This window comes from Salvelinus fontinalis, chromosome 7 (genome assembly GCF_029448725.1).
Source record: "Salvelinus fontinalis isolate EN_2023a chromosome 7, ASM2944872v1, whole genome shotgun sequence".
NCBI classification, from domain to species: domain Eukaryota; kingdom Metazoa; phylum Chordata; class Actinopteri; order Salmoniformes; family Salmonidae; genus Salvelinus; species Salvelinus fontinalis.
Window position 1 is genome coordinate 54495926 of NC_074671.1, and position 72089 is coordinate 54568014.

The 72089-nt window shown below is 43.7% G+C and overlaps 2 protein-coding genes and 2 long non-coding RNA genes across 5 annotated transcripts; 1 reads left to right on the top strand and 3 right to left on the bottom strand.

Annotated features, from left to right (window-relative positions):
* Nucleotides 1-12808: 12808 nt before the first annotated feature.
* On the bottom strand, nt 12809-18860 carry LOC129859722 (otolith matrix protein 1). Its single transcript, XM_055929823.1, has 10 exons — nt 18628-18860; nt 18300-18436; nt 17977-18079; nt 17814-17892; nt 16025-16131; nt 15741-15915; nt 14835-14902; nt 14488-14672; nt 13965-14124; nt 12809-13835 (listed from the first exon to the last, which is right to left on the bottom strand). The coding sequence occupies exons 1-10, from the start codon at nt 18704-18706 to the stop codon at nt 13825-13827; spliced, it is 1104 nt and encodes a 367-aa protein (XP_055785798.1). The 5' UTR covers nt 18707-18860; the 3' UTR covers nt 12809-13824.
* Nucleotides 18861-20483: 1623 nt separating this feature from the next.
* LOC129859725 (uncharacterized) lies at nt 20484-35234 on the bottom strand. The gene is made up of 4 exons (XR_008760201.1): nt 35144-35234; nt 24695-24763; nt 23623-23741; nt 20484-23281 (listed from the first exon to the last, which is right to left on the bottom strand). It is a non-coding gene; the product is annotated as an uncharacterized LOC129859725 (long non-coding RNA).
* LOC129859723 (activin receptor type-1-like) lies at nt 26567-37224 on the top strand. Of its 2 annotated transcripts, XM_055929824.1 has the most exons (11): nt 26567-26715; nt 31332-31402; nt 31958-32028; nt 32116-32370; nt 32497-32708; nt 32800-32899; nt 33176-33322; nt 35162-35437; nt 35637-35834; nt 35979-36109; nt 36417-37224. In XM_055929824.1, the coding sequence occupies exons 3-11, from the start codon at nt 31971-31973 to the stop codon at nt 36546-36548; spliced, it is 1509 nt and encodes a 502-aa protein (XP_055785799.1). In that variant the 5' UTR covers nt 26567-26715; nt 31332-31402; nt 31958-31970; the 3' UTR covers nt 36549-37224. The 2 variants fall into 2 exon arrangements, with proteins under 2 accessions (XP_055785799.1, XP_055785800.1); XM_055929825.1 differs by lacking the exons at nt 26567-26715; nt 31332-31402 and adding an exon at nt 31404-31473.
* A 3587-nt stretch (nt 37225-40811) lies between these two features.
* LOC129859726 (uncharacterized) lies at nt 40812-43853 on the bottom strand. The gene is made up of 3 exons (XR_008760202.1): nt 42940-43853; nt 42416-42783; nt 40812-42156 (listed from the first exon to the last, which is right to left on the bottom strand). It is a non-coding gene; the product is annotated as an uncharacterized LOC129859726 (long non-coding RNA).
* Between the last annotated feature and the right edge of the window lie 28236 nt (nt 43854-72089).

Here is a 72089-nt window from a genome sequence, read left to right on the forward strand (position 1 = left end):
GCGTGTGCGTGTGTGTTTGAGCCACGTGTAGGCCAGACTACCTCCCATGCATCTTTCTTTGCCTTTATTATAATGAACAATTGGTACAGCACCCCTGTCTCTGTGACAAATGAACACCTTGTTCTCTGTGACCCAAACTGTGATCCGCTGTTTGTTGTAACGCACCAGAGCAGTGCTTGAAAAATAGCCCCCTCTGAAATAGGTCTTCTACCTGACCTGGGAGAGTTACTGTATTCACACAGGACTACTCTTATTGTAATCTATTCCTATGGGGTTGAGTAGGAATAAGCTGTTTTATTACATTTTTTATTTTTTATTTTACCTTTTTTTAAACTAGGCAAGTCAGTTATGAACAAATTCTTATTTACAATGACGGCCTACACCGGCCAAACCCGGACGACCCTGGGTCAGTTGTGCGCCACCCTATGGGACTCCCAATCACGGACGGTTGTGATACAGCCTGGATTTGAACCAGGGTGTCTGAAGTGATGCCCCTAGCACTGAGATGCAGCGCCTCAGACCGCTGTGCCACTTATATAACCTTTAAATGATGCGTTGTCCAAATCAACAATTGAATTGAATCCCAGCCATAGCTTCATTCACCAGAAAAATAGATCATTGTGTAACGTTGTTTTCCTGATGTAAAACCTTCATGTTCTACATAATAAGACATTCTGGTTCCTGTCCTTGTAAATGAAAGATTGTCTTTAGAAATAATAACTCAATCGTTTCTACTTTATAGTGTGGACCTACTGTGGTCATTTGTGGAGAGGGAGGAAGAAAGAAGAGAGAGAGACAAAGAGAGACAGAGAGATAGAGATATACAGTTGAAGTCGGAAGTTAACATAGACCTTAGCAAAATACATTTAAACTCAGTTTTTCACAATTCCTGACATTTAATACTAGTACAAATTCCATGTCTTAGGTCAGTCAGGATCACCACTTTACTTTAAGAATGTGAAATGTCAGAATAATAGTAGAGAGAATGATTTATTTCAGCTTTTATTTCTTTCATCACATTCCCAGTGGTTCACAAGTTTACATACACTCAATTAGTATTTGGTAGCATTGCCTTTAAATTGTTTAACTTGGGTCAAACGTTTCGGGTAGCCTTCCACAAGCTTCCCACAATAAGTTGGGTGAATTTTGGCCCATTCCTCCTGACAGAACTGGTGTAACTGAGTCAGGTTTGTAGGCCTCCTTGATCGCACACACTTTTTAGTTCTGCCCACAAATTTTCTATGGGATTGAGGTCAGGGCTTTGTGGCCTGCTGGAGGTCATTTGCAGGGCTCTGGCAGTGCTTCTCCTTGCGCAAAGGCGGAGATAGCGGTCCTGCTGCTGGGTTGTTGCCCTCCTACGGCCTCCTCCACGTCTCCTGATGTACTGGCCTGTCTCCTGGTAGCGCCTCCATGCACTGGACACTACGCTGACAGACACAGCAAACCTTTTTGCCACAGCTCGCATTGATGTGCCATCCTGGATGAACTGCACTACCTGAGCCACTTGTGTGGGTTGTAGACTCCGTCTCATGCTACCACTAGAGTGAAAGCACCGCCAGCATTCAAAAGTGACCAAAACATCAGCCAGGAAGCATAGGAACTGAGAAGTGGTCTGTGGTCACCACCTGCAGAATCACTCCTTTTTTGGGGGTGTCTTGCTAATTGCCTATAATTTCCACCTTTTGTCTATTCCATTTGCACAACAGCATGTGAAATTTATTGTCAATCAGTGTTGCTTCCTAAGTGGACAGTTTGATTTCACAGAAGTGTGATTGACTTGGAGTTACATTGTGTTGTTTAAGTGTTCCCTTTATTTTTTTGAGCAGTGTATAAAAATCAATCATTTTGTTTTTTATTTAGCTATCTTACATATGAAACATTATTTTTTCAACAAAAATTGTGAATAACTCACCACAGGTTCATGAGGGTGTGCTTGAAAGGATGCACATAACTCTGCAATGTTGGGTTGTACTGGAGAGAGTTTCCATCTTAAATCATTTTCCACACACAGTCTGTGCTTATGTTTAGTTTTTATGCTAGTGAGGGCCGAGAATCCACTTTCACATAGGTACGTGGTTGCAAAGGGCATCAGTGTCTTAACAGCACAATTTGCCATGGCAAGAAACTCTGAGCGCAACCCTATCCAGAAATCTGCCAGTGGCTTCTGATTAAATTAAATTTTCACAGAACCACTTGTTGCAATTTTGATGAGGCTCCCTTGTTCAGATATCGGTAAGTGGACTGGAGGCAGGGCGTGAAAGGGATAATGAAGCCAGATGTTTGTGTCGTCCGTTTCGGAAAAGTACCTGCGTAATTGCGCACCCAACACACTCAGGTGCTTCACTATATCACATTTGACATTGTCCGTAAGCTTGTGTTCTTTTGCACACAAAAAAATCATACAATGATGGAAAGACCTGTGTGTTGTCCTTGTTAATGCAGACAGAAAGAGTTCCAACTTCTTAATCATAGCCAACATTTTGTCCCGCACATTGAATATAGTCCCTGTAATCCTAGATTCAGATCATTCAGGCGAGAAAAAACAGCACCCAGATAGGCCAATCGTGTGAGAAACTCGCATCATGCAAGCGGTCAGACAAGTGAAAATTATGGTCAGTAAAGAAAACTTTAAGCTCGTCTCTCAATTCAAAAAAACGTGTCAATACTTTGCCCCTTGATAACCAACACACTTATTTTTCCACACAGTCTTTTTCCACACAATCTGTGTTGTAAAAGTGTTACATGGTCGCTGCCCATATCATTGCATAATGCAGAAAATGCACGAGAATTCAGAGGCCTTGAGTTAACATAGTTAACCATTTTCACTGTCGTGTCCAAAACATCTTTCAAGCTGTCAGGCATTCCCTTGGCAGCAAGAGCCTCTCGGTGGATGCTGCAGAGTACCCAAGTGGCATCGGGAGCAACTGTTTGCACGCGTGTTACCACTCCACTATGTCTCCCTGTCATGGCTTTTGCGCCATCGGTAAAGATACCAACACATCTTGACCACCAAAGTCAATTTGATGTCACAAAGCTGTCCAGTACTTTAACAATATCCTCTCATGTTGTCCTGGTTTCCAGTGGTTTGCAGAAGAGGATGTCTTCCTTAATTTACGTAACGGACATATACCAGGAGCTGTGCCAGGCCCGCCACGTCTGTTGACTCATCCAGCTGTAACGCATATAATTCACTGGCTTGTATGCGAAGCAGAAATTGTTTCAAAAACATCTCCTGCCATGTCACTGATGCGTCGTGAAACAGTGTTTTTTGATGAAGTCATTGTCTGTATATGTCACGCCCTGACCTTAGTTCCTTGTTTATGTCTCTATTTTGGTTTGGTCAGGGAGTGAGTTGAGTCGGGGTGGGCATTCTATGTTTTGTTCTATGTTTTGTATTTCTAGGTGTTTGGCCTGGTATGGTTCCCAATCAGAGGCAGCTGTCAATCATTGTCTCTGATTGAGAACCATACTTAGGTAGCCTGTTCCCACCTGTGTTTGTGGGTAGTTGTTTCCTGTTGTGTGTCTGCACCAGCCAGAACTGTTTCGGTTGTTATTCTTTGTTATTTTTGTTATTTCAGTGTTCATTTAATAAATATGGACACGTACCACGCTGCACCTTGGTCCTCTCCTTCCAACAGCCGTTACAGTATAGTTTTTTGGGCCTTTCCCCCCAGAATTGTCCCAGCCATATCCACGGCAGCAGGAAGAATTAAGTCCTCCACATAGTATGGGGCTTGCCTGGCCTAGCCACGCAGTAGCTCACCTTATAAGACGCTTCTAGCCCCTTCTTATTAATGGTATCTGTTGCTTTTATACATTTCTTACTACTCGAAAGTCATCTTTATTCTCGCTCAGAAAACTCCTGTGGCTTATTTTTCAAATGGTCATGTTTAGTTTCTAAATTTCTGCGCAAGAGTGAAGGTTTCCCGTGAGAGAGTAGCGGTTAATGTGATTGGATGTTAATTATTTGACTAGGTTACCTCTATTTGACATTGTGTTGTTATTTCGCTGAACACTAGATGGTTTAATTTTATTTTTGGCAGTGAAACGAGGCTACTCAGGCGAGAAAAAATATAAATGTACTGTTTGAAAATGTGAATCACATTTTTATTTGGCGTACCTGCGAAGGCATTGCACGTACCCCTGAGGATACCTGGTTTAGATGGTTTCTGCTAAGGATAATTGTATTGTCATTCATTTCAGAAACATTTATTCTAAGAATTGAATATAGAATTGATATGTAATTTCTCCTGTGTGCAGTTCCACTACTAGCGAATCAGATGGTAGCATTATAATGTATATATTCTATATAGAACCAGCGGCGATTTTAGCATGTAAATCTTGGTGGGGCAAAACAAATAATTGTGGGATGCATGCCAGCAAAGCCACTACACAACACAACACTTAACAATACATTAATTGCATTATAACGGTGACAAATAGTGCCCACAAACTGTTAGGGCCTACATAAAGCTGTCCCAACAGCAGAGTCCCACCAGCAGAGTCCCAACAGTAGAGTCCCAACACCTTACCACTGCTAAACCTGGCTATCAGCGGAGCCTTGGCTGGCAGCCAAACAGTTCATTCAGTCTCATTTACTGCCTTTTAAAAAAACATAGCTGATACTTGTTCAAACAAATGTTCTTTCTACTGACAATTGAGATGTACAAATTATGGCATAAGGTGACGACAAGCGGATAAGAGGCAATCCGTAATTTCGATTAAGACATTAATGAGCGAGCTAGGAGAGACGTAGTCAATATAACTATTTGTTCAGCACTTTTGAAATGTACAGCAACGGAATTCAGGACATGGACCGTTCTTACAGTGTTCTCCCTGTACACCAAGTCAGAACCGTAGGATAAATAAATGGGGCTATATAAACAGACAATGAAAGCTCTTAGAATATTCAATGATTACTTTTCTCTTAAACAGGTTATAGGCTATTTGTGCACCACCAAGTTAGAACAGTAGGTGAAATTAGGAGGTGAAAATAGACCAAATTATTAGGGTGAGACACATTGAACGCCGTTTGGGTCTTTGCGTGTCAAAAAGAAACACGTCATATAACACTATTTGACGCGTTAAATAAGCTTTTAATGTAACACGTCAAATAACACAATTCTATTATAGAATGTTGAGTCTGCTGAATTTACACGTGCAAGCCAAGCACCACAACTACTAACGTTATGTGCTTACAATACCGCGTTGGTAAAAATAGACCAAATTATTAGGGTGAGGCACATGGGCTACTAACAGCTTACTACATAACATACACTTACTGTAGTATTACTTTCTTAGCTACATTGTACATTACTCCCTTGCATATTACATCATTCGATGCAGCAGCATTCAATAAATGTTTGGACTCACCTTGTGAAGGTGGCACAGTGGTCCTTTGTGGGCAAATTTTGTCATCAAACTTTGTCATCAAAGTCTGGCATTCTCTGGATTTATGGTGGGAACTCAGAAAAAAAATTCAGCCACTCCATTGAATAGCAGGGTAACGTTAGTGGTTTCTTTGCAAACGACTCTTTGTTGAATTTGCGATTTCCAACTTGTTGTGTAATCCTTATGCCGATGAGCACCGATATGTTTTATCTATAATTTCTCTTCATTATTTCTCTTCATATGACAAGGATTAAAAAGGATTTGCCAGTAGATTGTTGACTTGATGACAAGTGATGATGACTGCTAGCTAAGACTTTGAAAGTAAGTTGTTGACAGTCCAATCAAAGCTACTGTAGATATAATGTGATTTGATGTCATTCTATCTGTGGCCAATGACCTTGAGCCTTCTTGGATAGGCACTTCAAATATAACTCTATGGCAGAACCCAAGGGGCTAAAATTTTCGAGCTCTAACCTTAGAATTGGGGATGACGTACTGTCCCATGAGTGACAGAAAACTGAGCCAATCAGGCGCAATGCTCTGTATTTTCTGTTGGCTAGCCCCACCACCACAGAAAGCACTGAGCTAGGCTGAAATGCCTGCATTTTGGAGCTGACTTACTCAAGAAAGCAAAAAAAGAGACCATGTTTGTATGTGGCTTTATTAACTCAGCGACTTTTTTTATATATTGTTTGCAAACTGATATGTGACAGGTATTAATGGCTAAATACAAAGCAAAACAGGCAAGCCCCCCCCCCCCCCCCCCCCCCCCCCCCCTCAGTGTGGTGCTCTCTATTTTCCCCAACTGCCCTGAATGACGTCGCCACTGTATAGAACATAGATAAATAGCTAGGTGGGATACATGCTTTAGGAGTGAAAAGGAGCGAGGAAGGGAGGGAGAGATGGAGGAAGAGGGCGGGAAGGGGACAGGGCGCAATACTGAGGGGTGCTGAGGCAGTGAAACAAGGGGTGCTGAGGCAGTGAAACAAGGGGTGCTGAGGCAGTGAAACAAGGGGTGCTGAGGCAGTGAAACAAGGGGTGCTGAGGCAGTGAAACAAGGGGTGCTGGGGCAGTGAAACAAGGGGTGCTGAGGCAGTGAAACAAGGGGTGCTGAGGCAGTGAAACAAGGGGTGCTGAGGCAGTGAAACAAGGGGTGCTGAGGCAGTGAAACAAGGGGTACTGAGGCAGTGAAACAAGGGGTGCTGAGGCAGTGAAACAAGGGGTGCTGAGGCAGTGAAACAAGGGGTGCTGAGGCAGTGAAACAAGGGGTGCTGAGGCAGTGAAACAAGGGGTACTGAGGCAGTGAAACAAGGGGTGCTGAGGCAGTGAAACAAGGGGTGCTGAGGCAGTGAAACAAGGGGTGCTGGGGCAGTGAAACAAGGGGTGCATATCACTGATGTCAGATACAATTTCTTTGACCTGATTTGCTAGTTTGTTTTAGTTTAACTTTGTGAAAATATGTATATTTTGTTTTATATTACGTTATTATAGTTACATTTTTAGACAGTGGGAGGCTAGGAGACATTTGTGTTGTATCATATTTTCTTTCATGCCACTTCATGCCACTGGGGGCAGTAATAGATAAGGTGATGAATCAGGTTATTGGTTAGGTCAGGTTTCAATTATAAAGTCAATCTTTGTGTCACTTGGATTTAAAAGGAATAATGCTGTGACAGGTGCAAAAAATATGGTGGAGGAAAACTCTATCCAATGTTTTTTAACTTTAGCAGTACAAGGAAGAAGAATCAAGTTAGCAACCTAGCCAATGTTTCCCCTGTCCACCTATCTCTCTTGGACAGATTCGTAGGATAACCAGCAGCAGTAGTTCAGGTGTTTAGGTTTTTCGCCACTGATTATTTAGACAGATAATGAATTGGCAGGTGTTAGCATCTTTAGAATTTCAGAAGGGGAGGGGACATTCTGCCTATAGACATGCCTGTAACATGCAAAGATAGAGGGTGGAGGTCCTCGTTCCAGTTCCACTCCTCGTTCTAGCGTCTCTTCATCGCTTCTCTTGATATGTATGGACCCAGTACTTAATTGAGTAGCTGACTGTCACGTTCTGACCTTAGTTCCTTTTTTATGTCTTTATTTTGGTTTGGTCAGGGCGTGAGTTGGGGTGGGCATTCTATGTTCTATTTTCTATGTTTTGTTCTATGTGTTGTATTTCTGTGTTTGGTCTAGTATGGTTCCCAATCAGAGGCAGCTGTCAATCGTTGTCTCTGATTGAGAATCATACTTAGGTAGCCTGTTCCCACCTGTGTTTGTGGGTAGTTGTTTCCTGTGTTTGTTTCACCATTCAGGACTGTTTCGATTTTTGTTGTCATTCACATTGTTATTTCTGTCGCGTTCTGTTATATTAAAGTAACATGGACACTTACCACGCTGCATATTGGTTCGATCCTTCATATTCCTCATCAGAAGAGGAGACAATCGTTACACTGACCAATCACGCAAGGCTTTAGTTCTGAGTTAACTGAGACTAGCGAAGCATTTAGCTGGCTGATTCAGTAAACCCCCTAAAACCCCCATTAAAACCCCCAAGTCTCGAGAGAAAAAATGTAACGGAGCATAATTCATGATGGTTTTTATTTGATTTTAGTTCGTTTTGGAGTCAAAGATAATATTTTCAGTATAGTTTTAGTTTTTCAAATGGGTTTGTTAATGATTTAATTTAATTTGACGAAATGTTTTTTTATTATTAAGTTTTTGTTTCAGTTTTAGTTTACTATAATAACCTTGACACACACACACACACACACACACACACACACACACTGACACAACGCCTTTGTTCAGAGGAATTAATTCAGGGTTCAAGGGTTCAAATGATAACAGATAACACACTGTCCTGCTCTTTCTTCCCTTCTATCTATATTCTATCTTTTTCCACCCCTCTCTCCCCCATCTGTGTTTTATCAGTAACCTTGGCCGTAGAGCCACCAGGTATATTAAAACATTTATAGCCAGCAGCCTGGGAGAGTCCTGAGGGGCTAGTAGAGGTTTATAGGCCTAAAGCAGTCCACACACACACACACACACACACACACACGCATGCACGCACACACGCACGCACGCATACTGTACCAGCATACGGGCATGAGCACTTGGACACAACAAGGGCCCTCCTCTCACCTCCTCCCCTATTTCACCTTAACCCTCCCTCCTCTCTCTCTGCACCTCTCTCCCTCTTTCTGAAAAGGTTATAGTAGCTCCATGAATAAGCTCTAGATTTATTAACCTGCCAACTCCCAGCAATCACTGTGGCCGGGCACACACACACACAGACACACTCACAAACACTATGGTAATGAAACCAAAACGACACTGTGATAGTATGGGGGCCCTATACAACAGCTGAAGGTTATTGATGAGGTACCGGCTGGTAAAACACACACAGACACATAGTTGGTGAACACTATGATAATGATAATAGTTTGTCCTGTGAATATTGACAAAACTAGACATACTCACACACTCAGCTCTCCTCACTCCATCTCTCTCCTTTTTCTCACACCTAAAAACTCAGTGGCAGGGAGCCTCCTCACCCCTTCTCCACCTCCCCCTACCGTGTGTGTACTCCCCCTTCACCCCTCCTCCTCTTCACCCCTCTCCTCTTCTCCTCACCCCTGTCTACCCACCCCTCCTCCTCTTCACCCCTCTCCTCTTCTCCTCACCCCTCTCCTCTTCACCCCTCTCCTCTTCTCCTGCCCCAGCCTACCCACCCTCCTCCACTTCACCCTCCTTCTCTTCGCCCCTCCCCTCTCCTCTTTTCCTCACCCCTCTCCTCTTCTCCTCACCCCTCCTCCTCTTCACCCCTCTCCTCTTCTCCTCACCCCTCCTCCTCTTCACCCCTCTCCTCTTCTCCTCCCCCAGCCTACCCACCCTCCTCTTTGCCCCTCCATTCTCCTCACCCCTCTCCTCTTCTCCTCACCCCTCCTCCTCTTCACCCCTCTCCTCTTCTCCTCCCCCAGCCTACCCACCCTCCTCCACTTAACCACCCTCCTCTTCGCCCCTCCATTCTCCTCACCCCTCTCCTCTTCTCCTCACCCCTCTCATCTTCACCCTCTCCTCTTCACCCATCTCTTCTTCTCCTCCCCCAGCCTACCCACCCTCCTCCTCTTCGCCCCTCTCCTCTCCTCCTCCGCCTCCCTGTATGTGTATTCAGTTCTCCTCTCCTGATTCAGAGGGGTTGGGAAAATACGGAAGACACATTTCAGTTGAATGTATTCAGTTGTACAACTGACTAGGTATCCCCCTTTCCCTTCCCTTCCCTTTCCTCCCCCCTCCTCCTCTCCCCCTCCCTGTGTGTGTACCCTGTCCCAGAGGTGTTGGTTCATAGTGAGGTCAATTGCCAGTCAAACCATCTGGATTAATATTTCACCAGAATATTTAATCACATCCATATCTTCCCTGTGTCACACTCTCTTCTAATTACCCCTCTCTCTCTCTCTGTCTCTCTTTCACTTCCTCCTTGTCCCTCTATCTTTTCCCCCTCTTTTCCATTGTCATCTCTCCTTTGTCACCTTGTGGATCGTACACTCTCTCATGGTTGTTCTCTATCAAGCTCCCAAGTAGTGCGGCGGTCTAAGGCACTGCATCTCAGCGCTAGAGGCGTCAATACAGACCCTGGTTTGATTCCAGGCTGTATCACAACTGGCCGTGATTGGGAGTCCAATAGGGCGACGCACAATTGGCCCAGCGTCGTCCGGGTTAGGGTTTGGCAAGGGTAGGCCGTCATTGTAAATAAGAATTGGTTCTTAATTGACTTGGCTAGTTAAATAAAGGTTAAATAAATAAAATAAAACATGCAACATGTCGACAGATTGTCCCCAAACTAATTTGGAACAAAGAAAATCATTTGAATTAAAATAGAACTTAAATAGTATACAGTTTAAATAAAAAAAACTAGTTTAATAGATTTGATAAGTAGACATAACTATCATAGTATTTATAAGGAAACTTCCTGTTGATTATCTGGTTTGATACAGTATATAGCGTGAATTAATGAACCCCAGTGGTCTGCTTCCTGTTTGTCAAAACCAAAGCACCTCTCTACCAATACCTTCTGATGTCTTCCATCTGATCTCCTTCAGTAGGTTACACACGCACGCACGCACGCGCGCGCACACACACCTCGGCAGAGAGCATATGATGCTTTTCAGTAGTAGTCTCAGTCAGTGAACTCTGGCTGACCTGACTGATAACTGGTTTCACCCAGCTTCGACCTTACACACTCTAGTCTCACCATCACACCCCTGTAGAGTAAGACACACACACACACACACACACACACACACACACACACACACACACACACACACACACACACACACACACACACACACACACACACACACACACACTCATACACACTTTGCACGCTGTCGTAATCTCCAGTCCAGTTAACTGGTGTTGGGAGTTGCATCACACTAGACAGTATTCATCTCTTTTTAATCACAGACGGAGACTGTGAAAGAGAAGAGATGAGAGGCTAGATGGTACAGATCTAAGCAGCCATAAAGCCAGTCAGCTTAGATGTCCTGTCAGTATGAAGGAATGTGTCTTTAGAAATGAGGATGAAACACCTCAAATGTCTCTCTCTCTCTCTGCCATGTTTTAGAGAAAATATATTGAAGGAGGGTTTAACAAAGAGACTAAAAGAGAAGGACGAGGGCTGACATAGGGGAGGGGAAGGGAGGGGGAAGTACTGTAGGGTGTGTGTGTGTGTGTGTGTGTGTGTGTGTGTGTGTGTGTGTGTGTGTGTGTGTGTGTGTGTGTGTGTGTGTGTGTGTGTGTGTGTGTGTGTGTGTGTGTGTGTGTAATGGCTGTGTGTGTTGTCAGGGCGATAAGACACTCTCCGTTAACAGCTCTGATTTTCTCTACATTTCCAGTGAATATGTTTAATTAATAATGAAAAGCTCGATCTCCAAACCGCACACATGAACACACACACGCATGTGCACCACACACAAACACACACACATACACAGGGAAAGAGAGAGACAAAGGGAAAGACAGAAAGGTTAAGAGGGAGAGGAAAAGAAGGGAGGAAGGAAGTGGTTGAGAAACGGAAGAATAGAGGGATAAATAGAAATAAAGGCCATTAGAAATAGGTAGAAAACAAGTGAAGGGGGGTGACAGGAATGGAGAGATTAAAAGAAGGCAGGAAAAGAGAAATGGAGGGATGGAGGGAAAGACAGATAAAGGTTAAGAAGGATTTCTGTAATAAATGTTCCTTATTCTCTCCATCCATGTCTTAATAGTGGCCTTACCACTTCGTGACGTAACCTAGGTTACCAAACAGTGTAGTTTGACAGCAGGATACAACTATCTCTTGGCACACACACACACAGACACACACACAGTCACCGGGTTCCAGTTAATGCAGCGCCAGTGTGATTGCTGGGTGAGAAATGCAACGACACTATCATTCCCAGGTTCTGTGTGTGTATTCGGTTATCATTCCCAAACTCATCATACCCAGGTAATTTCCGGCTCTAGCTCCTGCATCGGTGCTTAACTTAACACATACAATCATGCGTGATCACACACACACACACACACACACACACACACACACACACACACACACACACACACACACACACACACACACACACACACACACACACACACACACACACACACACACACACACACACACACACACACACACACACACACACACACAGGTGTTTAGTAATAGCCCTAGGGTGCCATCTAGTGTCTAAACTGTGTGTGTGTGTGACGGGGGAAACACATCTCATGTCTAATCTGACTCATATTCTCACTGTGAGCTGTGGAGGAGAGGGGGAAGGACATATACAGAGAGAGAAAGAGAATGTGACTTAGGGGTAAATGAACAGGGAAGGGGGAGAGAGGTGGGGGTATGATAAAGGGAAGGGTGGGGAGAAAGAGAGAGAGAGGGAGGTTATGAAAAAGGGAACAGTGGGAAGAAGGAGGGAGAGAGATTTTAGGGTCTACTGCACTAAAAGCATATGGAAACACGGTGCCAAACTCATTACCCACACACACTGTACACACTTCCCTTGACTAAGCAGAACTGACCCTTCAATACAGCCAACCACTTACCGCAGTGTGTGCGCGCGAGCATGTGTGTGTGTTTGTGTGCGTGCGTGTGTGTGTGCGCAGGTTATCAGTAGTGTAAAGGATGGGTGGTAATTGAATAATGACAGTACAGATCCTGATGGATCACCTGTCACTACTCCGTTCTCCATCCCTCCATCCTTGTCAACCTCTCCTTTCAATCGCTCCATCCACAGCTTCAAGTCAAATCAGCTCTAATTTGAGCCGTCAGCAGTGTAAGTAGGCTAAAGGCCCAGGTGTGTGTGTTACCCCCCTATAACAGCGCCTAGAATCCACTTCTTCCAAAGCAACGATGCCTTTGCCAACATTTTGTCATAATTTCTTTAATATATTTAAAGAGGTTGCAGAACTACAAATACAAGCAGGTGAAAAGTATTTACACACAGGTCTCTTTAGAACAATTTAAATCCTGAAGACAGACAGAAAATACTGTAGTGTCACAGCACCAATATACCTCCGTAGAATGAGTTACTCTACAGGTACAACATTAACAAAATATAGAGGTCATAAGGAACTGTTTTGATAGAGAGAACATTCTCCAGAAGAAATGATAGAAAAAAAATGTAATTCCTGTTTATTCAATGGTGGCAATGATTTACAGTACAAACATAATTTCAGTGGCTTCAAACATCTTATCACATGTATTATCGCCAATATTTCAGCACCTTCAAGGTCAATCAAAACGCTCTGGATACATGGTTTAATGCAGTCAGCATTTGTTTGAATTGCTGTGTATAGAGTATCATGGATTACTGCTCTGGGTAGAAGTTCCGATTTTAGCACAGATTTAGGATCAGCTTACCTTCCCAAAATGGAACATTAACCACCAAAACATTAACCTGACCTTAGATCAGTGTCTGGTGGCGATTTATAGCTGTAATCCCCTCTCTGTCAGGTGTAGAGTGACTGTGTGACTAGCATGGTGGTCTGCTATACCAACCGTGGGAACGCAGTGAACCAAGGGTACACACACACACACACACACACACACACACACACACACACACACACACACACACACACACACACACACACACACACACACACACACACACACACACACACACACACACACACACACACACACACACACAGTGATTCAGTGAGTTAATGACATTGCTATTTTTTATAGGAGGTAAAGTGACTACTGGAACTGTGTGGGAGCAAAGAAACACTCCGGATATCTACCATATCATCACACAGAGGGAGGGAGGGAGGGAGGGAGGGAGGGAGGGAGGGAGGGAGGGAGGATAAGATATGGAGGGAGGGAAAGAAAGAGGTGGAGAGATGGAGAGGATGCTGGTTCATTTCTTTCTAGAAGGATCAGCACAAACCTGTGGGAAGAAACACAAGACATGAGAGAATGAAACCACACTGTCTCTCTTTCACTCTCTCCTCACTCTCTCTCCACTCTCTCTCCACTCTCTCTCCACTCTCTCTCCACTCTCTCTCCACTCTCTTACTTTCACACTCGAAGGCCTGCAGGACAGTGGTGTATGTAGGACCCAACCAGGAAGTGTAACTACCCACAACCCTGAGCAGGTGGTGGGTGGAGTCAGAAAACAGGAGATCTGATTGGGTGTAGCCCACTGAGCTGAACATGGTGGTGTTCCCAAACACATTCTATAGAGAGAGAAGAGAGGGGGTGACATGTCAAACATTTTAAATGCTCACATACATACGCAGGCACAAACACCAAACCACCAAAACATTAACCTGACCTTAGATCAGTGTCTGGTGGCGATTTATAGCTGTAATCCCCTCTCTGTCAGGTGTAGAGTGACTGTGTGACTAGCATGGTGGTCTGCTATACCAACCGTGGGAACGCAGTGAACCAAGGGTACACACACACACACACACACACACACACACACACACACACACACACACACACACACACACACACACACACACACACACACACACACACACACACACACACACACACACACACACACACACACACACACACACACACACACACACCTGTAGGCGTTCCAGGTATTTCCAGACTCTACACTTGTCCTCTAGTCGTACCACCACAGCGTTAGCTGGCACCACAGCCAGGTGACACGTCTCATGGTCAAACAGCCCGGCCTCGCTGCCATCCGGGCACAGCAGCTTTAGGTCCTCCAGTTCCAGGTCCATGGCCCATGATTCCATATTGTTGCCTAGGGTAGAGTAGAAGAATTGGTGAAGTGATGTGGAGGAGGCTGATCAGAAAAACTATGAAATACTGACACCTAGTGTCTCGAGCGAGAAATGCTGAAGTTTGCTAAGAGAGGAGACATTCTGAATGTTGGTCTTTGGTTAGATTTAGATCAGACTCTCACCATCCAAGTTGTCAAAAATGGTGGTGTGTTTGACAAATGCCACATCGCCCAAATTCTCAGCCACACACCTGGAAGAAAGACTCAAGTCAAACACAGCTAGTTAAATAAGACATTGTTTCTCAAACCAGTCCTCTGGGATCCATAGCAATTCTACCCGATTCAACTAATCAAGGGCTTGGTGATTCGTTGACTAGTTAAATTTGTAGACTGGTGTTGGAATATATCAAATATGTGGGATGGTTAGGGGTCCCCATGGATTGGTTAGAGAAACGTTCAAGTAGGAGAAACAGCTCCTCTCCTCCTCTCCTCTCCTCCCTACCTCAGTGCCCAAGCCTCTCCTCCCTACCTCAGTGCCCCAGCCTCTCATCCTCTCCTCCCTACCTCAGTGCCACAGCCTCTCCTCCTCTCCTCCCTACCTCAGTGCCCCGGCCTCTCCTCCTCTCCTCCCTACCTCAGTGCCCCGGCCTCTCCTCCTCTCCTCCCTACCTCAGTGCCACAGCCTCTCCTCCTCTCCTCCCTACCTCAGTGCCCCGGCCTCTCCTCCTCTCCTCCCTACCTCAGTGCCACAGCCTCTCCTCCTCTCCTCCCTACCTCAGTGCCCCGGCCTCTCCTCCTCTCCTCCCTACCTCAGTGCCCCGGCCTCTCCTCCTCTCCTCCCTACCTCAGTGCCACAGCCTCTCCTCCTCTCCTCCCTACCTCAGTGCCCCGGCCTCTCCTCCTCTCCTCCCTACCTCAGTGCCACAGCCTCTCCTCCTCTCCTCCCTACCTCAGTGCCCCGGCCTCTCCTCCTCTCCTCCCTACCTCAGTGCCACAGCCTCTCCTCCTCTCCTCCCTACCTCAGTGCCCCGGCCTCTCCTCCTCTCCTCCCTACCTCAGTGCCCCAGCCTCTCCTCCTCTCCTCCCTACCTCAGTGCCCCAGCCTCTCCATAGTGTCTCTCTCGGTGGTTGTTAACACATATATGTCTCTCGTTGTCGTCTCCTATGCAGGCTTCACACAGGTTCTTAGGGTTGTTTCCTCTGGGGTCGTGTTCTCTGTCCTTTACTCCTGGTACACAGCTGTAGCCAAAGAAGTCCCCCACCGCTGGAGGGACACACAATAACACCAACAATACACACAGAGTCAGGGCCACACACACCACACACACACACACACACAGAGTCAGGGTCAGACACACACACACAAGTCTCACCTTTAGGAAAGTTGCATTGTTCATCGACACTGATCTGTGAGGTGTTGACCAGGAAGCCAATAGGAACAGTCCAGCCCACCGTGGTACGGATCCCTGGGTGACAGGAGCTACAATATCCAATCAATCAATGAGTCAATCATTCTAATCGCAAAGTTGGTGTGGAAGAGGAAAGGTTTTCTCCGCTGTCTATAAGGACAAGCCACCTGGTACCGACAACCTGGATGGTAAATTGCTGAAGCTGGATTCTTCTTTGCCTCATCTTCAATTTAAGCCTAGAAGACAGTGTGTGCCCTCAGGCCTGGAGGAAGGAAATGGTCATTCCGCTGCCCAAGAATAGCAACCCTTTAATGGTTCAAACAGCCGACCAATCAGCCTGTTACCGGGGCTTAGCAAACTTTTCGAAACAATCGCGTTTGATCAAATACAATGTTATTTTACAGAAAACTACCGTTCAAAAGTTTGGGGTCACTTAGAAATGTCCTTGTTTTTGCAAGAAAAACACATGTTTGTCCATTAAAATAACATCAAATTGATCAGAAATACAGTGTAGACATTGTTAATGCTATAAATGACTATAGTAGCTGGAAACGGCTGATTTGAAATGGAAAATTCTTTTTATTTTTACATTTTTTAATGAACCTTTATTTAACTAGGCAAGTCAGTTAAGAACAAATTCTTATTTACACCAACGTCAACAGAAGAGGCGACTCCGGGATGCTGGCCTTAGGCAGTGGCAAAGAAAAAGTTGTTTCTCAGACTGGCCAATAAAAAGAAAATACACTAGACAGAGGAACTCTGCTTAGAAGGCCAGATCTCTCTTCACAGTCCCCAGCTCCAGAACAGAGGCTGGGAAACACACAGTATTAAATAGAGCCATGATTACATGGAACTCTGCCACCCCAGGTAACTCAAGCTAGAAATAAAACCAGTAAAAAAAATAAGACACCTTACGGCACGACAGGGACTGTGAAGAGACACAGAAATGTTTCTATATTACATCTTGTATTATGTATTGTATTACGTATTGTATTATGTGTTGTATTATGTACGGCATATTATATTATATATTATGTGTTGTATTATGTATGGCATATTATATTATATATTATGTGTTGTATTATATATGGCATATTATATTATATATTAAGTGTTGTATTAAGTATTGTATTATGTATTATATTATGTATTGTATTATGTATTTTATTAATTTTTTACCTTTATTTAACTAGGCAAGTCAGTTAAGAACAAATTCTTATTTTCAATGACGGCCTAGGAACAGTGGGTTAAATGCCTTGTTCAGGGGCAGAAAAACAGATTTTTTACCTTGTCAGCTCGGGGATTTGATCTTGCAACCTTTTGGTTACGCTCTAACCACTAGGCTACCTGCCGCCCCGTATTGTATTATGTATTGTAATATGCATTGTATTATGCATTGTGTTTTGTATTGTGTTTTGTATTGTATTTTGTAGTATGCATTAAGTGTTGCATTAAGTGTTTCGTTGTGTGTTGTGTTAGGTATTGCATTATGTATTGTATTAAGTATTGTATTATGTATTTTATAATGTATTATGTGTTGTATTAAGTATTGTATTATGCATTGTATAGTGTATTAAGTATTGTATTATGTATTGTAGTGTTATGTATACTAGGTCTTTTATTTGTTGTGTTGCGTTTCCTGTTTGGACCCCAGGAAGAGCAGCCACTGCCTTGGCAGCAGCTAAATACGGATCCTAATAAAATAAAATAAAAATCTAACAAACAATCAATCAATCCGTCTATCTGTTCTCACCTGCGTTCATGCATCTCCAACAGGGACAGGTCACTGGAGGAGCGACGAGCCATAGCTACAACATAGTAGCTGATACCATCTGAGAGAGCAGACAGGATAAGGTAAGACAGGTTCACGTTTTACACACTGTTTCCTTCTCCCTCTCTCCCCCCTCCTCACTCACCCACTCCGTTGTAAGACTCTCCAGCAGCCAGTTCTAGTCCATAGCACCAGCCAGCTGTGTAGATGTCATCTGCAAACATGGCTGCTGCATCCGCTGTACCATTCTGAACAGACATAGGTCATATTACTGATTAAAGAAGCAATAAAATAATTGTTGCACAATTCAACTACACTTTCTCTACAGGTTGTTTAAGGTTGCACAACTCTGGTAACTTTCCAGAAATCCTGGTTGGAGGGTTCCCAGATTTCCTGCTTATTCTCTTGTAATTCCATGGAATCTTCCAACCAGGATTTCTGCAGCCGTAAGGCTGTTTTTCCACTCACCTTGATCTTCTCCATACAGTCTGTCGGACTCTGGCCACGGACGCACAGCAGCGTTCCTCTGATATTCCGAGCTGTAGCACTCCCAGCCAGATCCAGACATTTCTGTTCCTCTGCCTCCGACACTACACACCAGGAGACTGGGAAAGACAAGGAATGTTGAACTGTTTTCAACTTTATTCCCACTGGAGAAAAGCAGGTACAAGCATTGTACCTTCGCACCTGTTGCAAATGCTACAGCAATTCTCAATAGCTTTCACATTATGATGAGGTTCATCGTAACCAAGGTGAAAACACAGAATACATCTAACCAAAAGACTCCCAGACTTACTTGAGGTTTTCTGAGTGGAGAACGAGATGAATGAGAAGAGGAGAAGAGTCACTGCCAGCCTTCTGTCCAGATGATCCATGTCGACTGACAAAATCAGAGAAATCTTCTCTCTCTCAAACACACACTGTGAAGACGAAATCTCCTCTCACACACGAGACACACTCAAACTGAATGCTACAGTGGAGAAACCAGTAACCTGAGGTTTTATGGGAAAAAAATGCTTTCACATCGACCCACCCTCTTATACCCTTGTCCTCAGGAACCCTCAAGCGGAGAGAGGGACGGGGGAAGGGGGGAGGGGTCAGGTAAGAAGAAAACATTTCATTATTCTCCTCCATTCCAAAAATTCTAACCCCTGGTAGATAATCTCCTGATAATTGAAAGAGAAACGTTAGACAGCTATCCCCTTAGTTTTAGAAAGTGAGAGGAGGGGAGAGAGAAATGGGAGGAGATGGGGGAAGAGATGGGGAGGGGAGAGGAAGGAAAAGAGAGAGAGGATAGAGAGATGTAGAGAAGGGGAGTTGACGGAGAGAGAGAGAGAGAGAGGAGGAAGAAGAGAAGGTGAAGAGATGGAGGAAGGAGGAGAGGTAGAGGAAGGAATGGGAGTTGATGGTGAGGGTGAGGGAAAAGAGAGAGAGGAGGGAGAGGAAAGGGAGAGTAATCGAGGAGGGGAAAGGGGGGAAGGGGAGGCAGGTTGGCTACTTGGCTTGGCGTACCTACTCCAGTACACCTGGCATAGCCCAGAAAACTCTCTAATTAAAAGAGTGATGCAGACAGAGTGTCTCTGTGTGGAATTCTGGTGGGAGGCTTTGCCAGGGAGAGTGGATACTCCCTCGGTCTCGCTCCGCCTGGGCTGAGATTAAAGATGTAGCCTAGCCGCCATAACAGGCTGTGTATTGTTCAGGTGTACAGTAGCCAGTCAAGGAAAACGTATTGGCTATCTGATACCTCTACCCCTCTCTCTGGGTCTCAGCTCACAAGCAGGCAGGTACGCATACACGCACAGACACACGTACATAATGTCTAGCTCTACCTTGACTTAAGAGATTTAAAATCTTGGAATAGGCAAAAAAAAAACAGGTAAAACCAGTGGAAACAACAGTACCATAAAATGATGTGTTTGTTACCCAAACTGCTTTAACTATTGCATCCAGGGGTGCAACTTTCACTGAGGACGGGGGGAACATGCCCCCCCCCCCCACAGTCTGAAATTGCATTTTTGTCCCCCAAAGTTTTATCATTGGAATGTGATACAAAACGAGGCAACAGTGTGCTTTAGGACCATGCGGACGCCTCAGAGAAGTCGGGTAGGCTGTTTGGAGTGTTTATCCGACTGAAAAAAATGTCATTAAAAAAAAGTTTTTTCGATGATCAGAGGCCATGTAGCTGAAGTAGTAGACTCCTCTCCCCGGTGCTGTGAAGGCACCTGAAGCACAGGGCAAGAAGAAAGGGAACAACCTTTTAAATTGTGGCCACAAGATCTTTTGGTTATAGCTAGTGGGGATGAGCTAAGATGAGGAAAATGTCAGTCAAAGCTGCAGTTGAGCTTACTGGAGGGAAGAAGTCCCAACATGGACATATACAAGTAAAATAGCACAATTGATATGGATGCAGTCCATATTGATCAACAGTCTAATGTCAAAGCCTCTATAAAGGGCCTAGTGGTTGAGGCCAGGGGTCGGTCTGATACTGGGCAGTACATTTAGTAAAAGTAGGCTACCTGTATGTTGGCTGTAGGCATTGCCTATATTGGTGAAGACTTTGGTGTAGATCAGATTGGTTTCAGAACTGAAGGGTCCTACTGCTCCTGAATCAGTCAAAGCCGCATAGAAGGCCACCTTCGGTCCGTCTGTGAACACAGGAGAGTAAGTATACTTATTTTGGACAATTCACTGAAAATACGCAGAAATTCCGATTTAGAAAAGGTCTTTACTTATTAAACCTATTTAGTTTCTAATGAGATGTTTTTTGAAAGTGAAGAAAAATTCTCCAATACCATAATTTAACAACATGGGAACAAGTGAAGTTCTCAGAAAATGTTTCACCTCTCTTTACCTCCTCCTCCTTGCCCTTCATTTTCATGCTATGATACAATGAGGAACAATATACACTATTCCAATTTGTGGGGGCCAAAAAAATACAGATTTTTATTTCAACTAAAATCTGCATACAGCATCTTACTCTACATTTGTACTCAACGTGTATTTCATTGCTTTCTATAAAGGCATGTTCTGACATATTAAATCAAGTACATTGCCAGTATTCTCCTCCACCTTCCTCTCACTGGCACTCAGTCTTGTTGCCAATGCTAGAATGATATCAGCAGAAACACTGGTTACCTCACAGTTAAAACTGAGAGACACATTAAATGACCAACCCACTGTAGAACGTGAACTGATACACTTTATCATATTTGCATTTTCACTCTCACTGGCAGTCAATCCAATGCAACTTTAATAATCATATTGATTCTCCCACTAATTCAAGATTAAGCTTTTCTGCACAACCTGCATTCTCACTTTCACTGGCTTGCAGTCTGGCCCCCAAATTCCACAGCTCCACTCTCTGTTCAACCACCATGTCTCTCAGCGCTCTCAGCTCAGCCCTGACATCAGGTGGTGTGGTCGTGCGTTTGCCTGCCGTGCCTGTAGCTTCAGTTCTATGGGTCTCTATCTGAAATTGACTCACCACATTCTGTTCCCCTGTCCATTGAGTGATGCCATTCTCTCTGACCCCTCCACTCACCTCCTGAGTCCATGTCCCAGACAGACAGAACACCCTCCACTCTCCTCCTGAGTCCATGCCCCAGACAGACAGAACAGCAACACAAGCAGAGCTACAGCACCCCTCATTCTGATACAATGCTAATTTCAGATATGATAGTCTACAGAGCTCAGTTCCCTTCCTTAAACACACAGAGAACACACATCGTAGTGAACCACAACATGGGACACAAGCTGCACGTGTTCTCAAAGGTGAAGTCTAGACAATAATAAAACCAAAGACTGATAAAATAGAAGACAATTGAGAAGGTGTTTCCTTAAAGCAGGTCATTTCGATCAATGAGGCTACGAGACTGCTTGTCGTCATTGTCTGTCAGTTGCCAGTCGCCAAGGTCATCAGATTTCAGGTTGAAAACGCTGCTCCAGATAATGGGGAGGGTGCTAAGATGATAGGACCTGAAGGGGCATGGACACAGAGCCAAACCCAGAGCAGTGTACAGAGATGAGCTCTACGGTGCCCTCCTAACCTATTTAAATTAGGCTAAAGTACAGAATGTCACCTTTTATTTCTCATGTTGGTCCTGTGTGTCTCAGCTGGTAGAGCAAGGCCCTTACAATGTCACGATTGTGGGTTGGTTCCCGCTGGGGCCACCCATAAGAAAATGTATCCATGCACTTCTGTAAGTTGCTTTGGATAAAAACATCTGCTACATGTCATATTCTATATTATTATAGCGTAGGCGTTAATTAGGGAAAAAGAGTGCAAAGTTGTCTGCCCAAGTTATTGTACCTATCGAGCATACATGCATTAAATTGCTGAAGAGGAGACTGAGGTAAAAAAAAATATTGAAAAGCGGTGTGATAAAAGCTGATCAAGGCATTTGTGTCCAAAGACCTACCTTTATTTGAATTTATTTATCCATTGAAATATCTTTATAATAAAACAACAAAAAGTGTTGATGTCTGTCCAGATACCAGAGGGCACAGTAGTTCATCTAACTCTAGGCCACTTCCAAGAAGTAAAGACTATTTCTCTCTAGAGCTCCCTACTGTATGTCTCTAGAGCTCCCTACTGTATGTCTCTAGAGCTCCCTACTGTATGTCCTTGGATCCATACTGATAAACAGTCAGTCAGATACCAACACTCTCAGCTGGATAGTAACATTGCCGGTCAACAATTTAGTTATATGGGTGATTTCATTGGCAACTATCTCAGGGGCAGAGTTGCACATGTTTTTTTCCCCCCAGATGAAAATTAAACACAGGTCACAGGTCTAATTAAATGGTTAAAAAAACTATAAGGAGTATGGTATTGAGGTAAAGCGTAAATTAAGAGTTCTCTGTTTAGACTTTGACTTTGTGTTTTACTTGGTGCAATTGATAGGTACATTTGGGCCTTGTGGACAGACTATGCCATGACTATATAATGTAACCTAATCATCCATCCCAAACCTTCTTCTCCCCTTCTTCCCACCAACCAGAAACACTGAGCTACTGTCATATTGAACTAATTAACACATTCATCAGGATGTCATACAGACTGCAAAACATAAATAATACAAAATTCTGCTTTTATTGATGCATTTATTAATACGGGAGCCATTTTGTCTCCAAAAGGCCCTGACATACACTCTTCACTAGAGACCATTACAGCGTTCATTATGTTCTCACAGTGAAGAGCAGGGAGCCACTGAAGATGTGATTATTTGAGTTATCATAGAGCCTGTTGCTTGCAGGGATGCGCATGTACACCACATCTCCCTCCTCTAGCGCTATACTGGCTCCATTAGACAGTGTCTCATAACTGACAGCATTATATCCCTGACTATACATGATTTACTGTCCATTCTTATACATGTAAAACGAGGTCTGGACACTCATGGCAGTGAAGCTGATGTAGTAGAATCCTCTCACTGGTGCTGTGAAGACACCTGTATCAGAGGAGAGTAAAGAGGAATCAATGCTTTCCATTTCTCATGTTCTCTTTTGGCAACAAAAATCACACAAATCAACAGAATGCCATTGACACCCGATAGCTAAACAAGAAAAGTTATAACTTTGTCGCTACAGTAAGTGCCAGACTACTTAACCTCCTAGCCTAACGGCCATAACACCGACTGGCCTCAGATGCCCAGGCCTACGAAGGAGGATTTGGAAGGATGACCACGCAAGACTAAAGAGCGACAAACACATATCACATTTGCAAGGGGCTTTCAAAAAGGGACAAAGGGTTGGTTTAAAATCAGGCCAGAGATCAGTGAAAGTAGATTACCTGTAGCTGGGTTGTAGGCCTTGCGAAGATTTTGGTGTATACCAGTGTGGTTTCAGCAACAAAGGGTGCAACAGTTCCTGAATCAGTCAAACCAGCAGAGAAGGCCACATTTGGCCTGTCTGCGAACACAGGAAAGATAACATACAGATTGAATGACATACTGTACTTCTAGTATTCTCAAGTCCACAGTGAAAACTGCATTACACCCTCTGGCAAAAGATGAAACGTTAATAAGTGTCTGTGTATGAATCAGTGTTGCAGAGTGAAACAACACAATGCTAAATGTTGGAGCAAGAGCTTTGAGTGAGATCTCAGGGAGAGTGATGTCACCACATGATAGAACTCTTCTACTGTGGCAGATGGGAACTATCAGAGAGTAGTGGGGAGCTGAATACAGCCAAACTAGGAGAGAGTAGAGAAGCTTTGTGGTGTTTGGATAGATTCAAAACTGAACAGAGCAGGCGAATCAACTGTTACATTTTCAATTGTGTGCGTGTTGTAGAGTTTAAACTGAACTGTGACATCACCCTTCTAAGATCGAAGACGCAACTGTGGCTCTCAGAGTGACAAGCTAATGTTTTGCTAGACGTGTGTCTGCTTGACGCGGATGTCAAGGCGATCATCTGTTTTAACTGCAGTTGCTCTCTTCAGCTCCTCCACCTGGCTCTCACTAGTACTCAGTCTGGTCTCCAGGGCTGAACAATCATTAAAAAGTCAGGACTACTCCATGACTACTTATGTATAATGCACTTTCTATGAACAGTAAGGCTACGTACAGTAGCACTTATAATATACATTACGTAAACATACCTGCAAGATACCACATATTCCATAGAATTATTACAAGGCCATATTCAAGTATTTCTGTCATTTAGGTGAACTATCCCTTTTTAAACAACCAGTAAATCACTCTTACTTATTTCCTGCATTCTCAGGCTCACTGGCTGTCACTGTCCTAAATTGCTGATAGTTCAGCTGCTTGGGCTAAAATGATGGAAACATAAGCTATTGAAGTTTGTGAAACAGGTGAGAAATAATCATGATCATTCATACAAGCAATATAGAGAATTACCTGCATTCTGTCTGCAGCTCCTCCACCTGGCTCTTACTGCCACTCAATCCAGCTGTCAGGTCTAGAATGCTAGAAATATGAAAAACAGTTCATGTTGACCTTGCTTCTGATTGTGGAAAGAGGGGTCTGAAAAATTCCAGTACAGGAAATATGGTGGGACATTGTTGAGACTTTATGTGCCTCTTGGCGTAATAAGGCCTAAGTGCATAAGTGCCTTACAAACTAAACTGAAATAAATGTCCATCCAGAATGTTAAATGTTCATTATTTCCACTCTCACTGACAATCAATCAAATGTAACTTTAGTTGACTCTTGACTGTAAAGCAATAAATAATAAGCTTAAATGACCTGCATTCTCTTTCTCCACTTTATTCTTGGGTACATCAGCTCCACCCTAAGATCAGTCACTGTGTTTCTCTGCTCCTTTGCCTCAGCCTCACTGGCTGTCACTCCAACCTCCATGTTCCTCAACTTCTCACTCTGCTCCACTACGATGGTTCCCAGGTTGTGCACCATGTCTCTCAGCTCCTTCATCTCAGTCCATATGTCAGGTGAGGTGGTCATCTGTTCGTTGGTTGTCTCTGAAGCGCAAGTCATTTGGCCCTCTCTCCCTGCACTGTGACCCTTTTGAGTGATGCCACTCTCTCTGATCCCTCCACTCTCCTCCTGAGTCCATACCCCAGACAGACAGAACACCCTCCACTCTCCTCCTGAGTCCATGCCCCAGACAGACAGAACACCCTCCACTCTCCTCCTGAGTCCATACCCCAGACAGACAGAACAGCAACACAAGCAGAGCTACAGCACCCCTCATTCTGAAAAAATACCTCTTCATATATGATGCACTTTGAGGCTCAGACCCCCTCCTTATATACACACAGCTCAGTTAAGCAGTACGTGTACAAGAGACACGTCATACTCAGTGGAAAATTAATAAAGCCATAAGGACGTTCCGATAAAAAAAGAACATTTTATCAGATAAGTTTCAACACGTAGCAGTTCAGTTCAATCGATGTTGCAGGAGACTGTGAGAAGTCTGCAACTGCAGTGATCTCATGCCTCAGTACAGTTTGTTTGTGAATAGGTACAGAACTATGTGGTAAAAGACACAAACTTGTAATATAATCAGAATCTAGCAGAGCACTTCTAGAACAATTGCTGTAGTGTAGAGCAGACAGGGAGTGAATGGGTGTATATTTTGGGAAGGGAGGGTAGTGCATTGCGGTAGTAGGCTATGAGGGGAGGTCAGGTTTGGAGTTTAGCCGTTGCACAGAGGTTAACGCCCCTAGACTTGTGATACGGGAGTAGTGTGAAGTTGCCCTTAAAATATGTTCTTGGGTCAGTTTTGCATTATTCCGACTAATGATTAGGATCGGGGAGGGGACGCTGATCCTAGGTCTGTACCTAGGGGAAACTTCATCCCAGAGTTTATGATAGGTGTGACTGACCATTGTCAGATCTCATCCATGTAGGCTGGATCTAAGCATTATGGCAAAGGTCCACCGAGCATTCTAGGCAAAGGGAAGGTTACACCATACTGCTTCTTCACCTATCCAGAATGTTTCATATCTGCCTTCTGTAAACACAGAAGGGAAAGGACGAGGTCAAAGGACCACGAAAGCTGAGAAAGAAGGAGTTCAAGGCAATGAGAAGAAAAAAAAACCCACACAAGTGAACTTGTCTTCTGTCTAGCTACCTGGCTTTCTGCCTCCTGCAGACTTGTGCTACATCAGACAGACTCATTGTAAATGCTTCAATGAATTACATGAGATTTGGGTACAAAATCACCAAAACAAAAATAACGTTGTACTGGAGAGAACCCCAAAATGGTTTGGAGGACTGGGGTACCCACAATGCATTATAATGGTAACGTTGTGACGTCATATTGTTGCGCTAGAACTGCACGACAAGAAGCCTGTGGGTGGTGGTCGGTTCGTTCAGCCTTTCTACAGTAAAAGCAACTGTACTAACTAGCACGCTAATTTGGAGTAGCCCTACCTAAATCAGTTAATTAAGCCCAGGTAAGCACCATTTCGCAAGCTTTTGGGGAGCTAGCTGCTACTAGCCAGCTAAGGGCATGCTAACGAAGCTGAGCTAGAACAAGTAAACTGGTTCAACGTTAGCGTAGCTACATTTACAACAGCTTTTAGTGAATTGCAAACTAATAAAATCGTAAGTAAACGTTGGCTAACTAGAAGTTGATACAATAATACAGTGCATTAGGAAAGTATAGGCCCCTTTACTTGTTCCACATTTTGTTACGTTTATTCTAAAATGGATTAAATTGTACCCCCCCCCCCCCCCCTACACAAAATACCCCAATAATGACGAAGCCAAAGGAAAAACTGGATTTTAGATTTTTGCAAATGTATAGAAGTTACATAAGTATTCAGACCCTTTACTCAGGACTTTGCTGAAGCACCTTTGGCATTGATTACAGCCTTGAGTCTTAGCTACAAGCTTGGCACACCTGTATTTGGGGAGTTTCTCTCATTCTTCTCTGCTGATCCTCTCAAGCTCTGTCAGGTTGGATGGGGAGCGTCGCCTCACAGCTATTTTCAGGTCTCTCCAGAGATGTTAGATCAGGTTCAAGTCCAGGCTCTGGCTTGGCCGCTCAAGGATATTCAGAGATTTGTCCCGAAGCCACTCCTGCGTTGTCTTGGCTGTGTACTTAGGGCCGTTGTCCTGTTGGAAGGTGAACCTTCGCCCCAGTCTGAGGTCCTGAGCAGGTTTTCATTAAGCATCTCTGTACTTTGCTATGTTCATCTTTCCCTCGATCTGCTGAAAAACATCCCCACAGCATGATGCTGCCACCACCAAGCTTCACCGTAGGGATGGTGCCAGATTTCCTCCAGCTGTGACGCTTGGCATTCAGGCCAAAGAGTTCAATTTTGGTTTCATCAGACAAGAGAATCTTGTTTCCCATTAGGTGCCTTTTTGCAAACTCCAAACGGGCTGTCATGTGCCTTTTTACTGACGAGTGGCTTCCATCTGGCCACTACCATAAAGGCCTGATTGGTGAAGTGCTGCAGAGATGGTTGTCCTTCTGGAAGGTTCTACTATCTCCACATAGGAACTCTGGATCTCTGTCAGAGTGACCATCGGGTTCTTGGTCACCTCCCTGACCAAGGTCCTGCTCCCCTGATTGCTCAGTATGGCCAGGTGGCCAGCTCTATGAAGAGTATTGGTGGTTCCAAACTTCTTCCATTTAAGAATGATGGTGGCCACTGTGTTCTTGGGGACCTTCAATGCTGCAGAAATGTTTTGGTACCCTTCCCCAGATCTGTGCCTCGACACAATCCTGTCTTGGAACTCTACAGACAATTCCTTCTATCTCATGGCTTGGTTTTTGCTCTGTCAACTGTGGGACCTTATATAGACTGGTGTGCCTTTCCAACTCCTGTCCAAACAGTTTAATTTAACACAGGTGAACTCCAAATAAGTTGTAGAAACATCAAGGATGATCAATGGAAACAGGATGCACCTGAGCTCAATTTCAATAATGAACGACGTGGAAGGTGTGGAACTGACCTTCCATGGAGTTGCATTATTTTCCAGAGAACTCATTGAGCCCCGAGTTGATTATCCCTTTCATACCATGGTTATAATTTAACACGTTTGCCGCTAGAAATATGTTAACCTCTCTAGGGTACGTGGGACGGTAGTGTCCCATCTGACCAAAATCCAGTGAAATTGCAGAGCGCCAAATTTAAAAACAGAAATACTGATTATAAAAAAGTGTTATACATAGGTTTAAAGATGAACTTCATGTGAATCCAACCACGGTGTCAGATTTCCAAAAGGCTTTACGGCGAAAGCATTCCATGCAATTATCTGAGAACATCGCCCAGCAGACAAATCATTACAAACAGTAACCAGCCAAGTAGAAGAGTTGCACAAGTCAGAAATAGAGATAGAATTAATCACTTACCTTTGATGATCTTCATATGGTTGCACTCAGAAGACATACATTTACTCAATAAATGTTTGTTGTGTTCGATAAAGTCTCTCTTTATATCCAAAAACCTCCGTTTTGTTTGCGCGTGTTTTTCAGTAATCCACAGGCTCAAACACAGTCACAACAGGCAGACAAAAAAATCCAAATTGTATCCGTAAATTTCATAGAAACATGTCAAACGATGTTCATATTCAATCCTCAGGTTGTTTTTAGCCTAAATAATCAATAATATTTCAACCGGACAATAACGTCGTCAATATAAAAGGTAAACAATTAAGGCGCGCTCTCGGGATTGCGCATGAAAAAGCTCTGTGACACTTTAGGGTCCAGTCATTCAGACTGGTCTTACTCCCTCCTTTTTCAGAATACAAGCCTGAAACAATTTCTAAAGACTGTTGACATCTAGTGGAAGGCATAGGAACTGCAATTTGAGTCTTAACTAAATGGATACTGTAATGGCATTGAATAGAAAACCACAAAAATAAAAAAGATCCTACTTCCTGGATGGATTTTTCTAAGGTTTTCGGCTGCCAAATCAGTTCTGTTATACTCACAGACATTATTGTAACAGTTTTGGAAACGTTAGAGTGTTTTCTATACAAATCTACCAATTATATGCATATCTTAGCTTCTGGGCCTGAGCAGCAGGCAGTTTACTTTGGGCACGCTTTTCAACCGCAGGTGAAAAGTGCCCTCTACCCTAGAGAAGTTTTAACAATGTAATTAGAGCAGTAAAAATAATTTGTCATACCCATGGTACATGGTCTGATATACCACGGCTGTCAGCCAATCAGCATTCAGGGCTCGAACCACCCAGGTTATAATGCCCTTTATAAACTGGGTGTTTTGAGCCCTGAACACTGATTGGCTGACAGCCGTGGTATATCAGACCGTATACCACGGGTATGACAAATTATTTTTACTGCTCTAATTGCGTTAACCAGTTTATAATAGCAATAAAGCACCTTGGGGGTTTGTGGTATATAATCAATATACAGCGGCTAAGGACTGTATTTAGGCACTCTGCGTTGCGTCGTACTCTCCTCTAGCGCGTCGTGGAACACACCTTCACCGTTCATTATTTTCCATAGAACTCTTTGATTATTCCTTACATAATGCACACTCTAGAATGCCCTTCAAGCCAATCAGAAAGGAGTATTCAACAATGCCATGGTATAACTAGCTAGCCAGTTGGCTAGCCAAGTTGTCTGCCTGCGTTAGCGAACAGTAGCTAGCTAGATGGCCGAGGAGAACAGACGTGTGGAGACTGACTGCTAGCCAGTTAGCTTTCGCTAAACCTTCCAGGGCATGAAGGAGTGAGTGAGTGAGCCCACTCCCTTGGCAAATCATGTGTAGCCAACTAGCTATCTAGAACATTTTCACTAGGTAGCTAACGTTATTGTCTAACTAGCTATACGTGTTTTATAGTTTATGGAGTCAAACCAGTAACTTTACTACAGTGCTGGTTTTGTACTTCCTAGACTGATGTACATCACATCATTAATGTGTTGTACAGTCGTGGCCAAAAGTTTTGAGAATGACACAAATATTAATTTCCACAAAGTTTGCTGCTTCAGTGTCTTTAGATATTTTTGTCAGATGTTACTATGGAATACTGAAGTATAATTACAAGCATTTCATAAGTGTCAAAGGCTTTTATTGACAATTACATGAAGTTGATGCAAAGAGTCAATATTTGCAGTGTTGACCCTTCTTTTTCAAGACCTCTGTAATCCGCCCTGGCATGCTGTCAATTAACTTCTGGGCCACATCCTGGCTGATGGCAGCCCATTCTTGCATAATCAATGCTTGGAGTTTGTCAGAATTTGTGGGGTTTTGATTGTCCACCCGCCTCTTGAGGATTGACCACAAGTTCTCAATGGGATTAAGGTATGGGGAGTTTCCTGGCCATGGACCCAAAATATCGATGTTTTGTTCCCCGAGCCACTTAGTTATCACGTTTGCCTTATGGCAAGGTGCTCCATCGTGCTGGAAAAGGCATTGTTCGTCATCAAACTGTTCCTGGATGGTTGGGAGAAGTTGCTCTCGGAGCAAGTGTTGGTACCATTCTTTATTCATGGCTGTGTTCTGTGCAATCTTACTGGCAGCAATATCCTTGCCTGTGAAGCCCTTTTTGTGCAAAGCAATAATGACAGCACGTGTTTCCTTGCAGGTAACTATGGTTGACAGAAGAAGAACAATGATTCCAAGCACCACCCTCCTTTTGAAGCTTCCAGTCTGTTATTCGAACTCAATCAGCATGACAGAGTGACCTCCAGCCTTGTCCTCATCAACACTCACACCTGTGTTAACGAGAGAATCACTGACATGTCAGCTGGTCCTTTTTTGACAGGGCTGAAATGCAGTGGAATTCTTTTGGAGGGATTCAGTTCATTCGCATGGCAAAGAGGGACTTTGCAATTAATTGCAGTTCATCTGATCACTCTTCATAACATTCTGGAGTATATGCAAATTGCCATCATACAAACTGAGGCAGCAGACGTTGTGAAAATTAATATTTGTGTCATTCTCAAAATGTTTGGCCCCAACTGTACATTGTGCAGTTGAGAAACTCGGCTATAAAATAAACAGTAATGCATGTATGATGGCTACCTGATATGAGAATGTGTCTAACTGAATCTTGCTACTGTTTGCGCTTCTCTCCTGTCCCCTCCGGAGATTTGCAGAGGCCAGACTGGCTATGTCTGAGCCCTAAGACACAGCCGAGCATCCCAACTGGACCACTACAAGTAAGACCTGCGAGTAGTAAGCCCATATCTGACCAGGTTTGGGTCAGTTCCAATGCAATTCTATTCAGAGAGTGAGTAGCAATTTCAATTCAGTTTCAATTACTCTCTAAATTAAATTGACCCAATCCATGGTCTGATGTTGGTCTTACATTCTGCCCTTTATATTCTGCTCATTGTTTATTTTTAAATGTTTTATTTAACCTTTATTTAACTAGGCAAGTCCGTTAAGAACAAATTCTTATTTACAATGATGGCCTACCAAAAGACAAAAGGCCTCCTGCGGGGACGGGGGCTGGGAATAAAAATATAGGACCAAACACACATCACGACAAGAGACACCACAACACTACCAGAAGAGACCTAAGACAACAACATAGTGTGGCTATGTATTTTACCCTGTCAACATTGCGAGTTGCAGCCCAGTTTAATTCACTCACACACGCTGCAGAGGATCGATCAATTGAGACAAAAGACATTGTGTCCCTTAAAGAGAGGAAATAAAATGACTGTGACCAGCCCTGTTCTGAGAGCTGACTGTCTCCCTCTCCCCTACAGTGCAGTGAACCAAATGGGTCGTTGTGTCTTTCTGTTCCTGCTGCTACAGACCCTGCAGACATTGGCCGAAGGTAGACATGAAGTATATCTACCGCTCTCTCTCATATGGCCATTTGTTTTGCATGTGTGTTAACTCCCTTATTCTCTCTCTCTATTAGATGGCCAGTTGCTGTGTGTGTGTGAGGGCAGTGGCTGCCTCAACTCCCCCCAGTGCGAGGGCTCTCAGTGCTACTCGTCGGTGGCGGTCAGTAGCCATGGGGCCGTAGTAACACGGGGCTGCCTGCAGGGATCAGAGAAGACCCGTTTGATCTGTTCTACGGCTTCCTCCCTCAGCCATGCCCTGCTCTGCTGCTCCAGCTTCATGTGCAACCGCAATGCTACCGCCAGCTCACTACTGCCCCTCCTCACTACAGGTGGGAACTGCACCCCTTAAACTACTTTTAAGAAAAGCAAAGACTTTGGCTTATTTCATGGCATGCTGGGTCCAGTTATAGTGATGTAACATTTTCTCTCTCTCTCTTCCGCCTTTCTCCCTCCAGCTCCAGAAGAAGAGCCTGTGAGGTATCGTGTGGAGACTCTGGCCCTGTTTGTATTGGGTCCAGTAGTGATCCTAACCCTCCTGTCAGTCCTATCTGTGTTGGGCTGCAGGAGGCTGCACCACGGCAGGCTACAGAGACTACAGGAGTTTGACCCAGAACAAGATGCGATTGACGGACTCATCACCTCTAATGTTGGGGACAGCACTTTGGCTGTAAGAAGAAAAGACTTGTATGAGTTTGTTTGCATGTATTTTATAGAGAGAACCCGGATGACCTCTCTCTCTCCCCCACTTCTCTCTCTAGGAGCTGTTGGACCACTCCTGTACGTCAGGCAGTGGTTCAGGCCTGCCTTTCCTGGTCCAGAGAACTGTGGCCAGACAGATCAGCCTGATGGAGTGTGTAGGTGTGTAGAAACGCAACAATTAGATCAGCCTGAAGGAGTGTGTAGGTACGTAGAAACGCAACAATTAGATCAGCCTGAAGGAGTGTGTAGGTACGTAGAAACGCAACAATTAGATCAGCCTGATGGCGTGTGTAGGTACGTAGAAAGGCAACAATTAGGTCAGCCTGCTGGAGTGTGTAGATTCATAGAATCACAACACATATAACAGACAAACACATAATAGAAATGTAAACACGGGTTTTGTAACAAATGAGGTCTTTCTCCCCATGTCTATAGGTAAGGGGCGTTATGGAGAGGTCTGGAGGGGTCAGTGGCAGGGGGAGAACGTAGCTGTGAAAATCTTCTCCTCCCGAGACGAAAGGTCATGGTTCAGAGAGACTGAGATCTACAACACAGTGCTACTGAGGCATGAGAACATACTGGGTGAGTAGGAGTCCATCTCTCTCTCTAACCCACATCTAGCTCCAACACGCTTTATTGGACACAAGCACACAACAGCATATCGAACAATGTTATGATATGAAATGGTAATATTCAAATAATATTTAATAATGGTCAAGGTTCTCCTCAAATAATGTAAGAGCGGTGGTGTTATCATATACAGTGCCTTCGGAAAGTATTCAGACCCCTTGACCTTTTCAACATTGTTACTTTACAGCCTAATTCTAAAATGGATTAAATCGTTTTCCCCCCTCAATCTACACACAATACCCCATAATGATAAAGCAAAAACGGGTTTGTTGAAATGTTTGCACAAAAAAAAAAATGAAATATCACGTTTACAAAGGTTTTCAGGCCCTTTACTCAGTACTTTGTTGAAGCACCTTTGGCAGCGATTACAGCCTCGAGTCTTCTTGGGTATGACACTACAAGCTTGGCAAACCTGTATTTGTGGAGTTTCTCCCATTCTTCTCTGCAGATCCTCTCAAGCTCTGTTAGGTTGGATGGGGAGCGTCGCTGCACAGCTATTTTCAGGTCTCTCCAGAAATGTTAGATCAGGTTCAAGTCCGCGCTGTGGCTGGGCCACTCAAGGACATTCAGAGACTTGTTCCGAAGCCATTCCTGTGTTGTCTTGGCTGTGTGCTTAGGGTCGTTGTCCTGTTGGAAGGTGAACCTTCGCCCCCCAGTCTAAGGTCCTGAGCAGGTTTTCATCAAGGATCTCTGTACTTTGCTCGATTCATCTTTCCCTCAATCCTGACTAGTCTCCGCCACTGAAAAACATCCCCACAGTATGATGTTGCCACCACCATGCTTCACCGTAAGGATGGTGCCAGGTTTCCTCCAGACGTGACGCTTGGCATTCACCCCAAAGACTTCAATCTTGGTTTCATCAGACCAGATTATCTTGTTTCTCATGGTCAGAGTCCTTTAGGTGCCTTTTGACAAACTCCAAGTGGGCTGTCATGTGCCTTTTACTGAGGAGTGGCTTCCATCTGGCCACTCTACCATAACGGCCTGACTGGTGGAGTGCTGCAGAGATGGTTGACCTTCTGGAAGGTTCTCCCATTTCCACAGAGGAACTCTGGAGCTCTGTCAGAGTGACCATCGGGTTCTTGGTCACCTCCCTGACCAAGGCCCTTCTTCCCCGATTGCTTCCTAGAGCAGCCAGCTCTAGGAAGAGTCTTGGTGGTTCCAAACTTATTCCATTTAAGAATGATGGAAGCCACTGCAGAGATTTTTTGGTACCCCAGATCTGTGCCTCGACACAATCCTGTCTCAGAGCTTTACAGACAATTCCTTCAACCTCATGGCTTAGTTTTTGCTCTGTCAACTGTGGGACCTTATATAGACATGTGTGTGCCTTTCCAAATAATGTCCAGTCAATTGAATTTACCACAGGTGGACTCCAATAAAGTTGTAGAATCATCTCAAGGATGATCAATGGAAACAGGGTGCACTTCAACTCAATTTCAAGTCTCATAGCAAAGGGTCTGAATACGTATGTATATAATTCTCTTTATTAATACATTTGCATAAGTGTCTTAACCAGTTTTCGCTTTGTCGTTATGGGGTATTGTGTGTAGATTGAGGGGGAAAAAATAGTTTAATCTAATTTAGAATAAAGCTGTAACGTAACAAAATGTGGAAAAGGTCAAGGGATCTGAATACTTTCCAAATGCCCTGTAAGACCATTACAGGTGTTCAAAAAATCTCCCGCCGTACTTAGCAGCACCCTGTTAAAAATTCCTGGGGAGACTCCTGATGGTAATATTAAAATAATAGTTATTAGTTAAGATATTTGACCTCTCGGTTTCCTTCCAGGCTTCATGGCGTCAGATATGACGTCTCGGAACTCCAGCACCCAGCTCTGGCTTATCACACATTACCATGGCAACGGCTCACTCTACGACTACCTCCAGAGGGTTCCCGTGGAGACGGGGGAGGGCCTAGCGATGGCGACGTCGGTGGCGTGCGGTTTGGTGCACCTGCACACGGAGATCTTCGGCACCGAGGGGAAGCCGGCCATCGCTCACCGAGACCTGAAGAGCAAGAATATACTGGTGACCAAGGAGCTACGCTGTTGTATAGCTGATCTGGGTCAGTAGTGTGTGTGTCTGAGTGTCTGTCTTTACATGCTACTAATTAGCTTCGGTACTTAAATCCAGTGTGAAAGAAATGTCAGAGATTGATAGACGCAGAGCCATATAAGAAAAAAACAGGGCACCCACTGTCACACAGAGTAGCCATTTTGTGCCAGTACTGACCAGTTTCTCTCCTCTCTCCCTGTTCCCTACAGGCCTGGCGGTAACCCACTCCCAGTCAGACAACCAGCTGGATGTAGGAAACAACCCCAAGGTGGGCACCAAGCGCTACATGGCTCCTGAGGTGTTGGATGAGTCCATCCAGACAGACTGTTTTGTCGCCTATAAGAGAGTGGACATCTGGGCCTTCGGTCTGGTGCTGTGGGAGATCGCTAGTAGAACCTACAGCAACGGTGAGGACTAGTAATGTTTTTATTACCTCAAATAGTTCAGGAACCTCTGACGTCAAGTGGCTTCCTCTCCTCGTCCTCTTTCCTTCACCTAGCCCCTGTAACCCTTGACCCTAACACTAGATGTCCTCTTACCCCTGTGATCAGGTATTGTGGAGGAGTACAAGCCTCCGTTCTATGACCAGGTGCCTAACGACCCCAGCTTCGAGGACATGAGGAAGGTGGTGTGTGTGGAACAACAACGACCATTCATCCCCAACCGCTGGTTCTCCGACCCTGTGAGTATGACCACTACTTTTACCGTTAAATGACCACACACACTGGTACCATGACCTTAACGGTAACACTAAATTAAGGTCATCTGTTGTCAGGTTTATGTGTTTCAAACCCTATCTTTTTGTATATCAACTTACAATGACCCTCTCCATCTCTCCCCCTCTCCTCTTTCTCTGTTCCCCTCTCTCTCTCCCTCACCCTCTCTCTCTCTCTCTCCCCCACCCTCTCTCTCTCACCCTCTCTCTCTCGCTCCCACCCTCTCTCTCTCCCCCACACTCTCTCTCTCTCCCACCCTCTCTCTCTCTCTAGACCCTGTCTGCCCTGGTGAAACTGATGAAGGAGTGTTGGTACCAGAACCCCTCGGCTCGCCTCACAGCCCTGCGCATCAAAAAGACCCTGAACAAGATCCATAGCTCCCTGGAGAAAGGAAAGAAATCGTGAGGAGAGGAGGACGACTGCCAGAGGAGAGATAAAAGGCAGGGGAGTAGAGATGCCAGATCAGATGGACACAGCTGCTGCTACTGAACATGAATGTTGTTTTCCTTATTGGCTGAATGCTGAACTGAACTAGCTGGTCACTCAGTGTGAGATGGTGTTACCGTCGCCTTACCCTGCTTTAAAGGCCTGTGCACGCTGCAGGGGTCAGGGGCTCAGACCCTCTACACACACGCACGCACACACGCACTTCTGCCCATTTGTCATTTCAATGTTCAGCCAATCATATTATGCTGCTCTACTCAGACAATCAGATGTGTATTCCAATATAGGTACACACATGAACGAACACACACACAATATTGAGTTCAGTTACACAGGAACAGAGCCAATAGGATCAAATTAACGCTGTGGTTGTGAACTCTATAGTAAAATATTTATGTAATGTGCTTTATGTGTAGGGTGGGACTATGATGATTTGTAATGTTATGTTTGGGAGTTGGTCTTGGTAAGGGAAAACTGATTACATTACAAGGAAACTTTATGTACCCATGTAAATGCAGTTTTTTTGGCTAGTAAGACATTGTGTATTTACAGAGGAAGTCAGGAGACATGCCTCCACATGCTTTGAATTGTGAGCTGTGAATGCTTTACAGTTATAAATATAGGAACCACATACTGATTCAGTGTTGTATGCTTTGTAGAATTCCACCCAGTGCTCTTGATTTAGCTCACACCCGCGCCATGTTGGCAGTTTTCTCCTTGGGGCCAATTGACTGGTTTCAAAAGCTAAAAACTCTGCCTATCCAGAGTGCAGGGCCGGCTTTGGTTGTGGGCCCCCTCTTTACGGCGGAGAGAGTTTTTTTAAACGTGATTTTACTGTGTTCTATATATTTCCACAGTATGAGTTTTGAATAATACTGTGAAAATGATGATAATGCCCTTTTAGTGTAGTAGCTGTTTGGAATTTCGGCCTGTTTTGGTGACATCACCATGTGGTAAATTAGTTAATAGACCAAGAAGAAAGAGTTCCAAACATCTCTGCCAATAACATTTTTAGTTTTCCACTCCCAGACAGTGCTAGTAAAGTTTTTTGCCTTAGAAATTACTCTTGCTAAGAAGCTATTTTTGTTTATTTTTGACAATTTTAATTGAAAACAATCACAGTTACTTAAAGGTATACTTCCGTATTTTAGCAATGAAGCCCTTTATCTCTTTCCCCAGAGATAGATGAACTGCATACCATTTGTATGTCTCTGCATCCTCTATGAAGTCAGTTGGAGGTAGTCTTTTGAGCCAATGCTAACTAGTCTAAGGTATCTACTAGCATGTGCTAACTCTAGTTAGCAATTGAGCTAAGGCTAGTTAATAACTTCCTTCAAACTACACGTAGAGACAAATGGTATCCACGAGTTCATCTGACTATGGGGAAGTAGAAAAGGTATGAAATTGTATGCACTCACGACTAAGTCGCTCTGGATAAGTGTCTGCTAAATGACACAAAAAAAGAGTCTTATTGCAAAAATCCCATAGTATGCCTTAAATGTTACCCAGAAATTATTTGATATTGACATAAAAACGGCTGCATTGAACCTCAGAAGTTTGGGGGCAGAGAAAAAACGTAAACATTAACACATTTGACACATTTTGCCATGGGGTGGAGATATTTTTGCAGTTATAAAGCTAATTTCCTGTAATTCTACACATTGAAATGACATGTCATGTTAATGTGATATGAGTGAGAATGACTAACAAAATCAATGAGGCCCCCTTGGAGGTCAGGGACCCTGGTATTTGGCCATGATTACTACAAGTTAAGATAGCTGGCTAGACTAGCTACCAATCTAAACATTGTTAGCTGACATAGTTAATTGAGTGACTGACATAAGAGAAACTGCTGTTGCACAACCACATTTTTAAATTTCAGCTGGTATATTCTACTATTCTTACTCTCAATAATAAGTTGAGACCCGGCTGAGTTCCTTTTCTGGGGGAGGTTGTACTAGTACCAAGGTTTTTATAGTTGAGCCCCCGATAAGATTCAGAACTGTAAAGTGATCTGTTTTCACACTGGTACTGAAGCTAACCAGGTGTCGCTCAATTAAGGTTCCAGGAAGAAGTTTCCTCTAACCACAGATCTATAAATCAGATTACCATACTACCCACATCCTAACCTTAACCACTACGGGGATGACATATCAGACCCTGTATCAGGCAACTTCTACCTACTCAAGGAGGTCAAGAGAGGGCAGCTTGGTGTATTTCTAGGGGCTGGATTAGATCCGTATTGCGGAAGATCCATGTTTTAGCTCGATTGAAATTTAAAGACAACGTTCCTGAGTTCTCGGAGACTGTATTCACGGTAAACGCCATTGTCTCACGTCAGATAGCGTCAGTTCTCGGCGACGCTCGTCCCTCAACCAATATCAGTGCATGCCGAATCGTCTCCGTATCTGAAGAAAGACAATGCGGTAAACGCTGAATATGTCGGCTCAATCGTAAATTACCTTTACATTTTACGCGGATCTACCACAATAGGGAATTTATCCAGCCCTTATTCGGAGGGCAGCTAACAAATGTGATTGGTTACGTTAAAGCAAGAAATATGAATGGGGTTAGAAAACATCCACACTGAGATTTGAACATCAGGGCATCAACAAGATCAGAAGGCGACCTTCTGGTCCTTGTACCTAGTCCATTGCGCCACTAGGGGGAGGCACCAGTCTTTTTACCGCACATATATAAAGCTGTTCAGTCAGTCTGTCAGAATGACAGTAGATTTGGGAATGTGATTAGTTAAATATGTTGGGTTAGAGAACTGAAACCACACTGGGATTCGAACCAGTGCCCTTGTGTGTCGAAACTAATTTTGTACACTCTACAGCAGCTGCCTAAGGCACGGCATCTCAGTGCAAGAGGCGTCACCACAGACCGGGTTTGGCCGTCATTGTAAATAATAATTTGTTCTTAACTGATTTTTAAAATATGTTTTATTTAAATATCATTTTTTAAATATGTTTTATTTAACTAGGCAAGTCAGTTAATAACCTCTTGAAGCTAGAGGGCAGTATTTCTATGTTTGGAAAAATAACGTTCCCAAAGTAAGCTACCTATTTCTCAGGCCCAGATGCTAGAATATGCATATAATTGACAGATTAGGATAGAAAACACTCTAAAGTTTCCAAAACGGTCAAAATATTGTCTGTGAGTATAACAGAACTGATTTTGCAGACGAAAACCTGAGGAAATCCAACCCGGAAGTGCCTCTTATTTTGAAAAATCCCTGTTCCATTGCCTGCCTTTCCTCCATTTAAAGGGATATCAACCATATTCCTTTCCCTATGTCTTGCACAGGGTGTGAACAGTCTTTAGACATAGTTTCAAGCTTTTATTCTGAAAAATGAGTGAGATTTATCAAATCGCGTCAGTGGACTGTCAGATGTCCTTCGATTAGTTCATGCGCGCGAAAGTGGTAGCTCAACATTTTCTTTCTCTCTTGTATTGAATAGTTTACCGTCCGGTTGAAATATGATTGATTATTTATGTTAAAAACAACCTGAGGATTGATTATAAAAAACATTCGACATGTTTCTACGAACTTTACGGATACTATTTGGAATTTTCGTCTGCCCTTCATGACCTGCCTGAGCCTGTGGATTACTGAACATAACGCGCCAACCAAATGGAGGTTTTTGGATATAAAAATAATCTTTATCGAACAAAAGGAACATTTTATTGTGTAACTGGGAGTCTCGTGAGTGCAAACATCCGAAGATCATCAAAGGTAAGCGATTAATTTTATTGCTTTTCTGACTTTTGTGACTAATCTACATTGCTGCTAGCTGTTTGTAATGTTTGTCTAGTGATCGATAAACTCACACAAACGCTTGGATTGCTTTCGCTGTAAAGCATATTTTCAAAATCTGGCGAGACAGGTGGATTAACAACAAGCTAAGCTGTGTTTTGGTGTATTGCACTTGTGATTTCATGAAATCAAATATTTTTATATTTTTTTACATTTGGCCCTCTGCAATTCTGCGGATGTTTACGAAAATGATCCCGCTAAAGGGATCTGTGCGCCAAGAGGTTTTTAAGAACAAATTCTTATTTACAATGACGGCCTAGGAACAGTGGGTTAACTGCCTTGTTCAGGGGCAGAACAACAGATTTATACCTTGTCAGCTCAGGGATTCGAACTAGCAACCTTCCGGTTACTAGTCCAATGCTCTAACCACTAAGCTACCTTAAATAAAGGTAAAATAAAACATGTTTTACCACCTAACAAACCTTTTTTTATTTGCCATTCACCTGTAGCTGCAAACTCTGCCTACATCCAACTAATCACATTTATTCTCCCCTCAGAACAAGATAGAAAAAGGAAAACTCGACTGAGCTTTAAACATCAGAGGGCAAGATGGAGCTACCACCATATTGTTTATACCGCTCCAATCCTTTCAGACCTACACGAGTATATAGTGTAGGGGTTAGGGGTCAGTTTGGAATTGGGCATCTATGGGTCCCTTTTGGAAAATGAGCATGCACAATTATTTACATAAAAAGAACCAACCGTACATCTAGTTTTAGAGATTCCGTATTCATTCACAAAATGAGCTTATTTTGTTGCTGTAATTTTTTTAAAATTACATGTAATAAAACTATCTGCACTGTTACCAAACACCATCTGCTGTCTTCAATTCTGGTGGTAAATAAATTGATTACATAAAAAAATATAATCAGCTCTATTTACAATGAATTTACACAGATTATGCTTACATTAGAAGTTGATCAGACACTTGTACAATGAGAGAACTATGGCCACGGTTAGACCCCTAATCAGACAGGTCTACTGTGGCCTCATCAGTGCAGGTTGGAGTTGAGTATCAGAGGTAGTTCACTAGGGCCGGGATTCAATCCGATCGCAGATTTGGACAATGCACCACTAGGTTTTGGCCTTTCTAGGGAGTTTTTCCTAGCCACCGTGCTTCTACACCTGCATTGCTTGCTGTTTGGGGTTTTAGGCTGGGTTTCTGCACAGCACTTTGAGATATCAGCTGATGTAAGAAGGGCTATATAAATACATTTGATTTGATTAAAGGTATTTTCCGATTGAGCAGACATATGCAGGGTATACTGTGAATGAGATCTCTGTGAACTCGTAAATATTGACTTTCAACCGTGCACTGCCGACAAAGCGCGATCAGGAGAGAGAGACTCAACTGGATTGGACTGTAAAACACTAGGGCAAAACATTGAGAATTGGAACAGGAAATTTGACGTGTAACTGACCAATGAATACTGACAGTAACCATAGAATTACAGACGATACTGACCAGAGACAGAGTCGAAGTTGAGGATGTTGTTCATGAGAGCGGTAGAGAGGATGATCTCATCATAGACAGAAACACTGTCTTCCACCAGCCCTGTGTTACCACCCTGAGGACTCGCTGCCAGGATACACAACACTATAACACAGGTACACTGTCTGCTACCAGTCATGTAACACTGCAACAGTAGAGGAAACCTGGCTTCATACACTAGAAGACTGGAGAATAATACCCAAGGATCTGAGAAACTTCCTCTGTAGTCTGGGGCTTCAGCAGAACCTCACTGAAACCTGCACAGACAGAGAGAGGAGATCAACACATCGACTCAAAACAACAATAACAAGTACATAAACAGTTCCTAACAACCCTACAGAGGAGACAAAGATAGCAAGCTCTTTCCTCCACAATCTCCCTCTGACCGATCTTTCTACATTTTAGTTATTTAGCAGACACTCTTATCCACAGCGACTTACAGTAATGAGTGCATACATTTTCATATTTGTTTGTACTATTTGTTTCTCTCACTCACTCCCTCCCTTTGTTTCTCACCTCTCACGGACTTGAGCCAGTCCACATTAACTGGCATCCAGTATATCTGGGTCAGTGATGGTCCTGCCTGGTATTATCTTGCTGAAGAAGGCCAGGTCCTCTGGAGTTACCCTGGAGAAAGGCCTCCTCTCTGGGGCAGCTGTGGGGGACGGGGTGGGTCTCTCTCCCCCGGCATGGAGCTCCTGACAGCAGACGCCACAAGACCCGGGCCTGGGTGTTTGGAACAGGCCGCTGCTGAAGCCTGGGGGTAAAGTTCTGACCACGGCTGGAGGTCAGGCAGTGCTGAGGGGACTCAGCCACCTGAGAGCAGTCCTCAGACGCAACCTTCTGTGGGGGAGACCAGCCATGGCTGGGGAGCGAGCGGATGCCTAGAGTGGATGGAGAGGGATACTTAGTTAAATTGCAAAGTGTATTATTTGGATATTTTACATGCACTGACTTTAAGTTTGACAAAGTATTGTAGCGACCCGCACAGACAGCTGTGTGTTATGTGTTAGGCTAGTAGATGGTTGTGTTGTACCTACCAGTACCCAGTGTTCGCGGGGTCCGCCATGTCAATCAACCTGCTATCTGCCAATCACGGGAATGCCTGGAATGTTCTGATGCCGGGCATCCTGGTGGTTGGCGGAGTGGCGTGGAGGGGGGTTGTCCAGGGGGAGGGAGCATTGGAAGTTAAGACCAGGTTTAGCCTTTGTTCTCTCTCTTTACGTCTGGGCTTCACAAGAGAAGGTCACGATTGGCTTGTGGGTTATCTTTCATTTATTTGGCGTGGGCTACGGCCAAACAGTAGCCTGTGTAAAGTTAGTTTAATAAACCGTCCATTCGTAAACTCAATCCTCTGTCTGGACAGTTGTTCTTTTATGATCTAGTCAGGTCATTACAGTATTCCTGCAGAACTAAAACCAATCATATAACTACACAATCTAATTGTGTAAATCTAACCACAATCTAATGGTTTAAACACAAACACACAATACAGTAAGCTAGTGCCATGCAACAATGCCATGCTTCCCCTTGTTAACCTACTTTCATTAACATACTGAACCTGTCACTGTAGATCGCGTTTGTGCTTTTCTTAGCTTCTAAGAATGTGCACCATTGTCATTAGATGGACAACGTTTTCCTTGAATACAACAGCACTGCAACTTTAGATCAGACTTGTTATGACATGGGCTATTATTAGCTACTAACGTTACACGTCAACCACTGAAAAATACAAGATGTGGCTATAGCTAGCTAACATTACTTTGGATAACGTCTGCTACCAATCAATTTGGGAACGTTGTTGGATGCAAGTGTCTCTATTCGTGTCGTATGTCGCAAATATAGCTAACTGTCACAAAGTGCAAGGGCAGATGAAGCTACAACGTCAAGATTGTTGGTCAATCAATTGTTTACATCAGGACAGATAGTTAGGAACCTTGTATGTAAGAACTAGTGGGAGGTCAGGACCGTTTGGCTGAAAACACAGTTCTGGGGAGGTGCAACACAAAAATGTTATTTCCGGTTTTGAACCTTCACAATAAAACATTATATCTGATAAAAACTCTCCTAAAACTTTAGAATAATATTTTGATTTATTATATAACATTTCAATGGCCACTGGTCTATGCATGATATCTGGGTATAACAAAAGAAATCATAACAAAGGCAAGCTTTTATTCTCTTTTATCAGCAATTCATTTTCTGAATTTGATAATAAATTAATCTCCCTAGGCAGACAAGATTGGGTTGCCTACTTCCCACAATGTTAACAATGTTCCATTTCCCTAGGTCTGGGATTTCCCCAGACGAATACATCATTTTAAGAAAGTATGATCAACTGTAGAAATAGGAACTCATACAGTGCCCTCCTGAATTATCGGCACCTTATGTATATATGTCTTTAATATGAACAAAAAAGGTTGTGAAAAAATGTAATTGTTGTTTATCAGCTTGATCTTACACTCAAAATATCATATGAATCTAACCTTTAACTGAGTTAAAATTCTTCAAAGAAAAAAATAATCGTCATCAAGAAATAATTATTTTATTCACAATAATTGTCACTCCTGCATTTAGTACTTTGTGCACCCTCCCTTTACCAAGATAACAGCTCTGAGTCATCTCCTATAATGTTTGATGAGGTGGGAGAACACATAGGAAGGGAAGGGATTTGAGACCATTCCTCTATACAAACACTCTCCATATCCTTCAGAGTCCTTGGTCCTTGCTTGTGGACTCTCCTCTTGTGGACTCACCCCACAGTTTTTCAATGGGGTTTATGTCCGGGGACTGGGGTGGCCATTGCAAAAGATTGATTCTATGGTCAGTGAACCATTTTTGTGTGGATTTTGAGCTATTCTTTGGATCGTTGTCCAGCTGGAAGATTCAACAACGACCCAGTTGTTTTGACCTAAAATCTCCTGGTACTTGATGGGGTCCATGATGCCATATAACCTAACAAGGATCCCATGGCATTTGGAAGTAAAAGACTGTGGATTAGGTTATTTTCTGCATGGCCATGGCACTTTTTACGCCAAACCCACCTTTGGTGTTTGTTGCCAAAAATCTATATTTTAGTGTCATCAGATCATAGAACCTGATTCCAATCATAGTTCTAATGATATTTAGCAAACTCCAGCTGCTTACGTTTGCGGTTTGGTGACAGCAGAGGCTTTCTTCTGGCAACCCTTCCAAATAACTTGTCTAATTGTAGTTAAGGAGACTTGATGACACCAAGATGTAACCAAATTCTGCAATTCTCCAACTGTGATCCTTGGAGATTTTTGTTGCCACTTGAACCATCCTTCTCACTGTGCGTGGGGGCAAAATACACTTGCGTCCTCTTCCAGGAAGGTTCATCACAGCTCCAGTTGTTTTACATTTCTTAATTATTGCCCTAATAGTGGAGATGGGTATTTTCAGGACTGTAGCTATCTTTTTATAGCCATTGCCTGTTTTTTTTTTAAAGTTGAACAATCTTTTGTCTCATTTCATTTGTTTGTTCTTTGACCTTTTCTATGTTGATGGATGACTAAGGGAGTTTAGCTTGTGTGTCACCTCATTTATACCCCAGTGAAACAGGAAGTCTTGGATGACCACCTATTTTAAATAGTAAAATCTTAATCAGAATATACATCAATTATATTTTGTTCATAAGAATTTCTAGGAGAGCCAATAATTTTGACACGCCTGTTTTTGAATAAAATATATTTTTCTTTCAACAATTTTAACTCATATGTTAGACTCATATGATATTTTGAGTGTAAGATCAAGCTGATAGACAACAATGACATGTTTTCATCTTATTTACCTAGGGTGCCAATAATTCAGGAGGGCATTGTACACTTCCAGTCATTACTTAGCAAATGTGATGGAGTAAGTCTTCATTGTTACCCTTATCTCTCTCCCTTTGACTACACTCATGTCAGTCATACATCATACCACAAAATAGTAAGCTTCAATGGAAAAAAATATGATTAGACAAATAATACTATTTATATGAATGATACAGTATGTTACTAAACTGAAATTAAAATGAAATGTTTTTGTAATGATTACATTTTTATGAAATGTAAAAAAAATATATATAACAAATAAAAACAAAACAAAAGCAAGGTAAAAAAGAAAAGGACACATACACAGATCCAAATTCCTATGACCTTTACGAGTTGTCTATGACCATATCCAGGTCATCATATATGGCGGTTGGTCTTTCAGTACATTTTATGAAAATGAATATATATATCTTCAGCATTTCCTAGAAAGTTGGCCATTCAAGTGCATTATGTAATTCCATGGAGGACATCTCATAACCACATTGGAGAACCATTCTTGCTGCCTTTTATTGTGCTCTCTGTAGTCTCTTGAGGTCATCAACACATGCATTACCCCAGACGACAGAAGTTCATTTGACCATGGATGACAGCTTATGAGATTTGTTTTAGAATTTTCTCTATCTATCCCAACGGTATAAGCACTGGTAATATAAGTATAAGTATAAGCACTGAATGCTCTAGCATTCCCTCTGATAGGCTATGTTTGCCATATTACACCTATATCTCCCTGTACATCTATCCAATACTTTCAAGATGTAGGAGTGCTTAGTGTTTATACTGTATTATGCAGTATGACTTAACAAAAATCACACAGAGTGAAAAAAAAATATTCTCTTTTTATTCTTTGTTTTTTCAGTGCATGCAAAAATACAGTATCCCTCCCTGCTCTCTCTCTATTACCCAGTCTACTCATCCATTTTCAAGCTTTCATCCCTTCCCTGCTCTTCTATCACCCTCTCAGTTCCTTTTTCTTCTTCTCCAGTCTCTTCCCCTCCTCTTTCCTCATCTTTTCTCTCTTCTTCTCCTCCTTTTCTTGAATCTTTCGCTCCATCTCCAGGAACTCAGCTTGAGCTTTCTCTCTCTTTTTCAGCTCCTCAGAACACTTCTTCTCTTTCTTAATCCTGTCTTTCATCATGTCATTATGTATCTTCATCAGCCCCTCTAACCTCTTTTTCTCTGCCTTTTCCTTCTCTTTTCTTTCCTTCTCTCTCTTTTTCTGTTCTAACTTCTCCCTCTTCTTCTCAGCCTTCATGACTTTCTTCTGCTCTTTCTCTCTCTCCTTCACGTCTTTCTCCTCCCTCTTTTTTTGCTCCTCCTGCTTGTGTTTCATCTCCTTTCTCTCTTTCTTGTCATCTTTCAACTTCTTATTCAGTTTCTTATTTTTCTCTTTTTCCTCCATCTTCAAACACGGGATTTTCTGCATGTGGTTCATGACCAGAAAGCCCACTCTTCCCAGGATGGTCTCTGCTCTCTCTGATGAAACCTTCCCATTGGAGCACTTGGAATGGGCACAGTCCACCTCACTCTTCAATCCCTCCCTCGGACTCACATCCTTGACGCTCCTCTCTTCACTCTCAATTTCAAGTCTTATCCAACAATCCTAACAGGAAGACATTGACTCTAGATGTAGTATTGTTTCAGTGTTGCACATTCAATACACATTTGAGTAATCAACATACAATGATGGCCTCATGGGACACCCCATTAGATTTTACAATACCCATAGATGTACTTCCTGAGTCCATACTAAAAGTAATACAAATGTTAACCCTAGTAAGGGGTGATGTTTTATACTATGAGCAAAGAGCAGCAGGGTTGGGGTCAAATCCAGTCAATTCAGGTCAATTCAGGAAGTACTCTAAAATTCAAATTCTCTACAACACTTTGAATTGAAATGGAACTGACCCCCAACCTGTAAAGCAGTAGTGTAAAACAGGACACCTACCATTGCCTCTTCCAGGGTCCAGGGCCTGGGTTCATCATCATCCTCTGACCTGCATATGGAGGCTCCCACTCTAACAGGCGTCTTAGTGACCACGCAGATCAGAGGGGTGGGCAGCTCATCATTGCGGGTTGCCAGAGTTAAGTCAGCATCTGAGACCAGCTGGTGAGCGTGAGGGCAGATATCCACCTCCTCAGTAGTGCCCTTCACTTTCTGATCTGGCTGCTTGTGGTCCTTGTCATGGATGCATGCCAGGCTTGGAGGAAGTGCAAGGACAGGGCTTTTATCACCGGTCAGTTCCTCTCTCTTGACAGTGGATGTAACTGCAATTGCCTCTGTGTCAACTGAGCACTCTGTGGTGTTCTCAACGGTCTCCTCTGGCAGTTTGTGGTCAATGTTGTGGGTGCAGGGCAGCCTTAGAAGCAGGGCTGCGGGTGCAGGAGGACTTTTATCAGCCAAAAACTCCTCTTCGAGGACAGTGGACATGGAAGCGGCTGCTTCACTGACAACTGGACACTTGCTGGTACCCTCTACTGCATCCTCTGGCCGTTTGTAGTCATTGTCAAAGACAAGTGGCAGACATGAAGGCAGCACTGAGGGAAGACCTGTAGCTGCTGATGGATCCTCTCTATTAGCAACTGATGCCTCTGCGGCGACTGAGCACTCAGTGGCGCCCTCTTTTGTCTCCTCTGGCTGCTTATGGCCATTGTCCAAAATGTGTGACAAGCTTGGAGGCAGCCTTGGATCGGGGCTTTTATCCAAGTCCTCTCCCTGGACAATGGATGTGCCTACAGTCATCTCTGTGGTAACGGAGGACTCGGTGGCGTCCTCTTTTTCCTCCTTGGTCAGTTTGTGTTCAGAGTCACGGATACATGGCGAGCTTAGAGGCAGTGCTGCAGGGTCAGGAGGGCTTTGATCAGCTGCCATGTCCTCTTTGAGTTGAGTGGACACATCATTGGTTGTTTCACTGGCAACTGGACACTTGTTGGTTCCCTCTACTGCCGCCCCTGGCAGTTTGTAGTCAATGTCAAAGACTGGTGGCAGGCATGGAGGCAGCACTGAAGGAAGAATTCTAGCTGCCCATCGGTTCTTGACAGTGGCTGTACCTGCAGTGGCCACTTTGGCAACTCGGCACTCCGTGGCTGAAACAGCAGGCTGGGAGGTTTCCGGGACATTGAATGAATTACCAATGAACCGCTGAGCCAGTGGTGGGAGTGAGAAAGGATAGAATCTGTCCTCTTCCTTGATATTAGATATTGCCACTGTAGCAACTGAGACCTCAGTGGTTCCCTCTACTGTCTGCTGTGGTGGAATGGAGTCATTGTTAAAGAAGTGTGGCAGGTATCGATGCAGCATTGAGGAAAGATGTGTATCTGTCGATAAGTCCTCTCTTTTACCAGCAGATACATCTGCAGTGGTCTCTGTGGCAACTGGGCACTCAACAGGGACAAAGTATGAAAATACAATGAACCGCTTGTCATCCTGAGCGCGTATGGCCAATGGAGAGGGGGGATGCAACATGGTTGGTATAGGCCTCCGATTGGTGAAAGCCAGTGGTGGGAGGGAGTCAATACAGTGAGCCATGAACTCAGTGAGTGGACGGTTGGTCACATCTCTCACATTCTGCAGGAGAAAAGAAACAGACATGATGAAAGTGATCACATTCAGTACATACATACTTTATGAGTGAACACTATATACTAATACATCACATATACAGTGCCTTCGGAAAATATTCAGACCCCTTCACTTTTTCCACATTTTGTTACCTCACAGCCTTATTCTAAAATTGATTAAATAATTATTTGCGCTCATCAATCTACACACAATACCCCATATTGACAAAGCAAAATCTGAATCGTTCCACATTCATTACAACAACAACAAAAATGGCGAATTACTTTCGTATTGAGTACTTTGTTGAAGAACCTTTGGCAGCAATTACACCATAAAATCTTCTTGGGTTTTACTCTACAAGCTTGGCATACTTGTGTTTGGGGACTTTCTTCCATTCTTCTCTGCAGATCCTCTCAAGCTGTGTTAGGTTGGATGGGGAGCGTTGCTGCACAGCTATTTTCAGGTCTCTCCAAGTCCGGGCTCTGGCTGGGCCACTCAAGGACATTAGAAGACGTGTCCCAAAGTCACTCCTGCGTTGTCTTGGCTTTGTTCTTAGGGTCGTTGTTCTGTTGGAAGGTGACCCTTCGCCCCCAGTCTGAGGTCCTGAGCGCTCTGGAGCAGGTTTTGATCAAGGTTCTCTCTGTACTTTGCTCAGTTCATCTTTACCTCGATCTTGACTAGTCTCCTAGTCCATGCCGCTGAAAAACATCCCCACAGCATGATGCTGCCACCACCGTGCTTCACCGTGCCGTAGGTGCCAGATTTCCTCCAGACGTGACGCTTGGCAATCAGGCCAAAGATTTCAATCTTGGTTTCATCAGACCAGAGCATCTTGTTTCTCATGGTCTGAGAGTCTTTAGGTGCCTGTTGGCAAACTCCAAGCGGGCTGTCATGTGCCTTTAAACAGCCTGATCGGTGATGTGCTGCAGAGATGGTTGTCCTTCTGGAAGGATCTCCTATCTCCACAGAGGAACTCTTGAGCTCTGTCAGAGTCACCATCGGGTTCTTGGCCACCTCCCTGACCAAGGCCCTTCTCCTCCAAATGCTCAGCTTGGCCGGGCGGCCGGCTCGAGGAAGAGTCTTGGTGGTTCCAAACGTCTTCCATTTTAGAATGATGGAGGCCACTGTGTTCTTGGGGACCTTCAATGCTGCAGAGATTTCTTGATACCCTTCCCTAGATCTCATCCTCGACACAATCCTCTGAACTCTACGGACAATTCCTTCGACCTCATGGTTTGGTGTTTGCTCTGACATGCACTGTCAACTGTGGGACCTTATATAGACAGGTGTGTGCCTTTCCAAATCATGTCCTATCAATTTCATTTACCACATGTCGTAGAAACATCTCAAGGACGATCAATGGAAACAGGATGCACCTGACCTCAATTTCGAGACTCATAGCAAAGGGTCTGAATTCTTATGTTAATAAGGTATTTCTGTTTTTAAGTTTAATACATTTGCAAAAAAAATGTAAAACAGTTTTTTCGCTGTGTCATTATGGGGTATTGTGTGTATTATTTAATCCATTTTAGAATGAGGCTGTAACGTAACCAAAGGTGGAAAAAGAAAAGGTGTCTGAATACTTTCCCGAAGACGCTGTATATATCTAGTGTCCTCTCAGATGCTCTGCACCAGTCTGTACCAACCCTGGGTCTTCTAGGCAACGAGTCAACTAAGTGTAAAAATACATGCCCCACACCCAGCATAACATTTTACATTTTAGACATTTAGCAGAAGCATTTATCCAGAACGACTTACAGTTAGTGCATTCAATTTAAGGTAGCTAGGTGGGACAACTACATAATCCTGATATGAAGGTCTACGAGAGATCGCTTGGTCTTGTTATTGAATTTTTTTTCAAGACAAGGCAACTATAAGAACTGAGGACTATGTACATAACAATACTCAGAGACATACACGATACAACACAAGAAAAGTTATCAGACAAAATACTGTTAGTTTACGTTCAATGGCATATGGGACATTTTGCCCGTATATTGACATATATTTGCTTTAATCAATATTGTTTAACAGAACTCTAGTCGACTTTGTCAAAGTTGGTCTTGTTACCTCCTCAATCAGGCTTGGCATTTTCCTCGTCTCAAACCAAATCCTCTTCATCTCCTTGTCCTGCTCCCTCTGGATCTGCCACATCAGAGCCAACCTGGCTCCCAGCTCCATCATGTAGTCTGTCTGGATCTCCCTTTCCTTCAACTGACACTCAGCCCTCTGTGTCAGCGTTGAACCCTCCATGTCTTCCTCCTAGCTAACAATAACTCTGGAAATTACATAACGTTGTAGTAAGTGGCGTGTTGCTAACCAAATAGTAATGCATCTCTTTACGATGTGCACACGTTTCTTCCCGTTTACTTACAATTAAGCAAGTGACAATCCCAATCCAGAGATGATTACGCAGTAGGCCTATCTGAAATACTAGTAAAAAGTTGGCCGCTGGAAAAGCGACCAAGTTCAAATGAATCGATTTTGGCTGTTCCTATCATTATGTGCACAATATCCTTCATGACATCATCATTGTGATGCAAGGCGTTGCTATTGGAGATGACAAAGTACAAAAGACTTTAAAAAGAAAACTTCAGGCTCTCTCTGTACCTTACTATTGAGCCATATTCAACCCCCCATGTAACGCCACTCCATATTGAGCCTTGTTCAACCCCCCATGTAACACCACTCCATATTGGTCCTTATTCAACCCCCCATGTAACACCACTCCATATTGGGCCTGGTTCTCACAAACCACACTAATCACTTATATAATATCATTCAAAAAAGATTTTGGGGAAGAAAGTGACTCTATATCCATCATGGACCTAACTTGTTGTACAGTTTCAACTATTGTAAACACTCCAGTCTTCTCTTTGAGGGCCTCTGAGTGCAACTCAATTTAAAGACGTACATATTTGGTACATATTTATAGAGATAATTGATTGCAATATATGTTGGGGATTAACACAGAGATGGGGTTTTCTTTCATCAATAGAATGTATTTGCCATTAGGCTGGCTCACTACAACAACTGTAACATGCCATCTCAAGTGTCAGGATGAACCATTTTCTCACAAAAAATGGATTCAAGCAAACTGTATCTCATCAACAGTTTCTCTTGTCACCATGATTCCATGTTAGGCCTACTTAAAAGGTCATGTTAGCACACAAGTCATTTGAAAAGTAGTTATTCTACAGAAACATAGTTAAACAGTAAGTTATATTACAACCTACCTCTCAAGTAAGCAGCGTGTTCTCTCACTAATGAAATAGGACATGAATAATCTGTCAGTGGTTAATTGAATCAGTCTCTTTGCACTGTTCTGTTTGTCTGTGCAACAGCTAACCTCCTAGAATCAGAATCTTGTGATGTCACAATGAAGGCCCCATTGCCATGATTACCCACAGAAGCTCTCATGTCTAATCCTTTTTTTACCTATTGAACACAGTCATACATAATATTTATATTGAATGCATGTAACCACATTTTTTATTAAAATAAAATGCTCTATCTCATATCTGTGTCACTGAATTGGATTCATTACCACCAACCCCGGACTGTCTTGTCTCCTTACGCACACCTGCTTCCCATTCACCCTGATTAGTATGTGTATATATGTCACGTTCCTGACCTGTTTTCTGTTGTGTGGTATGTGTTTAATTGGTCAGGGCGTGAGTTTTGGGTGGGTAGTCTATGTTATGTGTTTTCTATGTTGGGTTAATGGGTTGCAGGGTATGGCTCTCAATTAGAGGCAGGTGTTTGGCGTTTCCTCTAATTGAGAGTCATATTAAGGTAGGTTGTTTCACATTGTTTGTTGTGGGTGGTTGTCTTCCGTGTCTGTGTATGTTGCGCCACACAGGACTGTTTCGGTATGTTTGTTCGTTCGGTTTTTGTGTAGTCTGTTTTTCCCTGTTCGTGCGTTCTTCGTGTTACATGTAAGTGCTTACGTTCAGGTCAGTCTACGTTGTTTTGTTATTTTGTAAATCCTTCCAAGTGTTTGTTTTCGTGTTTCGTCGTTTGCTTTATTAAATCATTATGTTTTCACAACCTGCTGCATTTTGGTCGAATCACTACTCCTCCTTTTCGGATGAAGAGGAGGAGGAATTCCGTTACAATATATGTGCCCTCTGTTCCCCATTGTCCTTGTCGATTATTGTCCCCATGTCCGTTGGTCTTGTGAGTACCTGTGCGCTGTTGTATCGGCTTTGGTGCTACGAGGTTTACACCTCGCTCTTCTGTTTGGGTTGCATCCCTGTGTTATATAAATATTTATATATGTGTTTGTTTTGGGCTTCAACGTCGTCAGTTACATTTTTTGATTTAATTTAATTTGACCTGTATTTAAGCAGGTAGGCTAGCTGTGAACAAGTTCTCATTTGCAACTGCGACCTGGCCAAGATAAAGCAAATCAGTTCGACACATACAACAGCACAGAGTTACACATGGAATAAACAAACATACAATCAATAATACAGCGGAAACATCTATATTACAGCATGTGCAAATGAGGTAGGACAAGAGAGGTAAGGCAATAAATGGGCCATGGTGGCGATGTAATCACAATATAGCAATTAAAAACTGGAATGGTAGAATGTGCAGAAGATGAATGTGCAAGTAGAGATACTGGAGTGCAAAGGAGCAAGATAAATAAATATATACAGTATGGGGATGAGGTAGGTTGGATGGGCTATTTACAGATGAGCTATGTACAGGTGCAGTGATCTTTGGTGACGAGTATGAAGCGAGGGCCAGCCAACGAGAGCGTAGAGGTCGCAGTGGTGGGTAGTATATAGGGCTTTGGTGACAAAATGGATGGCACTGTGACAGACTGCATCCAATTTGTTGAGTAGAGTGTTGGAGGCTATTTCATAAATGACATCGCCTAAGCCGAGGATTGGTAGGATGGTCAGTTTTACGAGGGTATGTTTGGCAGCATGAGTGAAGGATGCTTTGTTGCGAAATAGGAAGCCAATTCTAGATTTAAATTTGGATTGGAGATGTTAATGTGAGTCTGGAAGGAGAGTTTACAGTCTAACCAGACACCTAGGTATTTGTAGTTGTCCACATATTCTAAATCAGAACCGTCCAGAGTAGTGATGCTGGACGGGCGGGCAGGTACGGGCAGCGATTGATTGAAGAAAAGGTGTCTGAATTTAGTTTTACTTGCATTTAAGAGCAGTTGGAGGCCACGGAAGGAGAGTTGTGTGCCATTGAAGCTCGTCTGGAGGTTAGTTAACACAGTGTCCAAAGAAGGGCAAGAGATATACAGAATGGTGTCGTCTGCGTAGAGGTGGATCAGCGAATCACCTGCAGCAAGAGCTACATCATTGATGTATACAGAGAAGAGAGTCGGCCCGAGAATTGAACCCTTTGGCACCCCCATAGAGACTGCCAGAGGTCCGGACAACAAGCACTCCGATTTGACACACTGAATTCCATCAGAGAAGTAGTTGGTGAACCAGGCGAGGCAATCATTTGAGAAACCAAGGCTGTTGAGTCTGCCAATAAGAATGTTGTGATTTTACAGTCGAAAGCCTTGGCCAGGTCGATGAAAACGGCTGCACAGTAATGTCTCTTATCGATGGCGGTCATGATATCGTTTAGGACCTTGAGCGTGGCTGAGGTGCACCCATGACCAGCTCTGAAAACAGATTGCATAGCGGAGAAGGTACGGTGGGATTCGAAATGGTCGGTTATCTGTTTGTTAACTTCTATTTTCGACGACTTTAGAAAGGCAGGGTTAACTAGATAAAGGTCTGTATCAGTTTGGTTCTAGAGTGTCTCCCCCTTTGAAGTGGGGGATGACCACGGCAGCTTTCCAATCTATGGGAGTCTCAGACAATACGGAAGAGAGGTTGAACAGGCAAGTAATGGGGGTTGCAACAATTTCGGCAGATAGTTTTAGAAAGAGAGGGTCCAGATTGTCTAGCCCGGCTGATTTGTAGGGGTCCAGATTTTGCAGCTCTTTCAGAATATCACCTATCTGGATTTGGGTGAAGGAGAAGTGGGGGAGGTTTGGGCGAGTTGCTGTGGGGGGTGGAGGGCTGTTGATCGGGGTAGGGGTAGCCAGGTGGAAAGCATGGCCAGCTGTAGAAAAATGCTTATTGAAATTCTCAATTGTAGTGGATTTATCGGTGGTGGCAGTGTTTTCTATTGTCACGCCCTGACCTTAGTTATCTATGTTTTCTTTATTATTTTGGTTAGGTCAGGGTGTGACTAGGGTGTGTATGCTAGTTTTGTCCTGTCTAGGGTTTTTGTATATCGAGGGTTTTTTGTAGGTCTAGGTATATATATGTCTATGGTGGCCTGATATGGTTCCCAATCAGAGGCAGCTGTTTTTCGTTGTCTCTGATTTGGGACCATATTTAGGTAGCCATTTCCCCTTGGGTATTTGTGGGTTCTTGTCAACGTCTAGTTGCCTGTCAGCACTCATTTGTATAGCTTCAAGGTTTGTTTTGTTCAGTGTTCATTCTTAGATTAAAGAAGAATGTACGCATATCACGCTGCGCCTTGGTCTCCTCCTTTTGACGGCCGTGTCACCTATCCTTTTTTAGTTTGTGCTACAGGATGCAAATTTCTGCTTGAAAAAGCTAGCCTTAGCTTTCCTAACTGCCTGTGTATATTGGTTCCTAACTTCCCTGAAAAGTTGCATATCATGGGGGCTGTTCGATGCTAATGCAGAACGCCACAGGATGTTTTTGTGCTGGTCAAGGGAAGTCAGGTCTGGAGATAACCAAGGGCAATGTCTGTTCTTAGTTCTACATTTTTTGAATGGGGCATGCTTATTTAAGATGGTGAGGAAAGCACTTTTAAAGAGCAACCAGGCATCCTCTACTGACGGGATGAGGTCAATATCCTTCCAGAATACCCGGGCCTGGTCCATTAGAAAGGCCTGCCCGCTGAAGTGTTTTAGGGAGCGTTTTGACAGTGATGAGGGGTGGTCGTTTCACCGCAGATCCATTACGGATGCAGGCAATGAGTCAGTGATCGCTGAGATCTTGGTTAAAAACAGCAGAGGTGTATTTGGAGGGCAAGTTGATTAGGATGATATCTATGAGGGTGCCCGTGTTTACGGATTTGGGGTTGTACCTGGTGGGTTCATTGATCATTTGTGTGAGATTGAGGGCATCAAGCTTAGATTGTAGGATGGCCGGGGTGTTAAGCATGTCACAGTTAAGGTCACCTAGCAGCACAAGCTCTGACGATAGATGGGGCAATCAATTAACATATGGTGTCCAGGGCACAGCTGGGGGCAGAGGGTGGTCTATAGCAAGCGGCAACGGTGAGAGACTTGTTTCTGGAAAGATGGATTTTTAAAAGTAGAAGTTCGTACTTTATGACATATTTTATTTTGGGTGGAGAAATTAAACCCAATATTACGTATTCCTGCGCCTGTCTCCTATCATTATACAGCCTGACAGAATAATCGACCCATCTAAATGGAGACAGTGGGTTAGGCCAAGCTGGCAACCACCGAGAGATAGTCCAGCATCACGAGGACTGTCTCTCCAGACTCAGCAGCGCCATGGACAGCGTGCTTGCAACCATCCTGCGGTTCTGGCCCTGGACCCTGGACTAGGGTGCTGTGGTCTGGGAAATGGGCGGACCTGAGGTCGAGTCCCACGAGCGCTTCACCCTCCTCTTCCTCTCTGTGTTTGATCATCCTGTGGAGGGCCGAGAGGGGGGTGAGTCCCTACTCCGACTATGCCAGGGATCTAGGACCGCCTCGGAGAGCGCCTGATGGAACGAGTCTGGTCTGGTCAACGTGTTCCGCAGCGGTCTGCGGGAGAAGGTATAGATGGAGTTAGCCTGCCGTGATGACAACCTGTCACTCGACCAGGTCATCAGCATAGCGATCCGGTTGGACAACCTCCTGCTGTCCCGGCGAAAACCTGCTATGAGTCCGGAGCCCATGGCTACACCTGCTCAGTGGCCAGAGCCGATGGAGGTGGGTTCTGCACGTTTGCCTGAGTCAGAGCATAGGAGAAGAAGGAATCTGGGCCTCTGCTCCTATTGTGGAGAAAGGGGTCATGATGGATGCAAGTTCTCTACAGTCAGGACCGGCTGGGGGAGTGGGCGGATTGTCTACCTTGGGCTGAGAACTCGCAGAATTCCCTCCACCACTCCTCCACTAACCTCACTCCTTTCCAGCGTGTGTTGGGGTATCAGCTGGCCCTGTCACCTTGGCATACGATCCAGACCGAGGCCCCTGCTGTGGTCGTGTGGTTTTGGCACACTGAGGAGCCCTGGAACGCTGCGCATACTCGTCTCCAGCTGGCAGTGTGTCGGCGCAAGGAACAGGCCGACCGCCATCGCAGTGAGGTGCCTGTTTTCTCTCCAGACAACTGGGTCTGATTCTCCACTCTCTGCCTGCCGCTCCGCCTGCCCTGTCAGAAGCTGAGCCTACAGTTTGTGGGGCCGGTGTCGTCCCGCTGCTGGTGTAGTGCGTCGAGGAAGGTGGGAAGTACGGTCACGGATCCTCCCAGTACTACTGCTTCTCATTCCGTTCACCAGCTCCGGAGGTCTTCGTCACCGGCTCTCTAGGTGTACCTGAACTGGATTCATTACCATCAACCCCGGACTGTCTTGTCTCATCACGCACACTTGGTTCCTATTCCCCCTGAATAGTATGTGTATATATGTGCCCTCTGTTCCCCATTGTCCTTGTTGATTATTGTCGTCATGTCCGTTGGTCTTGTGAGTACCTGTGTTCTGTTGTATCGGCTTTCATGCTTCGTTTTATTGTGCACTTGTTTTTACGGGTCTACACCTCGCTCGTTTTTTGGAATTGCATCCCTGTGTAATGTATTTACTTGTTTTGTGCTTCGGCCCCGACATTTTCATGATGTACTTTATTTTGGGTGGAGAAATTTTAAAAAACTATTCCGTATTCCTGCGCCTGTCTCCTATCATTATACTCCGCCAACCCTGATCTCCTAGCCGTGTATGAATCCTGGCTTAGGAAGGCCACCAAAAAATCAGAAATTTCCATGCCCAATTATTTTCCATCTAGACAGAATAAATCCACGATAATCAAGAATTTCGATAAGCATTTCTCTACGGCTGGCCATGCTTTCCACCTGGATACCCCTACCCCGGCCAACAGCTCTGCATCCCCCGAAACAACTGGCCCAAGCCCCCACAATTCTCCTTCACCCAAATCCAGACAGCTGATGTTCTGAAAGAGCTGCAAAATGTGGATCCCTACAAATCAGCTGGGCTAGACAATCTGGACCCTCTCTTCCGCCATTGTTGCAACCTCTCTCTTTCGTATTGTCTGAGATTCCTAAAGATTGCAAAGTTGCCGCCGTCATCCCCTCTTCAAATGGGGAGACACTCTAGACCTAAAATGTTACAGACCTGTATCCATCCTGCCCTGCCTTTCTAAAGTCTTTGAAAGCCAATTGAACAAACAGTTCACCAACCATTTCGAATCCCACCGTACCTTCTCCACTACGCAATCTGGTTTCCGAGCTGGTCACGGGTGCACCTCAGCCACGCGCAAAGTCCTAAACGATATCATAACCCCCATCGATGAAGTACAGTACTGTGCAGCTGTTTTCATCGACCTGGCCGAGGCAGTCAACTCTGTCAATCACCGTATTCTTATCGGCAGACAAAACAGCCTTGGATTCTCTAATGACTGCCTCACCTGCTTCACTAACTACTTCTCAGATAGAGTTCAGTGTGTCAAAACGGAGGGCCTGTTGTCTGGACCTCTGGCAGTCTCTATGGGGTTGCCAAAGGGTTCAATTCTCAGGCCGACTCTTCTCTGTATATGTCAATGATGTCGCTCTTGCTGAGGGTGATTCTTTGATCCACCTTTACGCAGACGACCCCATTCTGTATACATCTGGCTCTTCTTTGGATACTGTGTTAACAAACCTCCAAACGAGCTTCAACGCCATGCAACACTCCTTCCGTGGCCTCCAACTGCTCTTAAATGCTAGTAAAACTAAATGCAAGCTCTTCAACCGACCGCTGCCCGCACCCGACCGCCCGACTAGCATCACTACTCTGGATGGTTCTGACTTAGAATATGCGGACAACTATAAATTCCTAGGTGTCTGCATAGACTGTAAACTGTCCTTCCAGACTCATATTAAGCATCTCCTATCCAAAGTTACATCTAGAATCGGCTTTCTATTTCACAACAAGGCCTACTTCACTCATGATGCCAAACTAATCCTCGTAAAACTGACTATCCTACCGATCCTTGACTTCAGCGATGTCATTTACAAATTAGCCTCCAATATTCTACTCAGCAAATTGGATGCAGTCTATCACAGTGCCATCCATTTTGTCACCAAAACCCAATATACTACCCACCACTGCGACCTGTATGCTCTCGTTGGCTGGACCTCGCTACATATTCGTTGCCAAACCCACTGGCTCTAGGTCATCTAAGTCTTTGCTAGGTAAAGCTTATCTCAGCTCACTGGTCACCATAGCAACACCAACTCATAGCACGCGCTCCAGCGGGTATATTTCACTGGAAATCCCCAAAGCCAACACCTCCTTTAGCCGCCTTTCCTTCCAGTTCTCTGCTGCCAATGACGGGAAAGAATTGCAAAAATCACTGAAGTTGGAGACTTATATCTCCCTCACTAACTTTAATGCGTCAGCTGTCCGAGCAGCTTACCGATCGCTGCAGCTGTACACAGCCCATCTGTAAATAGCCCAACCAACCTACTTCCTACCTCAACCCCATATTTGTTTTTTGTTTTTCTGCTCTTTTGCACACCAGTATTTCTACTTGCACATCCTCATCTGCACATATATCACTCCAGTGTAAATTGCTCAAATGTAATTACTTCTCCACTATTGGCCTATGTATTACCTTAAATCCTTACTTAATTTGCACACACTGTATACAGATTTCTAGATTGTGTTATTGACTGTACATTTGTTTATTCCATTTGTAACTCTGTGTTGTTGTTTTTGTCGCACTGCTTTGCATCCTCTTGGCCAGGTGGCAGTTGTAAATGAGAACTTGTTCTCAACTGGCCTACCTGGTTAAATAAAGGTGAAATAAAATACATGTAAAAAACAGCGTGACAATATCAAATGATGGACCATTCATAATACAGGTGTTTTGCTTAATTCAAAGTCAATATGTTTTAGATATCACAACTAGCATCCAGGTTTACTTAGGTTATTTGTTTGATCCCAGTCTACCACTAACGTATAAAATACATACTGTAGGCTACCTTACTAGAATTAAACAATACTTCCATAGTCTATGCCACCTCAGTAACAAAGTTCCAAAAAATAAATGAGGATTCAAGAAAACATCTCTCTTCAATGGCCTCAGCTATTAACCATATGATCAACAAGGTCAAATGCAGCCCTAAAGTCAACAAGCAGCTCAGCCACAAGGTTATCTTGGTCAAGTGATCGGAGCCATTGATGGGTTAAATCAGCTGTTGCAGTCGAGGGATCTTCACAGTACGCATGCTGGTAGAGAAATAAGACGTGCTGGATGTGTAATTATCTAGGCCTAAAACATTTGATTGAAGAGTAGATCAAATTAAATGTTATTTGTCACATGCGCCGAATACAAAAGGTGTGTAGAGCTTATAGTGAAATGCTTCCTTACAAGCCCTTAACCAACAATGCTTTAAGAAGTTTTCAGAAAACAAAGTGTTAGGTCAATTAAAAAAAAATAAAAGTAACAAATGATTAAACAGCAGCAGTAAAATGACAATAGCGAGGATATATACAGGGGGTACCGGTACAGAGTCAAAGTGCATTGGCACCGGTTAGTCGAGGTAATTGTGGTAATATGTACATGTAGGTAGAGTTAAAGTGACTATGCATAGATAATAAACAGAGAATAGCAGCAGAGTAAAAGAGAGGTCTGGGTAGCCCATTGATTAGCTGTTCAGGAGTCTTATGAGTTGGGGTAGAAGCTGTTGGAGGTGTACCTGAATTCTGCATTGTAGTTCAATAAATTATTAACTAAGGAAATCAATATCAGCTGACTATAGAACCTGCCAACAGTGCCTATTGTTAGAAACATGTTTGAACCTGTCTGTATCCATGTTGATTTAGCCAATTAGCAACCTCTCTTTCTCAAGAGCATCAGATATTCCTCCATTCATTCTCTATCATATTCCCTCTATCATATTCCCATCTATCATATTCCCATCTATGATATTCCTGTCTATCATATTCCCATCTATCATATTCCTGTCTATCATTTTCCTCTCTATCATATTCCTGTCTATCATATTCCTCTCTATCAAATTTCTCTCCATCAAATTCAGCTCTACCCTCCATCCACTCCCCCTCCCTTTCCGTCCTCCTCATCTCAGCACAGCCCCGCTCCATCGGGTCGATTTGAAATTCAACATTTAAACCGTGCAACTCTCCCCAGATTTGTGAAAAGTAAACATTGTGTGTTTATACTGTGTTGTACAGTATGTCTTGACAAAAATCACACAGAGAGTAAACCTTTGTAATGTAATATTTTTATTCCTTTTTTCATTGCATGCAAAAATACAGTATCCCTCCCTGCTCTCTCTCTATTACCCAGTCTACTCATCCATCTTCAAGCTTTCATCCCTTCCCTGCTCTTCTATCACCCTCTCAGTTCCTTTTTCTTCTTCTCCAGTCTCTTCCTCTCCTCTTTCCTCATCTTTTCTCTCTTCTTCTCCTCCTTTTCTTGAATCTTTCGCTCCATCTCCAGGAACTCAGCTTGAGCTTTCTCTCTCTTTTTCAGCTCCTCAGAACACTTCTTCTCTTTCTTAATCCTGTCTTTCATCATGTCATTATGTATCTTCATCAGCCCCTCTAACCTCTTTTTCTCTGCCTTTTCCTTCTCTTTTCTTTCCTTCTCTCTCTTTTTCTGTTCTAACTTCTCCCTCTTCTTCTCAGCCTTCATGACTTTCTTCTGCTCTTTCTCTCTCTCCTTCACGTCTTTCTCCTCCCTCTTTTTTTGCTCCTCCTGCTTGTGTTTCATCTCCTTTCTCTCTTTCTTGTCATCTTTCAACTTCTTATTCAGTTTCTTATTTTTCCCTTTTTCCTCCATCTTCAAACACGGGATTTTCTGCATGTGGTTCATGACCAGAAAGCCCACTCTTCCCAGGATGGTCTCTGCTCTCTCTGATGAAACCTTCCCATTGGAGCACTTGGAATTGGCACAGTCCACCTCACTCTTCAATCCCTCCCTCGGGCTCACATCCTTGACGCTCCTCTCTTCACTCTCAATTTCAAGTCTTATCCAACAATCCTAACAGGAAGACATTGACTCTAGATGTAGTATTGTTTCAGTGTTGCACATTCAATACACATTTGAGTAATCAACATACAATGATGGCCTCATGGGACACCCCATTAGATTTTACAATACCCATAGATGTACTTCCTGAGTCCATACTAAAAGTAATACAAATGTTAACCCTAGTAAGGGGTGATGTTTTATACTATGAGCAAAGAGCAGCAGGGTTGGGGTCAATTCCAGTCAATTCAGGAAGTACTCTAAAATTCAAATTCTCTACAACACTTTGAATTGAAATGGAACTGACCCCCAACCTGTAAAGCAGTAGTGTAAAACAGGACACCTACCATTGCCTCTTCCAGGGTCCAGGGCCTGGGTTCATCATCATCCTCTGACCTGCATATGGAGGCTCCCACTCTAACAGGCGTCTTAGTGACCACGCAGATCAGAGGGGTGGGCAGCTCATCATTGCGGGTTGCCAGAGTTAAGTCAGCATCTGAGACCAGCTGGTGAGCGTGAGGGCAGATATCCACCTCCTCAGTAGTGCCCTTCACTTTCTGATCTGGCTGCTTGTGGTCCTTGTCATGGATGCATGCCAGGCTTGGAGGAAGTGCAAGGACAGGGCTTTTATCACCGGTCAGTTCCTCTCTCTTGACAGTGGATGTAACTGCAATTGCCTCTGTGTCAACTGAGCACTCTGTGGTGTTCTCAACGGTCTCCTCTGGCAGTTTGTGGTCAATGTTGTGGGTGCAGGGCAGCCTTAGAAGCAGGGCTGCGGGTGCAGGAGGACTTTTATCAGCCAAAAACTCCTCTTCGAGGACAGTGGAAATGGAAGCGGCTGCTTCACTGACAACTGGACACTTGCTGGTACCCTCTACTGCATCCTCTGGCCGTTTGTAGTCATTGTCAAAGACAAGTGGCAGACATGAAGGCAGCACTGAGGGAAGACCTGTAGCTGCTGATGGATCCTCTCTATTAGCAACTGATCCTCTCTATTAGCAGCCTCTGCGGCGACTGAGCACTCAGTGGCGCCCTCTTTCGTCTCCTCTGGCTGCTTATGGTCATTGTCCAAAATGTGTGACAAGCTTGGAGGCAGCCTTGGATCAGGGCTTTTATCCAGGTCCTCTCCCTGGACAATGGATGTGCCTACAGTCATCTCTGTGGCAACGGAGGACTCGGTGGCGTCCTCTTTTTCCTCCTTGGTCAGTTTGTGTTCAGAGTCACGGATACATGGCGAGCTTGGAGGCAGTGCTGCAGGGTCAGGAGGGCTTTGATCAGCTGCCATGTCCTCTTTGAGTTGAGTGGACACATCATTGGTTGTTTCACTGGCAACTGGACACTTGTTGGTTCCCTCTACTGTCGCCCCTGGCAGTTTGTAGTCAATGTCAAAGACTGGTGGCAGGCATGGAGGCAGCACTGAAGGAAGAATTCTAGCTGCCCACCGGTTCTTGACAGTGGCTGTACCTGCAGTGGCCACTTTGGCAACTCGGCACTCCGTGGCTGAAACTGCAGGCTGGGAGGTTTCCGGGACATTGAATGAATTGCCAATGAACCGCTGAGCCAGTGGTGGGAGTGAGAAAGGATAGAATCTGTCCTCTTCCTTGATATTAGATATTGCCACTGTAGCAACTGAGACCTCAGTGGTTCCCTCTACTGTCTGCTGTGGTGGAATGGAGTCATTGTTAAAGAAGTGTGGCAGGTATCGATGCAGCATTGAGGAAAGATGTGTATCTGTCGATAAATCCTCTCCTTTACCAGCATATACATCTGCAGTGGTCCCTGTGGCAACTGGGCACTCAACAGGGACAAAGTATGAAAATACAATGAACCGCTTGTCATCCTGAGCGCGTATGGCCAATGGAGAGGGGGGATGCAACATGGTTGGTATAGGCCTCCGATTGGTGAAAGCCAGTGGTGGGAGGGAGTCAATACAGTGAGCCATGAACTCAGTGAGTGGACGGTTGGTCACATCTCTCACATTCTGCAGGAGAAAAGAAACAGACATGATGAAAGTGATCACATTCAGTACATACATACTTTATGAGTGAACACTATATACTAATACATCATATATACAGTGCCTTCGGAAAGTATTCAGACCCCTTCACTTTTTCCACATTTTGTTACCTCACAGCCTTATTCTAAAATTGATTAAATAATTATTTGCGCTCATCATTCTACACACAATACCCCATATTGACAAAGCAAAATCTGAATCGTTCCACATTCATTACAGCAACAACAAAAAATGGCGATTTACTTTTGTATTGAGTACTTTGTTGAAGCACCTTAAGCAGCAATTACACCATAAAATCTTCTTGGGTTTTACTCTACAAGCTTGGCATACTTGTGTTTGGGGACTTTCTTCCATTCTTCTCTGCAGATCCTCTCAAGCTCTGTTAGGTTGGATGGGGAGCGTTGCTGCACAGCTATTTTCAGGTCTCTCCAAGTCCGGGCTCTGGCTGGGCCACTCAAGGATATTCAGAGACGTGTCCCAAAGTCACTCCTGCGTTGTCTTGGCTTTGTTCTTAGGGTCGTTGTTCTGTTGGAAGGTGACCCTTCGCCCACAGCCTGAGGTCCTGAGAGCTCTGGAGCAGGTTTTGATCAAGATTCTCTCTGTACTTTGCTCAGTTCATCTTTACCTCGATCTTGACTAGTCTCCTAGTCTATGCCGCTGAAAAACATCCCCACAGCATGATGCTGCCACCACCGTGCTTCACCGTGCCGTAGGTGCCAGATTTCCTCCAGACGTGACGCTTGGCAATCAGGCCAAAGATTTCAATCTTGGTTTCATCAGACCAGAGCATCTTGTTTCTCATGGTCTGAGAGTCTTTAGGTGCCTGTTGGCAAACTCCAAGCGGGCTGTCATGTGCCTTTAAACAGCCTGATCGGTGATGTGCTGCAGAGATGGTTGTCCTTCTGGAAGGATCTCCTATCTCCACAGAGGAACTCTTGAGCTCTGTCAGAGTCACCATCGGGTTCTTGGCCACCTCCCTGACCAAGGCCCTTCTCCTCCGAATGCTCAGCTCGGCCGGGCGGCCGGCTCGAGGAAGAGTCTTGGTGGTTCCAAACGTCTTCCATTTTAGAATGATGGAGGCCACTGTGTTCTTGGGGACCTTCAATGCTGCAGAGATTTCTTGATACCCTTCCCTAGATCTCATCCTCGACACAACCCTCTGAACTCTACGGACAATTCCTTCGACCTCATGGTTTGGTGTTTGCTCTGACATGCACTGTCAACTGTGGGACCTTAAATAGACAGGTGTGTGCCTTTCCAAATCATGTCCTATCAATTTCATTTACCACATGTCGTAGAAACATCTCAAGGACGATCAACGGAAACAGGATGCACCTGACCTCAATTTCGAGACTCATAGCAAAGGGTCTGAATTCTTATGTTAATAAGGTATTTCTGTTTTTAAGTTTAATACATTTGCAAAAAAAATGTAAAACAGTTTTTTCGCTGTGTCATTATGGGGTATTGTGTGTATTATTTAATCCATTTTAGAATGAGGCTGTAACGTAACAAAAGGTGGAAAAAGTAAAGGTGTCTGAATACTTTCCCGAAGACACTGTATATATCTATTGTCCTCTCAGATGCTCTGCACCAGTCTGTGCCAACCCTGGGTCTTCTAGGCAACGAGTCAACTAAGTGTAAAAATACATGCCCCACACCCAGCATAACGTTTGACATTTTAGACATTTAGCAGAGGCTTTTATCCAGAACGACTTACAGTTAGTGCATTCAATTTAAGGTAGCTAGGTGGGACAACTACATAATCCTGATATGAAGGTCTACGAGAGATCGCTTGGTCTTGTTATTTTTATTTTTTTTCAAGACAAGGCAACTATAAGAACTGAGGACTATGTACATAACAATACTCAGAGACATACACGATACAACACAAGAAAAGTTATCAGACAAAATACTGTTAGCTTACGTTCAATGGCACATGGGACATTTTGCCCGTATATTGACATATATTTGCTTTAGTCAATATTGTTCAACAGAACTCTAGTCGACTTTGTCAAAGTTGGTCTTGTTACCTCCTCAATCAGGCTTGGCATTTTCCTCGTCTCAAACCAAATCCTCTTCATCTCCTTCTCCTGCTCCCTCTGGATCTGCCACATCAGAGCCAACCTGGCTCCCAGCTCCATCATGTAGTCTGTCTGGTTCTCCCTTTCCTTCAACTGACACTCAGCCCTCTGTGTCAGCGTTGAACCCTCCATGTCTTCCTCCTAGCTAACAATAACTCTGGAAATTACATAACGTTGTAGTAAGTGGCGTGTTGCTAACCAAATAGTAATGCATCTCTTTACGATGTGCACACGTTTGTTCCTGTTTACTTACAATTAAGCAAGTTACAATCCCAATCCAGAGATGATTACGCAGTAGGCCTATCTGAAATACTAGTAAAAAGTTGGCTGCTGGAAAAGCGACCAAGTTCAAATGAATCGATTTTGGCTGTTCCTATCATTATGTGCACAATATCCTTCATGACATCATCATTGTGATGCAAGGCGTTGCTATTGGAGATGACAAAGTACAAAAGACTTTAAAAAGAAAACTTCAGGCTCTCTCTGTACCTTACTATTGAGCCATATTCAACCCCCCATGTAACGCCACTCCATATTGAGCCTTGTTCAACCCCCCATGTAACACCACTCCATATTAGTCCTTATTCAACCCCCCATGTAACACCACTCCATATTGAGCCTTATTCAACCCCCCATGTAACACCACTCCATATTGAGCCTTGTTCAACCCCCTATGTAACGCCACTCCATATTGGGCCTGGTTCTCACAAACCACACTAATCACTTATATAATATCATTCAAAAAAGATCTTGGGGAAGAAAGTGACTCTATATCCATCATGGACCTAACTTGCTGTACAGTTTCACCTATTTTAAACACTCCAGTCTTCTCTTTGAGTGCCTCTGAGTGCAACTCAATTTAAAGACATTTAAAGAGACAAAACAAAGATATTTATAGAGATAATTGATTGCAATATATGTTGGGGATTAACACAGAGATGGGGTTTTCTTTCATCAATAGAATGTATTTGCCATTAGGCTGGCTCACTACAACAACTGTAACATGCCATTTCAAGTGTCAGGATGAACCATTTTCTCACAAAAAAATGGATTCAAGCAAACTGTATCTCATCAACAGTTTCTCTTGTCACCATGATTGCATGTTAGGCCTACTTAAAAGGTCATGTTAGCACACAAGTCATTTGAAAGTAGTTATTCTACAGAAACATAGTTAAACAGTAAGTTATATTACAACCTACCTCTCAAGTAAGCAGCGTGTTTTCTCACTAATGAAATAGGACATGAATAATCTGTCAGTGGTTAGTTGAATCAGTCTCTTTGCACTGTTCTGTTTGTCTGTGCAACAGCTAACCTCCTAGAATCAGAATCTTGTGAGTCACAATGAAGGCCCCATTGCCATGATTACCCACAGAAGCTCTTATGTCTAATCATTTTTTTACCTATTGAACACAGTCATACCTAATATTTACATTGAATCCATGTAACCACATTTTTTATTACCTCATATCTGTGTCACTGAATTGGATTCATTACCACCAACCCGGACTGTCTTGTCTCCTTACGCACACCAGGTTCCAATTCACCCGAATTAGTATGTGTATATATGTGCCCTCTGTTCCCCACTGTCCTTGTTGATTATTGTCCCCATGTCCGTTTTTCTTGTGAGTACATGTGCGCTGTTGTATTGGCTTTGGTGCCACGTGTCGTGTCTTTGACTATGCCAGATTAATTGCTATGACATGCTATTCTATAAAATAATTTCTCCGTAATTAATATTACCTGATTGAACTAATCATGTAAATGTTAATAAACTAGAGAGGGACACCACAAAATAATATTTATAGAGCTGTTATCTTCCGAATAAACTCTTAAAAATTTAGTAAAATGTTACATCCATAACAGTCACATTAATCGTCATTTTATTCAGTCTCATCTGAAAGTTGTAAATCCTTGATTATCTGCAAGAATCCTGGCTAACAAGTTGAATCAGCAATACAAAATTGGGTTTAATTATTTATTTACTAAATACCTAACCAATCACACAGAGTCACACATACACAATGAAATCATAACTTGATCACAAATTACGTCACAGAAAAACGTCCGTAGCGGGCGGAATAGATATGACAGCTTGTTACACAAAGAAAAGGGGCGGGATTTTAGTGAAAGAACGGGAGACTGGAACAGAGGCGAAGCTGTGCTATCGTAAATACAGTATCTTATGCATTCTAAATTACCGCCCATTTGTAGAGGAAAATGCAATAAATATTTACTCTGAGCTGCGCTTCAGTAGGTTGGTGGTAGATGGACCGTGTCGCCAACCCGAGTCCTCTGTCCTTTGAAGAATGTCTCTGGTGCCTTACTGGATACGTTGGAGGAACGTTGGAGGAACGTTGTGTGGGTTGGGTGCAGGAACGTCCTTCCTAACCTGCGTTTAGCTGTTGCTAACTTAACGGCTAGGAGATATCACTTCTGTAGTGAATACGAGTTCAAAGTTCATACCATTCACAATCAAAGTCCATGCGGCTGTCGGCTTAGTTCTGTAATTATTATCTGAACCATTCTGACACCGGACCGTCATCCTAGTGTACCCGGAACAGGAAGTTATATTCTTGTCAATGGCTTTTATAGTGGAGGGAAAGGGGTGTGTCTGAAAAGTTTATAACCCATGCCTATTCACAGGGGCGGGCCACTGTGAGCAGAGGAAAACTTATGAAAGCACAGATCTCTCATTTGGAAGCTAAAATTACATTTCACCTCTTCACAAATAATGTCATATTCAAACATTTCAATTAAACAACAATTCCATGTGAATCCGATACCTCTGACGTTTAGACTTTCCACAGTAGAGTTTATGTCATTCTATCATTGTATCAGAGGGCAACCGAACTGACATAATATACCTTAAGTACCACCGCATATGTTCAGTTGGTCGGATTACCAGAATATAGTTTATTTCCTCCCACTTCTGATGTTCCCAGAATCTCTATGTTAACCAAGGGGTTTTCTTATGTCACATCAGTTATAGTAGGGAGAGAGAAAAAGGGGGAAAGAGGTATTTATGACTGTCATAAACCTACCCCCAACCCAACGTCATGACATACGTGTGCTTGTGCAGTTGTTATTACGGGTCTCGTCTTGTGTAGTATTTAGAGGTTTACACCTCGCTCTTCTGTTTGGGTTGCATCCCTGTGTTATATAAATATTTATATATGTGTTTGTTTTGGGCTTCAACGTCGTCATTTACATTTTTTGATTTAATTTAATTTTAACTGTATTTAAGCAGGTAGGCTAGTTGTGAACAAGTTCTCATTTGCAACTGCGACCTGGCCAAGATAAAGCAAATCAGTTCGACACATACAACAGCACAGAGTTACACATGGAATAAACAAACATACAATCAATAATACAGCGGAAACATCTATATTACAGCATGTGCAAATGAGGTAGGACAAGAGAGGTAAGGCAATAAATGGGCCATGGTGGCGATGTAATCACAATATAGCAATTAAACACTGGAATGGTATAATGTGCAGAAGATGAATGTGCAAGTAGAGATACTGGAGTGTAAAGGAGCAAGATAAATAAATACATACAGTATGGAGATGAGGTAGGTTGGATGGGCTATTTACAGATGAGCTATGTACAGGTGCAGTGATCTTTGGTGACGAGTATGAAGCGAGGGCCAGCCAACGAGAGCGTACAGGTCGCAGTGGTGGGTAGTATATAGGGCTTTGGTGACAAAATGGATGGCACTGTGACAGACTGCATCCAATTTGTTGAGTAGAGTGTTGGAGGCTATTTCATAAATGACATTGCCTAAGTCGAGGATCGGTAGGATTGTCAGTTTTACGAGGGTATGTTTGGCAGCATGAGTGAAGGATGCTTTGTTGCAAAATAGGAAGCCAATTCTAGATTTAAATTTGGATTGGAGATGTTCATGTGAGTCTGGAAGGAGAGTTTACAGTCTAACCAGACACCTAGGTATTTGTAGTTGTCCACATATTCTAAATCAGAACCGTCCAGAGTAGTGATGCTGGACGGACGGGCAGGTAAGGGCAGCGATCGATTGAAGAGCATGCATTTAGTTTTACTTGCATTTAAGAGCAGTTGGAGGCCACGGAAGGAGAGTTGTATGGCATTGAAGCTCGTCTGGAGGTTAGTTAACACAGTGTCCAAAGAAGGGCAAGAGATATACAGAATGGTGTCGTCTGCGTAGAGGTGGATCAAAGAATCACCTGCAGCAAGAGCTACATCATTGATGTATACAGAGAAGAGAGTCGGCCCGAGAATTGAACCCTTTGGCACCCCCATAGAGACTGCCAGAGGTCCGGACAACAAGCACTCCGATTTGACACACTGAACTCCATCAGAGAAGTAGTTGGTGAACCAGGCGAGGCAATCATTTGAGAAACCAAGGCTGTTGAGTCTGCCAATAAGAATGTTGTGATTTTACAGTCGAAAGCCTTAGCCAGGTCGATGAAAACGGCTGCACAGTAATGTCTCTTATCGATGGCGGTCATGATATCGTTTAGGACCTTGAGCGTGGCTGAGGTGCACCCATGACCAGCTCTGAAAACAGATTGCATAGCGGAGAAGGTACGGTGGGATTCAAAATGGTCGGTTATCTGTTTGTTGACTTTGTTTTCGACGACTTTAGAAAGGCAGGGTAGACTAGATACAGGTCTGTATCAGTTTGGGTCTAGAGTGTCTCCCCCTTTGAAGTGGGGGATGACCACGGCAGCTTTCCAATCTATGGGAGTCTCAGACAATACGGAAGAGAGGTTGAACAGGCTAGTAATGGGGGTTGCAACAATTTCGGCAGATAGTTTTAGAAAGAGAGGGTCCAGATTGTCTAGCCCGGCTGATTTGTAGGGGTCCAGATTTTGCAGCTCTTTCAGAATATCACCTATCTGGATTTGGGTGAAGGAGAAGTGGGGGAGGTTTGGGCGAGTTGCCGTGGGGGGTGGAGGGCTGTTGATCGGGATAGGGGTAGCCAGGTGGAAAGCATGGCCAGCTGTAGAAAAATGCTTATTGAAATTCTCAATTGTAGTGGATTTATCGGTGGTGGCAGTGTTTCCAATTGTCACGCCCTGACCTTAGTTATTTATGTTTTCTTTATTATTTTGGTTAGGTCAGGGTGTGACTAGGGTGTGTATGCTAGTTTTGTCCTGTCTAGGGTTTTTGTATATCATGGGGTTTTTGTAGGTCTAGGTATATATATGTCTATGGTGGCCTGATATGGTTCCCAATCAGAGGCAGCTGTTTTTCGTTGTCTCTGATTTGGGACCATATTTAGGTAGCCATTTTCCCTTGGGTATTTGTGGGTTCTTGTCTATGTCTAGTTGCCTGTCAGCACTCATTTGTATAGCTTCACGGTTCGTTTTGATCAGTGTTCATTCTTAGATTAAAGAAGAATGTACGCATATCACGCTGCGCCTTGGTCTCCTCCTTTTGACGGCCGTGACACCTATCCTCAGTGCAGTGGGCAGCTGGAAGGAGGTGCTCTTA

What these genes read in the sequence shown, in the direction of transcription:
- LOC129859722 (XM_055929823.1), bottom strand. Translation starts at nt 18,706, where the DNA reads ATGGATCATCTGGACAGAAGGCTGGCAGTGACTCTTCTCCTCTTCTCA. An exon ending in AGAGTCTTACAACGGAGTGG is followed by an intron (nt 17,893 to 17,976) that starts GTGAGTGAGGAG and finishes CTGCTCTCTCAG; the next exon opens with ATGGTATCAGCTACTATGTT. An exon ending in GGAGAGGCTGGGGCACTGAG is followed by an intron (nt 14,903 to 15,740) that starts GTAGGGAGGAGA and finishes TCTTTCTTCCAG; the next exon opens with GTGTGTGGCTGAGAATTTGG.
- LOC129859723 (XM_055929824.1), top strand. Translation starts at nt 31,971, where the DNA reads ATGGGTCGTTGTGTCTTTCTGTTCCTGCTGCTACAGACCCTGCAGACA. An exon ending in CAGCCTGATGGAGTGTGTAG is followed by an intron (nt 32,900 to 33,175) that starts GTGTGTAGAAAC and finishes CCATGTCTATAG; the next exon opens with GTAAGGGGCGTTATGGAGAG. An exon ending in TAGTAGAACCTACAGCAACG is followed by an intron (nt 35,835 to 35,978) that starts GTGAGGACTAGT and finishes CCCTGTGATCAG; the next exon opens with GTATTGTGGAGGAGTACAAG.